General features: G+C 40.8%; 1 protein-coding gene across 3 annotated transcripts; it reads right to left on the reverse strand.

The window, feature by feature from the left end:
* Positions 1-4,508: 4,508 nt before the first annotated feature.
* On the reverse strand, positions 4,509-60,077 carry MBOAT1 (membrane bound glycerophospholipid O-acyltransferase 1). 3 transcript variants are annotated; one of them, XM_082046842.1, is made up of 13 exons: positions 59,879-60,077; positions 35,343-35,488; positions 34,738-34,815; positions 30,987-31,082; positions 22,458-22,513; positions 20,188-20,242; positions 17,231-17,414; positions 15,393-15,585; positions 13,328-13,428; positions 10,468-10,532; positions 8,947-9,079; positions 6,994-7,145; positions 4,509-4,906 (listed from the first exon to the last, which is right to left on the reverse strand). In XM_082046842.1, the coding sequence occupies exons 1-13, from the start codon at positions 59,966-59,968 to the stop codon at positions 4,774-4,776; spliced, it is 1,482 nt and encodes a 493-aa protein (XP_081902968.1). In that variant the 5' UTR covers positions 59,969-60,077; the 3' UTR covers positions 4,509-4,773. The 3 variants fall into 3 exon arrangements, with proteins under 3 accessions (XP_081902968.1, XP_081902967.1, XP_081902969.1); XM_082046841.1 differs by having other exon boundaries at positions 13,328-13,431; positions 59,879-60,076; XM_082046843.1 differs by lacking the exon at positions 59,879-60,077 and adding an exon at positions 59,277-59,476 and having other exon boundaries at positions 13,328-13,431.
* Positions 60,078-72,089: the final 12,012 nt, after the last annotated feature.

The raw sequence follows: 72,089 nt of genomic DNA on the forward strand, positions 1-72,089 counted from the left end.
ATCTCTAAGAAGCAAGGGAGCAGCAGGCTGATGCTGCACAAAAGAATACGTTTGTATAGTGCACACTGTGCTTCTGCACTCACGCTGATGTCATGCAAGGCTTCCCACTTTGTAATCGCAGTGGAAAGTCTCTAGCACTTGAGAGCTGAAGCACATCAGTTCAGTGACATAAGGAAAGAGAATGGTACCTCCAAAGGTATTTGTTATTTCAATATGCTGCTGTGCATGCCACTTTGTCTTGGGTAAGAATGAGGAAAGCCATGCTCTTCTTCTGTCCACAACACACGGATCATAGGCAATGCTTGTCACACACTCTTAAATGTTAAAGCCAAGTTTCCAGTTAGTCCCTTTGCTACTCCAGACAGCAGAATATTTTTCTAAAGTCTGCAGTTCAGGAATAGGGAGATAAGAGCTATAAATATCAGAGACACTGACCTCAGTGATGGGAATTTTATCGCTAGGCTACCTTGGGTGTCAGGATTTCAACCTGTAATTTCTAAGAAAGGATCCAGTTCTAGTCTGCTGAGCCTGATATTATATATACAGAGATGCAAGTGCAGGTTTATGTGAACACCTATCAACAGGCTAAAAATCTACAGCCTTCTTACCCGCCTACCTCATTTTAAGTGATGCAAAACATCTCAGCTATGTACAATGTATGCATGCAGAACAGAGCAGCCAAAAAGGGAGGAAAAATATCTGCCTACCTTGTATCCCACTTATGTGCTGCCTGCATTGCTCGGCATGCTCCAAGGGGACATGCAGGAATGTACTCAAGGAAGGGGACAGCTTACAGGACAGCAAAGAAAGTACTTTGTGCTTCCATCTCACTAAGGAAATTGCTGAGCTGTTGCTTCTTTAAATATCAGTCTCACAGTTAAGCTGAAATTAAGTTTTACTCTTCGTTCAGTCCTTCAGTCCTTTCTCCTAAGTATGCCTCAACTTCTACTTTAGTTTTAATGCAGCAGAATGTGCAGAAAAATAGCACCTAGAATTTGCCTTCAAACCAAGGGGGTGATGGTCATGGTGTCTTTTTGGTATTCCTGTATTTAAAATACAACCTTTGTCAGTCCAGTACAATCTACTTTTTAAATTTCTGTCTGATAGTCCCATATTTCTCTTCTACAAACCATCAAGATTGTTTGTGTTCAGAATCTCCATAAGAGCACCAGCTCCTCAGCTTTTTGCAGCACAAGGACCACAGACAGGGATTAGAAACTACTAACATGTTGGTAATCACAATCATGGATTTTAATCACTGAAGCAGTCCCTAAAGTTACAGTATTCCAAGTAGAGACCAAGTAATGCAAAGCTAGTACTTGAGCTCCCAACATCACACTTTTATGACCTGAATGTCTACTTTGGCTCTTAGAGTTACATACTCCTGTGCAAAGTAGATGCATGCTACTAGCACGAGTCTCCTCTAAATAGTATTGGCTGTTTGCAGTCTCTCTATAAAACCAAAGTTTCTCCCTCTGAGAAGAAGAAAAGGAGAGAAAGACTTAGTACAAAGGATTGAAAAAGGTAGTACCAAAGCTAATATCCTTTTTTCAAAGGAATATTTTACAGCGATTTAAATCCACACTGTGTTAGCTTTGCAGGGCTGCCACATTTGTCTAGGTAAGCTGCCCAGTCCACAGTAACACAGTACAGCAAATACTTTTGACAATTTCTTTCCCCCCCAACTTTAAGACTAATTCAACCAGCAAGTTTCCCTGCAAATGCAACATTTAAAAAGTACTATTTCATTTTTAATTTGTGTAACATATCATATTAAAACCACATGACCAGTTGTCATTGAAGCTCAGGGTTCCTGTTTTCAGGGAGTTCAGGCTGAGAAGACAACGTGACATCAGAGTAAGAGTTTGCTCACTGGCCCTGACTAATCCATCACATTGTAGAAGCTGAAACTACAACAGAAGTTGATGGCATTATAGTTAAGCAACTTCCACTTACATGAAACACTAGAAAAGAAACCCCACAGATAATATCTGTCCTCTCTTGGAGGCACAGCTGGGGAAGGGCTGCAGAGCAGCACACGGGCTGTGCATGCAGATCTCCAGGTGCAAAGTAGCAGATACAAACCTGCAACCCCCATCAAGTCCATTTATTTTCCAGAGCAGGTACTAAAGCCAACCTGATGGAAACATGGGCCTTCTGCAGTGTTGCTGAAGCCTGGAGTTGATATGCATTAGGCTGGCTCTGCCAACACTTGTAGAGATACATTCCAGTTTCTGGGAGGTAAACACAGCCTGGCTTCAGCGCACAGGATCCCACATCCAGCAGCGCCCAAACCGCCATCCTCCCCAAGGATGCACCCTGGCTCCCTGCCATGAGCAACAGGGCTGGTGCAGCCAGACCTCGAGGGAAATGCTGGATGCCCAAGAGGCGAGTGAGGCTGGTGTCAACAAGGAGAAAACATAAATGAGGACAAGTAAGGATCAGCCAAGTTAAGGACAAAACTTCCACAAAAATGAATGGGGCTCATCTTGTCTCTGTTTCAGCAGGAGCAGGCTGTAAAGCCCAGCTTGTCTGTAAAATCCAGCAGATGAGAAGTGGGCTTGTTCAGCTTTGAGAAAAAAAAAGGCTTAGGGGAGACACCTCATCACCTTGTTCCAATATTGAAAGGGTGGCTACAAAGAAGATGGAGACTCCCTTTTTACAGGGAGTTTAATGGAAAAGACAAGGGGTAATGGGTAGAAGTTCCTGCTGAGGAGACTCTGACTGGACACAAGTGGGAAATTTTTCACAATGAGAACAATCAGCCATTGGAATAATCTCCCCTGGTGGATTCCCCAGCATTGGACACTTTTAAGGTTCAGCTGGACAGGGTGCTGGGCCATCTTGTGTAGACTGTGCTTTTGCCAAGAAAGGTTGGACCAGATGATCCTTGTGGCCACTTCCAACCTGGTATTCTATGATCTCACCTCACAAGTGTGAGGAATCTCACACCTGCTCACCCATTTTCACATTAGATGTATGTGATTAATAACGCCAGGAGGTGACACAAAGCAATTTGTTTATTCAGATCAACCTTCCAATCCCACTTCACTTTCAAAATAAATTACCAAATAAACTCTTCCATGAACTATGCTCTAAATCATGAGGTGGTCACAAAACAAAAACTTCCCATCAGAGAAAAGAAATTTTTTTTGAACCTGTTTTGGTTTCACCAATTTGTTTCTTCCCAAAATGTTAGGATTCTGCAAAATTTTAATCTGACACAAAAATCAGAATGCAGCAACCAGCAGATTCTTTGCTCAATCACATGTCAGTTAAATGATCATAAAGCAATACCAGTACTTTAACAAGGGAATTAAGGGTTGGACTTGATGATCTCTGAGGTCTTTTCCAAGCCAGTCGATTCTGTGATTCTGTGATTCTGTGAATTGCTTCTACAAAATCCTGATAAAAACATTCCTGGAAAACAGTCATTTTAAAAAATGTTTTAGTTGGTTTTGATGTGTCATACCAGCCTGTTTTATTGGGGTAAGTGGATTTAAAAAAAGAACAAAGAAATAAAACCTGACACAGCATTTAGCAGCAGGTTATCTCAATGCACAATAAGCTCTTAGAAATTGAGCCTCAAAACATCCCTCTAAGCCAAGGGCTTTATAAGCAGGGAAACTTGCATCAACAGGTTAAGTCACACGTCAAGATCATACAGGACCCAAGTCTTGACTCTTGTGATGATCATATCACAACACAATATTTTGTAGAGAATGACTTATTATGACTATGATAATTACTGTTCAGGTTTCATAGTGTTATCCTGCTGAAATGTAACCCCTTCACAAGATGGGATGTTTTTGAGTAGAACAGTCTGACCCATTACAAACCTTTTTCAGATTTAACCCCTAACTGTGAGCTTAAAATACTAAACCCACATGGCTCCCCAGTTATTTTGATGCTGAAAAAATGGAAGCGCTGCATCACTCTAAAACTGCAAAGTAAGGCTGATGTAGCAATGAGCACCAGCTATGTCATTAGAGAAGCACAACTCTACACATCACAGGGTGTATGTGCCTTCTTTTACTCTAAAGGTTTGAGGTTTGTTTGTTTCACTTTTACTTGGCTTTAGATTTTGGCCGAGCCAGTTGCCAGTGTTCCCAGACACCTATTCCCAAGGGACTTGTCTCGCCCTCATTACCAGCAGGTGTCATGGTGAAGGATGTGAAATACTCTTGCTGCCAAGTTCAGGCTGCAGTCCCTGCTCTGGGGATTGCCAGGGAAAGCCCTGCTCCCTCTACTCCCTGCCAGGGCAGAAGTCAGTGCCAGCACCTTGAGCAACCCCATGTCCCTAAGTTTTCTACTTGCACCATCTTTCTCCATAGCCAAGAGATGAAAAGCTTCTCCTGCCAGCTGCCCACAGCACCAGGCTACCAGGCAGCTGGTCTAATTGTTTACTAGCCACTACCTGGCCCTCTAATCACAAGATTATTGATTAATAATTGTATATTACTGTAAAAGAGCAAAAATGCCCGTGTAAAAAAGTTTAAATATATAAAAACACGTCATAAAAATATTTATTTAAAAAATCAAAATGCCCCATGAGCCTGTAAACGTTGCCTGTAAAAATCTCTCTTAACTGGAATAATTTGGAATACAGTCATTCAGGCTCTTTTCTGCCCTGTCCAGTAAAATTTTAAGGAATCTAATACAAATGCCACTTGTATTCTACTTCAACCTTCATCCCACCCGTTTCTATTCTTCTTTGTTTGTTTCCAATATGACAGTTCGATTTCCAAATGTCAGCAATTTTCTTTGGAGGCATCATTTGTCTTTGCTTTTAACAGAGTTCTTCATGGCCTGATTCTGAGGCTTTCTCACGGAGTGGGTTTGAGGTCTGATCGGTAACAAGAGCAACACCAGGATGCTTAGAATGTGCATGTGAAAATACATTGACCTGGAAACAAAAGCAGAAAGAGAATGTTATATTTTTGTTGCCAATAACATGAATTGTGCAACCTCAGTAAGTCCATGCAGAATTTTATGCTAAGTGATAAATGAGGACAGTATGAACCTGACCTAGAAAGCACAAAAATACACCCCTGAATTTCGCACAGCCTATGCATGTAGCATCCACTGGCATAAATGAAAATGTTGCCACGGATGTTAATGTTAAGGCCAGGAATAAATTGGGAAATTCCAGCATCCGAAGTCTGACAGGTCAGGTTAACCCATGTAATTCAACTTCAGGCTTACTCAGCCCATCTCTCTTTTAATGTTAGAATATACATGGCTACATTCTGAAGAAACATCCTTCATTCTTAGGACATAAAAGTTGCTCAAGTTTAAAAAACAAAACAAAAGACAACAAATACACATACACACAAATGATTCCAAGTGCTGTGTTGAGATCTGAAATAAATCAAAACACTCAGCTTTTAGCTGGGGAAGGTCAGGTAGTGATGTTTACAGCAGGGTTGTGTTTTTGAAGGCAACTACTCAAAGGTATCTTAATTTGATATCTTATTAAATATCAAATATTTTTATTTCAAATAATTTGGTAAACACAAGATTGAACAGAAATAAAAAATATTAAACCTATTACATGAGGCTCTGGCAACTTGGGGAGGACTACATCTGGGAAAAGTATGGTCCAGCTCTTAACAACAGAGATGCACCTTTCTATGGCCTCATTTATGCTTCTTAGCATAGTTCTAATATTTTGTAAGGTGGTTAAGACCACTGCCAGGTGTGCAGTGCTCCAAACTTCCTTGCTTAACAGTTTCTAAACTTAAGTATTAACTATATTCTAGGGCAAAGAATATTAAGCTGATGAGCCAACTTGGGGCAAGGGTTGAAAATAATTTTCTTTGTTCAGAACCTTGGTAAAAGTAACATTTCTGCATTCATGGATGCTGGCATAGCACTAGCAAGTTCTTTATACATATTTATTTCTGTAGTTTTGATGTTAGCAATGTAGTCTCACAGAATTATATTAATATTTACTACATGGAATGACCTATTGTAGCACAAAAGGAACCAACTTCACTTAAGGGGTAAATTTATAAACTGGTTTAATATTTTAGTCTTTTCTCTCCTTTTTTTTTGTTCTGACTGCTGTTTGCTAATTTTGTCTTTAATTATAGAAAAATTAGATGTTAACAAGGTAGTTGGGAATGCACCTTACTGAAACTAAGAAAGATTTGGAGTAATTTTTGTACAGTACATTTTCTGTGTTGAAATAAAGTGTTTTAAGAAACAAGAATAGAAAATGTCAAAATTCAACCCCATTTGAACTGACTTACTGACAGCAGCTATCCTGACTACCAGTTCTATATCTTATGTTATAGAGGAATGAATTGTCTTTTGTCTTAACCAAAATCTGTTACTCTGTGTTGAAAGTTTACTGAAGAATGAAAGAAAAGTAAAGCAATGTAGTCCAGTCTTCCTTTCCAAATTATTTTCTCAATTTCTCTATTTCAAATTATTTTTATTAGAGTATATCCCATATACTCCACTACACGAGTGTTTTCTTATTTTTAAGGAACCTAAGGAAGTATTCACTTCTTATGAAAGTATTCAAAAAGAGAAGCATACACATTTCAAGAGGTAATACTCTACCAGGCAACCTCCTTATCTCCTGCTGACCCATCAGATCTCCTGTTCTACACACTTGGCAGCTGGAATCTTGGTCTTTTCTCATCGAGTCCTTCCTACTGCTAACTCACATTATTCTTAACCTCTCCAGCCTTGGCCACTGTTAATGGCTCAGACTTGACTGTTTCGAAAAAGGGAACCAAATACACAAAGTGGCATAAGGACGCAGAAAGACTGAGAAGCAGAAGTGCTCTGCCTTAGCATTATTATTATTATCATTTCAATAAGTTATAGGAGCGCAAAAATCACCCCTTACAGATTATTAAACATCCTGTTTGGACTCCTTTCAAATGTGATGAAATGTCAACTTCTTTTCAGAGTGGTTTGGGTTGTTTAACAAAAGCCTGTGCCATTCTAAAGAGTAATAGTCAAGAAGAGAGAACTTACTTGTAAAACTTAATCGTGGGCTCAACAGCCAGCATAACAAATGGCGCAACAGTATAGCACACGGCCAGTTGAGTGACAACCCAGGTAGCAACGTCATAGGCTATCTTGAGAGGCACTGACGAGAGGAAGTAATGCCTGCAATTGTTTCTTACCTGCAGGTCACAGAAAAGTACACAGAAGATTATATAAATCAATTTCTTAGGCAAAGTCATGTGGACGCATTGCAGTGGATGACACTCCACTTATCATCACCACTAGTACAGAAAAGCTTATACTCTGGTTAGAAAGCCCCGAGAGTAGGAAGACAGAAGTGTACTGACTGGCATCTCCAAGATCCCACAGTCAATGAGCAGCAAATAGAGAAGTGTCCCCCAATTGCCCTGGCAGCCAAGAGGGCCAACCATGTCCTGGGTGCATCAAGCACAGCATTGCCAGCCGGGCGAGGGAGGTGATTGTCCTGCTCTGCTCTGCCCTGGTGCGGCCCCACCTGGAGCACTGAGTGCAGTTCTGGGCAACACAGGATAAAAAAGATATAAAGCTACTGAAGGGTGTCCAGAAGAGGGCTACAAAGTTGGTGAAGGGTTTGGAGGGCAAGCCATATGAGGAGCAGCCAAAGTCACTGGGTTTGTTCACCCTGGAGAAGAGGAGACTGAGGGGAGACCTCATGGGTCTACAGCTTCCTCACAAGGGGAGGAGGAGGGTCAGGCACTGATCTCTTCTCTTTAGTGACCAATGACAGAATCCAAGGAAATGGCAGGAAGATGTGCCAGGGGAGGTTTAGGTTGGACATGAGGAAAAGGTTCTTCACCCAGAGGGTGGTGGAGCACTGGAACAGGCTCCCCAGGGAGGTGTCACGGCCCCAAGCCTGACAGTGTTCAAGAAGAGACTGGACAACACCCTCAGACACATGGTGTGAACTGTGGGGTTGTCATATACAGGGACAAGAGTTGGACTCGATGATCCTTGCAGGTCCTTTCCAGCTCAGGACATTCTATGATTCTAACCATGGGAGCAGACTCTCATCCTGGGTGTCTGGCACAATATCTTTGAGGAGGAGAGCTGGTATGACTTGATCTTCCTCTCTCCTGGCTTTAATTTATTTATGGTTATCAACAGTGAAACAAAGTTACTTTAAATGAATAAATATGTGTTTCTACCTGCAAGCATTTGCTCCCTAGAGATTTTGGTTTATCTCAACATCTATGAAATCCTCATAAATAAGAAGCAAAGCACATGTTAAGACTGCATGTTCAGCAACCTGCTGTAGCCACAGCAGCTAATACTGATCACTAGCTTAATTCATCCTTCAGATTGACCTGGTTATTTATTCATAGTCAAAGTCTGAAAGACAACGATGGTGCTTCCTAACCCTGCACCACAGGTTGGTTCATCCTGAAAGATCAGCAGTAATAAATTTAACAAAGTGAGAGACATAAAACTTGTTCTCTCTTTGGTGACTCCACCCAAGAATGAGGCTCATAAACATGGAGACCAGTTTACTGCATCAGTTGCATCCACATTAAACAGTTAAAGTTTGAGCTAGCGCTCAACCCACAACAGCCTCTTGTGAAACATTGTGTCCAGAGCTGATTACATGCCAACATATAGAAAACATGACCTAGCGGAAGTCTGGACTCAAGCTTAACCTTGAATCCCAAACTAATCTGACATAGCTGGTGGTACTTCTAACCGTACACACACAAGCAACATTTCCTCTGGCAGCCAAGGACAGCATTGCAGCACGTGCAGAACTGGGCTGGTTATAACTGCTGGGGGTACTTTGTAATCAGCATCAATACAAAACAAAGTTTCAGTGAACCTCAAGTTTACAAAGGCATGAAAGAGGGCTCACAACAGGGACAAGCTGCTTGACCATATCAGGGTGGTTCCCACAGTTGACAGCTGGATAGTATCTAGCATGGGTCTTAGAAGAGAACAACAAAGGGTACATACTGCTCTGGCTGCGAGTGTGATAAGGATTCCAGTAAGAAACGTAAAATAATATCCAGGATAGATACCATGCCACAGGGCCGAGAGGATAAACGTTAGAGCCGTAGGGTACCAGGGAGCTCTGTCATAGCAGACACTGCAAAGACAAAAACAAAATAAGAAGAACCTGAACACAACTGAACAATGGAGACTGCACTTAAATCTTTTTCTGTTTTTAAGGTCTCATTCTGTTGTCTTAATGGTCTTATCTTTCCTCAGTTACAGACAAGGGCATGGGACACTCTTGTTTATATGGAGCATTAGATGGGGAGAGGAAACATGCTTTTAGGCACTAGGTGTCCAAAGAGCATCTGTACAAATATTCCTGGTGCTCATAGCATTAAAAAAAAAAAAAAAAAAAAAAAAAAAGGAGGGGAAAGAAAGGGCAGGAGGGCAGGTGAGACCTGTCTTTCAACTTTATATCTCTATCTGGAGTCACACACTGCACTTCAAAACTCTGATGGCAGATCAAGAGCAAGTCGAAGGACAGAGACGTGGCCCCACCATTCACTGGTGAACAGAAGTACTTTTAGGCACTGTTAGCTGGCAGATGCTGGGAACAACAGGGAGTGTCATAAGCTGTTGCAAAGCAGGGGATTCCTGCTAACTTCAGCAGCCTGAAATCTTACTCCAAAGACATCAGCTAATGACACTGGTTCAAGAACACAACTATTTAGCTATCTCAGGTTTAATTGAAAAGAAAAAAGTCAAGATAATGCACTTCTTAGCAGCAACATCCTTTTAATCATGAAAAATAGTAGACATTGACTTGTATGGTGTATATATTTAACAACAAAAATAGCTATGATAACTACAATAAATCCGTGCCTGTACTTCAGATCTTACATTGACTGTACGCTGAGCTTTAATCATGCCAAAAGGTGTAACAAATAACAGGAGACAGTTCAATCTACAAAACCTGGATTTATGCTAGTATTTTTAAGTGTCTTAACAATCACAGGTTAAAATCAGATCTTCTCAGTGCTGCAAGTCTCTTCTTCATATCCTTAACAGGGACCCTCTAAGCGACCATCTTCTGGTAACTCCAAACCAGACTACATTGGGGCTCTGAAGATTTCAACTTCTCTCCAGTTCTAGCTGAACTGGATCCCAGTGGCACAAGGCTTGCATCCAGTGATAGTACACATGGAAAACATAACATAGCAAAGTGCAACCATACAGCAAGAATAATGGAGGCAAACAGAAGCCCAAAAGATGCCATCAAAATGCTATTACATTTTATTATGGAAGATCTGAACAGTTTGTTTATAGCTTTGCTGCTCATATACAAAATGTGGGCATTTTAAATTTGCAGCAATAAAACATTACAGCACCAAATACTCTTGTATTCCACCAACTGTTGCAGACACAGGAAACAAAGACACACAAGAAGCTATACATTTATGAGATTCAACAGTCACTCTTTTTCCAGGCCATCTAGAGTTTTTGGGTCTTACAAGCACATTACTGTTTCACTATTCTTACCGTTTTAGCCAGGCAGCTGTCTGAATATTCCAGTTTTCAATGTACATTTTAAAACTTGTTGCAGTCTAAGAAAGAAGTTCACATGAAAGGTTAGCAATGAAACTTGTAAAATAATACTTTCATTTTAAATTAGAGAGGAGATACATGGAAAATATTAATGCCAGTAGCTACGTGTTGTGAAGACTGTGCCACAGTCGTCCATCGTTACATGTTTTGGGAGGGACATTAACTAGGCTGACTGGTCACTGCTAACACTTGGCATTTGCTGTAAAATCTCCTTTTGTTTTGTGAAATTAAATACTATGTTTGGTTATTTTTAAAACAATGGAAAATCTGAAGAACTTTCTTGTTTTAGATGCTTGGCCTTCCATTCATAAACAGCTTCATTTTTTGGAAAAGGTGTCGCCACCCATTACACAGCCTGGACTTCCCTAGAGTGCTATGAAAACAAAGTATTACCAAAAAACCTTAAAGAAATGCATAATTATTTGGAGAAGGAAGGGGGAAGACTAAAAAACAGAGACCAAAAAAAATTAGGACTAAATTTAGAAGCCAGTTCTCAGCCCACTTCCCAGCTTGAGAAACCAGAATAGACTCCAGGGTCCTGGGAGAACCACCTGTACTTCCTCACAACATCAGTTCTGCCAGCTTTAAGGGACTGCTAGACCCCATTCAGCATCAGTTTGCCTAATCCAGATCAACTTCACCTCTAGTAGTTTCCCATCCTTGCTCCCCCTTGGTTCCTCGCTTGCTGACAGAAACCTCCAAGGACCTCCTCACCAAGCGGGGACATGATTCAGTGACACCACATTGTTTTCACATATCAGCTGAAAGAAAGGGCACACTGAAAAGATGGACCAAAGGCAAAGGTGTCCAAAGGGAATATGCATTTTTACACTTCCACACAGAATCCTGAAAGTTAGCTCTCCATCCTCTGTGTCTAAAGCATTAAAATGATTAGCAATTCCCAGTGCAGCACTGCCACATTTTAATAGCATTACTGCATCAAGAGAAGCCAAGAAAAAAATAATTTCTCTTCCAAGTAATACTGTCACTCTCTTTGGGCCTCCTCGAAATTCCCCTGTTACATTAACAAGAGAGAAAGTAGTAATTGGCTGTCAAAACATGCACGCTGCCAAGGCTTTCTTCAAGTCCCCCACATGCGTTTAGTTCCTGTCACATTTTAATGCCCTCACAACTCCTGCCATGTGCTTATCTTTACTACAGATCAGGCCATTTCTTAGCCAGATTTAGCACTCAGGTTCCCTACTCTTAAGCAATTTTACCTATGTAGGTGGATATACATGCTTAAAATGCACTGCACAATGACACTTACATTCAATGCCCAGAATTGTTGTTGGGTATAAAGTGCGAGTTCATGGTCTCTGTAGCCTCTCTTTTTGTCTTTGCACACGTGATCTAATCAATGGAGAGCACTCTATTCTATGATCCTGGAAATAATTTCTCCACTCTGATCTCTATTTCCCATGTAACCAGTAAAGCAAAAAAGTTTCAAGGGTCCTTACAGTTCGGTGCGTAGAGAGGAGCAAAGGCTCCTGTTTCCTTAATTTGGCTTAAGAACATTGCCTGCACTTCGCTTTCCTCCTTCAAGTAGAAACTGCCTCAGCCCATCAAGGAAGGAATTGCCTCCTGCCCCCAAACCAAATCAGATATTGATTCATGATCTTAGAGCGGTATCTAGGGTGTTACTGTCATTGAGGAGTATAAAGCACTATGGACGGTGTATTCTGTACCACTCAAGGAGAGATGTATAATGATGATTAATTATGGTAAAAAAGCCCACCATCACCACCACCACAAAAAAAAGAAACACAGAGAAAGGAAGTTGAGAAAGGCAAAACACATAATGACATGTACAGCTTTGGCATCTTTCAATGTTTTTCAATGAAGAATTATAGGGGCTCTTTCCTTTTTGAGCAGAGCTATTAAAGCACATTCGCTTAGTCACAGATCGTTCAGCAATAAAGCAGTCAACTTGTTTTCATCTGCTTTTCCTTTTAAAATCATAACTACAGAATTACAGGGAGAAGCTCCTCCTACTTCTACAGAAAAGAAGCCTTTAGAAAGCAGTCTCAGACACATAAACATTTTCACATCCCACTGGCATTCACAAAACATTATTCAGGGCAAACAAATTACATTGGCCATCTTTCGCGCTAGAGAAACAAACATAAATAGCTTACAAAAGACTAACGGATGTCAAAAGCATCCTGCAGTCACAAGAAACATGTGTGACAGATGTTTTGAGAAACAGCGCGGCTTGCTGGATGGAGCTGTAGATCAGCAGCCGTCTAAGCTCTATGTGGCCCGGCCAGTTCCCATGCAGGTTGCTCAGTTTGTGCCTGTGATCTCTCTGACCTTTGCTTTTCTCCACTTACCAGAGGCACTCCAGCACGTGCAGGGACCCAGCCCTTGCAAGTGTCATGGCAGCCTCTTTCACTGCTGCCACCCATCTCAACTGGGTTACAAAAGTGGAAGACTGCTAGAAGTAAATAAACAGAATACACTACAGATGGTGGAGAATCATAGCTGTGAGCAGTTTATTGACCTGCTGAACTCAGCCACAATCTACTCTAATTGACTGCTCATTTATTAAACATCTGATTAATCATTTATTAACCCTCTATAAACTATTTAGAAATGCAACCTGAATACAGAGCGTGACGAAGGCTGTGGGATAGATGCTTCTTATCTGCCCAATAAATAAAATACAAAACCTCTCCATGTCAAAGAGGTGTGGCCTGATGGCATCGACCTATTTTCCTTCTAGCAAAGCTTCTCCTCATTATCATGCCCATTTGTCTATAGTTACACAAATGCAGCCACTCCTTTAACTCACCTCAATGTTCCAGATATTTAAATTGGACAACAGGTCCCAGTGGAAAATGCCCTTCTCATCAACTCCACTGAATCCATAACCAGCTGCATTGTTGACTGCATCTGCTACAACATCAAATCAAAACGGGTCAAATCAGACTGCTAGAGGAGCCGTGTTTTCTTACAAGTCAGTATGACACTAAACACACAATTAAGTCAGTTTTATAGCAATTAGCATTCTCTCCTCCAAAGAGAAGCTTCTTCTTGGCAAAGGGACACTGCTATAAGGTGACACAAGAGTCATTTCCTCAAGAGGAAAGACTATCTACTCTTTGGGCAGAAGGAATAAGATAATAAAATAAAAATAAAACAGCAATAGATAAAAATCACTTTTCCCTGTATGTTGCCTTTATTATCAATCTGAGATATATTTATATGAGATGCCACAAAATCAATTAGCATACTTGGATGTCACAGCATTTTCCAGAGTTCAGGAAAACTTCAGTGTCTCAAAGGCATGCTTACCACTTCTATTGAGTACCAACACCGTTGTTTTAATTAAGACTTTCATTCAGACTTCCACAGACAAAACCTTCTGCTAATCCTGTTGCTCAGTGCCTCCCTAAGTACCTCATCATCTCTACAAATCAAATATTGAGTAACTCCAGTTACAGACTTAGCTACTTTAAGTGCAAATAAAAGCTTGGGTAACGGTAGGCATTTCACATGCTGCAATTCTTGCTCTTTCTCAGGGCGCCAGTCAGCTGCCTCCTTGCTCAGCCTTGCCTGGGAGCCCTCCCATCACTGGGTCTCAAAATCCTACTTTTAACATGCCCCTGCGGGAAATCCCCTCTCGGAGCACTAAGAAAACAGGAGGGACTCATTATCTCTCGATCATTAGGAGTAGTCAACACCAAGGATTATTGGAAGCAAAAGGAAAGTGAAAATACAGGTAAGGCTTTTCCTTCTAGATCATTTAGAAAATACAAGCCTGGTTAAGTTACACTTTTAAAAGGTAAGCATTTCTTTCCCAAAAATGAAAACTGAATTTGCTCTGTAAGTGCTATGAAGACAGGCACAAACTCATGATGGAATTCTAAAACCTGGGAGAGAACCTACTTTAAAGCAACAAGACTAATAATAAATAAATAAATAAATGAAGAACCTTCTCTAACCTAAAATTTTCCCTGGCTCTTCCCATCTCAATGACACCCTTCTCAGTTTCAGGTGTATGCATTGTTGGCTGGGTTTTCAGGATCTCCCCTACACACAGACTTGTAATACCAGCAAAAAAATTCAGTCTCCCAATTTTCAGCCTGTCTTAAAGTGATTTGACTCCTCACACATGGATGGGAAAGGTGCCTTCTAAAAGGAAGAAGGTAAAATACAAAAAGATTATTTTGACTACCAGTCTAACTGGCTCCCAATAAAAGAAATTTGCTTCTTTCTATAATGAGCCCTCTTCCTTATCTTCTCCTTTTTCTTGCCAAGATTCTTGGGTCCTTCCCAACACCTCCTTCATTCCCCACTTTCCTCATGATTCTTCAATCCTTTCTCTTGACCGCTCAAAGCTAACACACACAGGATCACACAGTGCCCTGGAGACAAAGCCTAACTTTAGCCCCCCAACAAGAACTACAGCTTTCTAATACAGATGCATGTGCTGAAGATGTCCCACATGAAGAGAGAAGTCTGATGTAAGCGGCAAATTACGCATAAAGCTTTAGAGGAGGCAAACCTTTTTTCCTAAGAATTGCCATAAAACTTATTTTTGTACAATTACGAAGTTTTAAGAAAGAGGAAATTGTTACATTGTCTTTACTGGCAAGAAGCTGAAAAGCAGATTTGGTTCCAGAGGCAAGAGATGTCAGACAAGCTAGAGGAGATTTTATGAACATTTTTCAAAACTTTTGACATCTCCCCACTTCGATGTGGTCTACTGCCTACAGGAACACATGTACGTCTCCCACGGAAACTACAGGTCTAGGGTTTCATTTATTTTTGTTTCCCCACAATGTTTCAGACCCCCTCCCCCATTTATTATCTTATTTATTGCCTACAAAAATAAGTGATGCAGCCAGACTTACCTAAAGTCCACGCAAAGTAATACTTTGGTTTTGCTGCCTGTGTTACAACATACAGGTAACCAAGTCTTGACAAGAAGGGTGTTTTATCAAGAAACTCATTATCAATAATATATGCCATAGGGAAGTTCTTGGTAAGTGTCAAGAATAAAATGAGAGATACTAGTGTGATACACAGCTTGTACATCACTGCTCCCTAAAAAAGCACAAACATCAATGAAACATTCATTAGAAACATTTGCTTAAGGGGAAAAAAAAAAAGGTAGTACTCATAACATACAAACCAAATGCACTTCAAGGACCAATTAAGTTAGCAGTGACAAAGTTGATAATTAGTTTAGAAGAGGTAACAAAGGAAAGGCCACAGCTAAAGCTTTGGTTTAATTTGTTTTCCTGAACTTCCTGTAGGTAGGTACAAAGGACAATTAGAAGTCAAAACTGGTGATGAACTTAACATGAGAGTCCTACATTATTTAGCGAAGGTCCTAAAATCAGAAATAAAACAAGCAAAAACCCAAACTCTACAACATAAAGGAGAAATCTTCCCTATATGGACTGTCATCTCCTGGAACTAAAGACTGGATTCCTTCTGGAAGCCAAAAGCATTGGTATTCAGTACAATAGCTGGTCTTATTGCCCAGCTGTCATCCAGAGATCTTGCTAAAAACCACTTGTCCAAAAAGCATACATCTTACACAGCACATATACCTTCCCATGATATAGGGTATCTGCTACACCATACTGTTTTCTGTGACCACTCCCTAGCTTTCTATATACTAATACTATCAACAATCATGTCAGTAGTTAGAAGATCAATTTCAAATACACATCACGAGTAAACTACTTGATACAGTCAGACTTCAAAAGGTAAATCTGGCACTTGGGTACCATGTAAAAATTGACTTATGTTCTCAAAAGACAAATAAAAGTGCAATACAATGTTGAAAAAACAATGCATTTTTTTTTAATCTCAAGTAGTCTTTTTATATCATTTTCATATTCAGGATTAAAGTAACATGCAATTGTCTTTAAATGCCTATGTTGCAAATTTTCATATTCTCTGCTCAATTGCATCTAACACAATACAGGCTTATTCTGACCTCAGTCAGACTAATGTAAGTCAGAAGTAACACTACTGGAGTCAGTAGAAATACAACCATGTGCAACAGGAATCAGGTATGTTTAGGCACGTTCAGAAGAGACATTTTGCACACACTCACATAGCTGCGCATTCAGTGTCACTTTAAGGTAAAGGAGAGGAATCTACTTCTCATTCTCTGTTATCCTGTCTTACAAGCAGGTCATTTTATAGGAAGGTCTTCAGTAATATTAACAAAATATAAAATAATATTAGTGTTAATCGTGTATGAAGAATTGCCTTCAAGTCATCTTAAAGCGTGAGAATCTCTTGCAAAGCACCTTTGCAAGCGACAGCTTCTGATTAGTTGTGATTCATGTACTTCTAACATCTCCTGCCCTATGGGTGGGATTTGACTTCTTTTTTTTTTTCTGACATGTCCTCTTCTGTTTGGAGCTGAACTGCAACTTGTCATTGTCAGAACCTGCAGACCTTTCCCATCGCTGCACAAAGGACACTCATTAACCAATGACCCGTTTTGCAAGCCAAACACATTTGGGGAATTCAAGAGGAAGACACTAGCCCTTCACCCCAACCCTGTGATAAAAACAGCAGCCACTTCAAAGAAAAAAAAGCCTCTGTAATCTTTACTAGGAAGATAACCCAAAAATGTTTTTTCTTCTTCGTTTTTAATTATGAGAAACATATACAAAGCTGTACTCTCCTGCCTTTCACAATAAATCTTTGCCATTTTAAAACTTACAGTTGGAGAAGGATCAGGAAGTCTGTCATAACCCTTCTGCTTCCAGTTCACTTCTAACAGTTTCATGTGCACATGCCTTCCTTCAATGAAGGCTATATAATCCTTGTAATTGCTGCAAGGCCCAGCTATGATGCTCATAAAATTGAGGAGATAGCTTAAATACTCCAGTAAAGAAGGTCTCGTCCTGTGAAAATCATCCACGCACATCAAAACAAAAGAAAAAAAAACAAACTAGGTAAAACACAGCAAAGATTTTCACAAATGCTTTTTGTTGTACTCTCTGCCTCAGTCCTCAACTCTCTCCTGCCACCCTCCCCACCAGCTGAAACTTCATTAGATCTATTTTGGAGAAGACGAAGTGCAGCCTCTCTTATATCCTGGTGATGTCTGGCAGATGGCAGTCAGCACAAGGGTAACAAGGAAGTGCTTAAAATACCGGTGAATGAATGCCACTGATTTGAAAAGTTGCAATCTTATTACTAGAAACATTTTAGTTAAAAACAGTGAGAAATTTAGACACCCACTCTCAAACACATTGACTTGCACATCTTGAACAGGCCAGTGGTGCCAGGAGTGAGAAGTTGGTAACAGGTTTTGGACATCTGCCAACTATGTCAGGGGCCTGTATGGGCTGGCAGACCACAAGCTGAGTAACACTGGTCTCACCAAGCAATGTGATGCAGTAGCTTGTCTTGTTGTGCAAACCACAGGGTGGGGAGCATTTAGATCAGGACTCTCAAGCCTGAGAGGAGCTCTCACCCATCCTTCAGTTCAGCCTTCAGAAAAATGGGCAATGTGATGTGAGGACATAGAGGAAGAGAAAGAAGAGGCATTCTGTCCTACTGTGCAAATAAAGGAAGTAATTGCCTGTATTGCATCACAAACAGGAAGAGGAACTAGGGAGAAAACACAAAAATCAAAAGACAGCTGAAGATGAAAGTCAAAGAGAATCTATTGTGTTCGTTATTTCCATGTTGCAAGTGCAAATCCCACAAGTTGCTTGGAGGGGAGTTTACATTAGATGTAAAATGAAGAAGATCCACTGTCCTTGCTACAGATCAGTAGGATGTAAAACTAAATGATGCATAGGCCTCTCACTACCAGTGTAATTTGTAAAATGTTGGGCTTGCTTTATTTATACAGCAGAAAACACCAACATTTCAATTTTGCACTACGATACACAGTGCTCTCCACAAATGTGCCAACAGTCACCATCCAGGTAAACGAGGAGTCCCCAGATGAGAAAAGAAACTAGGGCACAGACTTTCCAGACTGTCCAAGACACAGATGGACATGCATAAACCAAATACCACTTAAAATTCTTTCAGACCTAAACATACATTTCTAGCTGAAAAACTAAGCAACAGTTAAACATTTGCTGTTGCCTACTTTTATTCTGAAGCTGAATTAGTTTGAATAAACAGATAGCTTAACCGGGATTTTCTGCTTTCACCCTGCTGGCTATTGTAGATGTTAGTGCCTGAATGATATGTTCTCTGGTGAAATTTCACAGAAAGATGCAGCAAACAATTTGGGGTAAGGATCATCTTTCTGTTCTGCAAAATTTGGACCATGATTCGCGCTTTTGTGCTCTACAGTAAGATTAAAAATAAAGTCATTAGTTTCAATGTACATTCTGAACATGGGTGGGTGGAGAGACATGAGCAATGCATGAAGGAATGTACAGAGGATGAGTGAGAAACAAAAGCAGACCAAAACCAGGAGGGAAGACAAAAGGCTGTATTACCAAAGGGGATTTAAAACTCTTCAGTTATGACTTGTCTGCCACTGACAAGCTATTGGCATGTACTTTTCTATTATGAGCTCATCTACTGTACAAGGAAAAAAAAGTCTGTTTGGTGAGAATTTGACTAGAATTAATCATATGGTCATAAGGGCCTAGTGCAGTTAAACATTATGCTGTCAGCTTTAAAGATAGACACAAAGCTATGGGTCACAGAGAAAGTTCTATGAGTTTCCCTACAGTATTTTTGATTTTCGAGAAATTACTCCCTTCTTACTTTTAGAAGATCACAGGTACACTTTCTGATGGCTCAATCTTCTGCCTTGGAAATGAAGGAAATAATTTCCTTGGCCTTAAACAAACACTTCATGCTGAAAAGTAGTTATGGTTATCTAATTCTGTAATACTAATTATTCTTAAAAAAAAAAAAAAAAAGAAAGAAAGAATTCACCTGCCTGCTGCACTTGTATTTAGAAAAAAAAAAGGCACTCTAACAACGACCAACATGCTGTATCCCTCTGAACAATGAGAAGACTAATCACATAACTTGAAGGACTATGAGTATTAACATTACAGAGGGAGACAGGAAAAATAAAATTTCAGTGTCCTAAAATTATGGCAAAGAAAAGCAGTACTTAATGTGTCAGATTCAAACCAAAATGGACTTTACTATGCAGTGGTTTGCTGATAGAGGAGTATTCTACTTGAAAAAGTAACATATCACAGATACGATGAAGACAATAGCCAAAAAAGTCCATATAGTACAGTCTTAGCCTGAATGTAAGAGTTGATTCAGCAAAGACTAGTTTTGTGGAACGTGGAGTATATATTTAAGTCAATGGGACGTTGCCAAGTACTTCAGTGTTTTACTGACCAGCATAAGGTGAAAAAGGCAGAAGTCCTGGATTGAAGAAATAAGGAATATAACAGAGAAACTCTTTACGTGTAAGGAGAGCACTCATAGCAGCATTATAAAAACAAAAGTGCTTGCTCAAGCAGACAGAAGAAGCAGGTAGAACTTGTGCCTTATCTCAGGCTGGGAAGAAGCAGGGAACATTTTTGTGGCTGGGTCAATAAGTTGGTCCTGGCATTGCAAAGGAAAACAAACAAACAAACAAAAAAACACCACCAAAAAACCCACCACACCAAGCCCAAACCCTAAACTTCTTTGGAGGAAATGAAACACAAGTTACTAGAGGAATTAAATTCTTACTTTACAGCAAGCCGATTTTGCTCAGCAGTGAGTTCCTCAGCTTGTCGTCCTATTCCTAGAAAGAAAGAAAAGCCATATTAGACCTTTCTGAAAGCCAGACAATGAAACCTATGCACCAAGCCTTATGTTTGCATCCCACAGATAACTTTCTAAAGCCATAAGCTTCAACACAAGCAACAACTGTCACAGGCAGTTGTAATACAGCTAAATTCCTAACTTTTAGGTCATGTACATTCACATTCCATGCTACCTCTTTACCCAGTTCCCTACCTCATTCCCTGTCTCACCCTCACTACACTTTGAGGAGAAGCAGCCATAGTATTCCCACAGACACAATGCAACTCGCCATGCCACCAACTGGCAGCGACCCCAGCAGCCTCTGCTAACAGCCCTGGGCTGGAAAAACCTCTGTTCCCAGAAGCCGCCAGCTCATTTAGGCACAAGCCTCCCGCTGGCTCCTTGGTGAGAAATGGAGCATTTCACAGCAGGAGGAGTGGGCAGTGGAAGAGAAACGGGCTCTCAGGAAACAGAAGCTTTGCTGGTGTGAAGGAGCAGCCTGGCTGCCTGCTGCTGGAGCAAGCCTAAACACACACACATCAGTAATAATCTGGAATCGTACAAGGTCCAGGCTAGAAGGGTTGACCTCCTGTTGAGCACACAAGACCTTTGGCGCCAAAGGTAGATACATATTCGCTGTCCTAGGAAAACTACAGAAAAATCTGGTGTGATGGCCAGCGCATAAACAGACATTGCTCATAGCAAATACCTCAAAACCTTTACTCTGAAGCTTTGGCTGTACACACTGTGAGGAATCCCACTGGCTTCAGCAGAACAACTTACCACAGGGTGAGTCACAGCACTTGATGCTGAGTGTTCATATATACATCTTCACAAGACCAGGGACCTGGCATCAATCAACACTACTGTTTGAAGCATACTGGCCATAATTACCAATATACACACAGAAAACCCATTTCCTAAAAAGACTGCTGATAAGCTGTTCATTCCCATTGTCTCTCTGTTTTTTCAGTTTGTAAATACTGGGAGGATGTGAGTTCCAGGGAAACAATTAAGCACTTAATTACTTAAAGGACTGGGTATTTTGTTTGTCTGTTTCCATTTAAGGGCAGCTATGTTTAATTTTTAGAAACAGAGATTTGTCACTGATGCTTGAACAGCAAGTTGCCTCTGTTTGATCAACTGCTTCGTATATGGATGTTCACAATGTAATGAGCCTTTTCCATCATCATTAATCTGCTGGATTTGTGGTTTGCTTAAAATGCTCCTGCCTCTGCTGTTATCTTTTCCTTTTTGTCTGTTCATTTACCTTCAATATTCTAGATGTGCATCTAGGCTGCATGCCACTGCAGCACGCAGTGGTACCTGAGCTGGCTACCTTAAATAACAGAAGCAGAAAAGCCTCAGTAACACAAATGTCAGTGACAAGGTCAATTAGCCCACACAGAGCTCCAAGCTGCACCCATTACAGACAGCTAAAAGCATTAGACCCACTTGTGTAAATGTGGTCTGAAAAAAATGCCAGACCCTGCAGTCTGTGGTGTGGCCATCACCTAAATTCTAGATGATTACAACTCCATAGAAGGCTACTAACTCAGCCACCCACAGCTTATAACACCATGGGCCTCAGACTATCAGAAGTTCACACTGCAACATCAGGAGACATGAGCAATAACAGCACTGATGACATTTCTAGTCTTTGTGCTATACTAGACAAAGGCATTTCACTGGGAAATAATAGTGTTCTTTGTCACAGCACAGCACAAGGCTGAAGGCAAAGTTCTTTTGCTTGCAACTGTGCTTCTCCCTACACTGGCAAAAAGCTGCTGAATTCCGTCTCTCACAACTCATGAAGTGTATCATCACTAAATATATCAGTGATAGGATATTTTTGCTACACTGACATTAAAGGCATGAGTTACATTAATGTATCAAATGCACCTCTTGAGAGCTTAAAGAAAATGCACTGTAGCATCTAAACAGCAGATACTGTTGCTAGCCAAAATGCAAACTGGGCCCCAAGGAAGCAGAGCCCGCAAAGGGAAGAACAGTTGCCTTTGTTACTGCAAAGACAGTTTGATCCTAGAGGACTGATCAGAACTTGAAGTCTTTAGTTTTCCTCCAAAAAGCATTTTTCTTCTTCATTTGGAATGACTCACTGAACTACATTCATTCACTCCATAAGTCAATGGCAGAATGTGCTGGAATAAAAAGGTTGTCTTCAGGACATGCAAAGAGATTCCTCTTCTTACCATCATGTAACTGGCATGCAAGTGTTGTGATCTTCTGTGTAATTATCATCAGCGGACTGTAACAAAGACAGAACAACAGTTAAACGTCTCATAATTCATATTATTCCCAACTTCCTTACTGAATGTCTTTATCCCTTTAAAAGGCATAACTGTATTAGCAACGAGTGGAAAACATCCAATTAAAACTGAAGGAGGAAGTCAGGCATAAGACAATTGCCTGGGTTCAAAACAACCCCACAGTAACTTGCACTGGAATTTTTAATTGCTAAGTGCACACAAAGCCTTATTTTATGTCTCCACATCCTGCAGCAATGCAAATTGTAATTCAGCAGAAATCGTGCCACTAGGAAATACCAGCTTCTGCAGTCCACTGGGCTTCCTTTCAGGCAAAGACCAAATTCAAGCCCCAAATGATACAACACCAGAATACAGCGGCACTGCTGTGACATAACTATGGCTCTCCTTACTGTTAGTCTCCTATTGTTTTTTTAGGGCACTGAGGAGATGGACATCAACTCTGCCAATACACATGCTTATTTCCCCAAATGAATAGCCCTATCAATTAGGGCTACGTGCAAATACCAGAGTCAGCACAGCAGAGTTTCCCACTTGCTTCTTGGCCATGCAACTGCCTTGCAACAGCCTGTCCAAGATGTCACATTTAACTAGGAGTGTTTGGGCATGTGAGATCTGGAGCATCCCAAAATCATGAGCTAGCTGTAGCTGAGCCACACTTACAGGCTACAACAACCCAGCAGCTTTGGGACCAACATAACAAGCAGCCTAGGAATAGCCATTACATTCAATGGGGCTGCTTATATTAATATTTATGTAACCAGCTTTACAGAGCTTCTTAGCCCTGTAGGCAAATGTGAGCTGCTGCAGGTAAGGAATAGAAAAAAAGCAAAACTCAACTTGTTGGTATCAGGAGCTGGTCCCCATGAGGGTAAAGGACATACCCAGAAGCACTTGGAGGTACATAAGAAGAAAGATGGGGCAAAACCATGGGGAGAACTAACCAGTCTCTCACAGGCAAAGGTTCCAGGGCTAATTGTGGTCAACAACAGCTTCTAAGGGCTGTGGAGCCCTAATCACAAAACCCTGCACTGAACACCTGTAATCAGGAAGGACCCATGGCAGGCAAAATGAGGGATAAGCATCTGCTAACGCTGCCTCTCCCCACCTCTCTGCCACTGGGGACACCAGCACAGGGCACCCAGATCTCAGGAGACCTTCACAACCACTATATCCAGGAGGCTGTAATGGGTGATGAGGATACATCATGATTTTTAAAGCTTTAATTGTGATGTTTATATGTAAAATCAGTTCCACAGAAGAGATTTGTCTTCTCTACAGATTAATACAATGGATTGTTTCTCGATTCGGTGATAAATTATCAACATAAACCATACAGAGGTTTCTGCTTGAACACAAATGTTGTCTTCAATACGGAAATTAAAACCCAAGTTTGGGCATAGGCTATTTACAGAGTTTGACAGGTAAATGGAACTTTTTAAAGAGACATAGAAGATTACTCAAAATATTATGGCCATTCATTTCAAACATTGTAATATATTTTCTGGAATCCAATGAAGGAAAAAAGCTGAAGGCTTTTTGGTTTTAGTTTGAGCACTGTATTTTCCCCACTGATTTATCAAAAAAGCAAAAGTTACATTCAATGATATCTCTGATTCATGTTCTGCAGAGAATTCCAAGACATTCTGAATCATCCTCAACTAAAATCGATTTACTGGTTCCAATCAAATGCAAATCCAAAGGCTAAGATAAACTGTTTGAAATCTGATTATCTCACTATGATAAATCAAACTAATTTTCAAGATCGTTAATACGCTGAACATGGTAAACACAAGAATACTGGAAAAACACATTCTTTCATCATAAGTGGTCTTTTTCTTTAATACTAAATATGGCTAATCTTTTTCAAGAGTCTGCATGTAATTCTGCATGAGCAGATAACTTGCATTTTCTAGCCAGAAACAGACAACATGTAGTATCAGTCAATTTCTTCATCAGAAACTACTTTTATTGTTTCAGCAGTCTCTACTTGAAATGTCAGTAAAAAAGCTTGCATATAAAACCCAGAACAAGCTTAGATATACAACCATAACATAAGGATTTCTTCAGCAGCTCTCTTTGGGTCATTCTAATTTTTATTCCAATTCATCTTTCAAGAAGAGTTAGTTACAAGCTATTTTCACCATTAACTTCAACATACTATTTCTCAAAATAGATTTTCCCATTCAGACAAAATTTAGCTTTGCTTCAAAGATACACAAACCCCAATCCATAAGCATACAAAAGCAGATTTTTTTAATCCTTAAGAGAGACAGAGGCTGTCAGTGAACCAGCAGTTTTACTGCAATAAACACAGATTTTTATTTTATCAGTGCTTGACCTTTTAGCTTTATGGGTGAGCACTAACACTTGTTACAAATTGGTGCAATTTGCTGCATATGTTTCTTACAGCAAGCACTTTATGCCAATATTGAAGTGGGTAACTTTAAACCTCAGGCTCAGAGCCAAAACCGTGTGCCTTTAAGTGGCCTAAATTTAGACACTTGTCTTAGAAAATGGGGCCCCCACCATAAGCCAGAGAGAACCAAAACACAAACAGTCCTGATGTGCTGATTAACTGAGGGAAGCAGAAGTGCAGCCTGCACTAAAGTCACACAACATACAAACACAGAGAAGAGAAAGGTTCTCTTCATCTATATTAGGACTCCATCACCTCATTGATGGCACATAGTAACCCAGCAGAAAAAGTCAGTCTTATGCATTTTCATCAGAAAAGACAGACAGTCTGCCTCCCTCAAACCACAACTCCAGAGGAGACAAACGAGCACAAAAGTGATGTTGCCAACACCATGGGTGGGAGGGAGACCCACAAAGTGCATCTGAGACACCCGCAGTTCTCTCTCCTGCCATTCATCATATTACACATCTGCATATCTCTTCTATACCCTACTTGGGAAGGTGGAAACCTGCTGCATGGTGGCAACAGGATGACACCCTCTAAATCTTTCACAAGATCAGTATCACTAAATGCTTCACACAAAGGGTGAGCAAGGTTTCAGGTGAACAGGGAGCACCTTCCTCCTCCTTCACCCGTCTACCATTACCACACTGACTTCATCTCACTGGGGGACCAAGCCTTCACTGCAGGACAGGGCAGAGCTCTGAATTATGTATTAGCTAAGAGTTTTATCTCAAGTTGTAGATGTGTTGTACCTCCTACACACAAACCATAGTGGCCAAATTTTAATTTAAATAAATAAATAAATTATCCCAGGGAGTCTGTATGAAATAGGAAATTTCAACAAATTTTTAAAAAACCCACAAAACTCTCTTTAGCTTACATTAGATGCCTTGAAAAATAGCACTAGAAAAAAATACAACAGAATATTCAGGAGAGGGTTTTACCTCCCTAATTAAACCTTCTGAATGAAAACATACCAGTTAATGTAATTTTCAAACATGACTTGCCTCAACGTAATAAATTTGCCCAGAAGTACAGGAACTAAAGATGTCAGCAGATGTCAGCCTGCTGTGGGGATCCTCCCTGTATCACAGGCCAGCTTCTGCACTGAGTGAGCTTTGATTCTTAGTAGAGAAAAGACATTTACCAAGCAGAGTCTGCCTGACCTTAGGTAATCCTGTGGAGGAGTCTGGCACACACTCACTAGAAATAGTTTCCACTGACCCGATTTCACTAAGAGAGGAGGTGGAGTCAAAAGGCTCACTGCAGGCAAGCTTCCAAAACAGCGAATATTTATCTCAGGTTTATCTCCTTAGCCCTGAAGCCACAAGGAGAAGTTCATGCAGTCGCACTCTGCTACGACATTAAACACACTGCTGAGGGGATTGCCAAGGCACAGACACCATGATGGTATCACTGGCAGTGGGCTCCTACTTCTGCTTTTGACAGCAAAATTAAGAAATGCTGAAGCACACAGAGGAAACATACTTCACTAAACACATCACACCTCCAAAGTAACTTCTTTTTTTTTTTGGTGAAAGCTCCCAAAGAACATTTCTTATGCCTTCATGATAGGAGCATTTCATTTTAAAGAGTATTTGCTTCTGAAGACATGTCCTGGGATGCACTAGATGCATGGAGTAAGTAGCAATGACTGCCTGCTTGAACTTCGGCTCTTTCCCACATTGCAGCTCTTGCAGGGCTTTTGTGTCACCAGTGGCAAGTGATCTTGGTGCAGTTTCAAGTGGACAAATGCCCAGTGAAGCAGGCAAGGCATGAGCAGGCACAGCAAAGAGACTGACCTCCCCTTGCCCACCCTGCACATGCCCTGCTGTGCCACCCCTGGGGACGTGCTGCGGAGCACAGGTACCCACAGCTGCTGGAACAGGAAGTGCAATGTATTGCACTTCATACATTTAAAAACAAAAACAAAACAAAACAACAAAACCAAGCACAAGCAAACAAACAAAACACAACAACAAAAAAACCTCAACTGAACTCACAGGACCAGTTAGTATTTCTGTATGGCGTTTTATAATAACACGGTAACAGAGTACGTGTACGTTTCCAACAGCAGATGTATTTCCTTTGTAAAAACTGGCTATTGTACCTTGGTTCCTTTCTTTTGTGGTTGACAGTAAGCCACTGAGAAGGGAAAAACCAGCAACAAAGCACTAACCACTCAACAAAAATTCACTGCCTGATGTGACACTTGTTACTGAATTATCTGCTTATATGGCTTTTCGAGAGGGCTCTTTCACTGACCATCCCTTTTTAAGCGGTTTGCTGAGAATAATGCTGAAGTTCTGCATTTGGGATAGAGTGAACACATAACGATGTCCATTCTTTCTGGATAGCGATGTCCACCAGAACACTCACATAAGAGGTACAGATTTGACATCTGTAGGGAGGAAAACCGCTTGAGTCTCCATGATAATTCAGCTCTGATCTCTCAAAGACCAACAGAAGGCTGAAAGCAATGCCGATGTGTGTGGTGATTTTCACAAACTGAGTTTCTTTTCTGTAAGGTATAGTACAAAAACACTCACGTATGCACAATCATTCCCTGACATTCACTAAATGAGCTGCAATATTAGGAAATGTTGCTTGGACGCTGCAAGAATTAAAAGAGGAAACAAAAAAGCTCTATGGTCTTAGTTGAGCAAAGGATTAAAGCAGATACAACGTCATACGGATGAGGAGCTCCTCTGAGTTCCATCCAGATGATGATTTGCATATGGCACTTGTTCATATAGTTTGCTAGACTCCAACCATACCTGTTACTAGTTTCCAAAAATCCCAGTCAAGTTCCCTTGATTTAAACCAATTTCTCCCTAAGGCCATAATATTACAATACTCAGGCTGAGTCTGTGATACAAAGAAAAAAATCCCAAACTGTACATTAGTATTACCATTTTTATAAAGTCGTATAGAAACCAGGCAACTTACCAGCATAATCCTCTTAGCATAAAGAAGAAATAATAGAGAGAAAAAGAGAAAGAGTTATGATTTAGTTTTTCTAGGTACAATGTATAAATGCTATGGCAAACCAAGAAAAATAAAATATGCATGTTTCTAAGACTGATTTGTACTAAGGGGGAAGCACAGCATTCAGTTATTTTATAGTTAGTGTTCAACATTTTCTTTGAGAAAGTAGTCAAGATAAAATTCCTAAACTATGTCACTGCATTTTTGTGAAATAACATGAAAGAACTTCAATAAAATACATATACTTCTAAAAAAAGTAATTGAAAATTAAGTGCAAACTGGAACTGCTTTTCATAAAAACCTGGCATGTAGTTTAAAAAAAAAAAAAGAGAGAGTTTTCACCTAGGACTATGCAATGCATAAAAAACTCTTAAATCCAGAAATTGCTGCAAGCAGCTTGAGTACAGTTTTGATTGTGGGAGTCAGTGACCAAACCTACCCTTTGCACAAGTTAGAAGAATTAACTAGTCACCAGTAGGGAACAAGTTTCCTTATTTCTTAACCTTGAAGTGATGAGTCACAGTTTGATCTTCCCTCTTCCAGTTTACCTAAGACATGACTCAGAATTTACCTTGTTCTCTCCATCTCTACTTTAGTTTTACACGCTGTGCTCTCAAAACGGGGTAACTCCAAACAAATAGGTCAATCAACTATTACTAAAGAACAATAAAATACATTTGCAAGCACACATCAAAAGGGTTATGCATGCAAGGTGTTGAGTGCACAAAGCAGGGCAAGAGAGCAAATGAGATATGCCACCTTTCAGCACCGACACAGGGAAACACTCATTTAACATCTGTCTTGTCACTTTAGGGAACAGACATTGGGAATCTGATGGCACTACAATCGGTTATGTGCCTTTTTGATGTGGATTAAAGATTCATCCTTGCAATTAGATATCACCAGAGACTTATGGGATACCAAGACCTCAAATAAAGTTGGCAGATGACAGGATTTCTCTTCTCCCTTAAAGATTCCCTTAAATCCAGTGTTTTGCCTTCTCAATGTATCAGCCCAGCCACATTGGCCCAAAAAGGATGGGAGGCTGGAAGGAGATGGACATCGCTCCATAAATTCTGTCTCTGTTGTTTCTGAGGGAGAACCTTAAGGGCATCCTTCCAGCCAGGAGCCTGTTTGAATGCTTCCCTATTACCACATGCAATAGATGTAGAACTACCAAACACAGCAGAATGAGCAAGAGAAGGTCCAGCTGCTGCTCATACATGGTAAAACTACCATCAGGGAGTATGTTTTGTGTCTGTGAGTCACCACATTTGTTTAGGTATGTGCATAAAGCTTCAGTGGGCACATATTATTTACAGCTCAGGAAAACAGGTTTTAAGCAAGATTTATGATGCTGACGTGGGCTTCAGCACTTTGGATTGAAAGTTTTTATTAGTACCACTAAAATATTTTTATTTATTCTTAGTTTTTAAAATACACCATGAATATATAATTCACATCCATACTTCATTTTCCAGTTGTTTACTGCTTGGCAGTTTTACATTTGACTGAAGTTTAGGAATTGGTTTATATCTTGAAGCATCAGGACAAAATCAAATAACAGAGTAAATTCAGGTACTATTCTTTCAGTACTGTTATTATATTCAAGCTCATCATTAGATAGGAGTAGCTCCTTTTTCATCAAGAGTGCAGAAAATGCTACCTAGTCTATAACATAAACAACCACCGTCTGTCTTCTTCTACCTCAGTCTCAGCTGGATCTTTATTAACTTTCTTCAGAGAGACACAGCTAATATGCTTCACAGTGCATTTCTGAAGGCACTATTCAGAAAAACATGCTCTCTCACAACTCTGTCTCTGTCTTGTACACACACAGAGCTATAGCATTCCAATTCCATTTATAGGCTTCTTGGTATGTCACGCTCTTTCAAGAAAGGATTTTGTGTATTAAAATAAGTGCAGAAAAAAAATATAGAACTAAGTTTCCCTAAATATATGAGTTGCCATTTCTTCCCCTTCCTCTAATAAAAACTCAAACGTCTCAGAAGAACCTTCCCTCCTTAAATTAAATGCTTAAACCTACCACCTCATACAAAGACGCATGCACACAGACAGCAAAGCCCTTCAGTGTCCTACTCTATGCCTATAAGACAGAGCCTTGGAAGAGGCATTTACAACTTACTGTGCAGTTTACAGAAATTTTTCATACTACTTTACTACTTACTCTGCCTTCAGACATTCAGTTAAACAACTACAGATTATCCCATTGTTTTTAAATCATGCAAAAGCATACCTCCATCTCATAAATGAAATATATAGGGTTAGCTGTCTATAATTTTGTAAAGCATCCTCTACTGCTTCAGCAAAATCAGAGACTACAGTATATATGAAAAACACTGTTCCACAGAAATGCATGGCACATAAAAAGTTGTGCTATTTAAACGGCAGCCACAACCTGCCCCTGCAAGAGAACCCGTAAGACCAGTGCCGACAGCAAAAGCTGATCTCAAGTCTCTCTGCCCAGGTCACCCACTCGCCCACCTCCCAGCTCCCCAGCCACTCACCCCTGCCCAAGCCCTCCCCTCCTGCCTGCTGCAGTGCCCTGGGTGGGAAACACCTTCCAGCTGGGGCATGGAGGCAAATCAGAACAGGGGAAAGGGTGACCCAGAGCTGATGGTTGTGCCCAGTAAGGTGTGAGGAGAGCAACCCACCCCACCTTTCCGAGGAGACCACCAGGGACCAGAGCCACAGCTGCATGGCTCACCAAGCCTGCAAGTGCTCCTCCAGCACGGGTGAGCCACTGCACAGGCTCATCCTCCCAGGCTGCTCTCAGTGCAAGTCTAGCTAACCAAATTCTACCTTCCTAACTAGATAGTGCCTACCAAGAAAACAGCAGAAACAACGAGTCAGTGCAAAAATCACACAGTGTTTATTCCTTCCTTGTAAAAAAGTAGCCGTAGAAAAAGCTTAAGGGAAATAAAATTGCAGGCACTCCCTAGATAACATAAAAATTATTCTCAAAACATACCAAATTTAACTAATACAAATTGACACAGGACCCACCTTGCAGACTCACTCACCCGGAAAAATCTGTAGTGAGAATACCATAATGGAATATGTATATTCGGCTTATGTGGCACAATGTGAGGTATCCCATAGCTACAACAAAGGAGTACCTAAAAACATAACATACGGAACACATAGTTACCAGCACAAGTACCAACAAGAACTAGAATCACTCACACTGGGCTTGGGCTTGTTCAGGGGTAGAGCTTGATTTGTATAAATTAGGTTGTTAACAAGTCTGAAGCTATGTTATAAGATCTGGCAGATGTTTTCAAAGAGGACTGATGTTTTGTGTACTCAGCTGAAACATTACAGAGTTGTCTCCTCACACTGAGGGTGGGGATAAAGAAGAAATAGGATGACTTCAAGTTGGGCATTTCTATTTCAGAGTTTCTAGACTCATATATTATGTTGAAATTTCTGTCTGACTCGAGTGTTTGAAAGTAGGTGATACTGTATGAGTGTTGCTGAAGTTATCCATTGCCTTTTTTATCTGTAAACACTCTTCACTTACCTGTATAACTCTTCTTCAGATCTGCCAGAAACTAAAATACTCTCTTCTGATTTTGTATAAAGGCAAATAATGACATGCAGCCTTATGTTTTCAGCTATAAATACTGAAAGGTGCCCTTCTCCAGAAGAAGCACTCCTTAAGTGGAGCTTGACAAGCTCTGTTTTTCAAGATGATCGCAAAATTATTTTAGGCAGGAAAGGAGCATGACTCTGTCTTAACAGCTGAGAGGTCTGAGCTCTAGAGGTGTTGCAGCATCTCGGTGGGGCAGATGCAGCCTTTACTACAACTAACTTCTCCCTTATTCACCTGAGCAAGAAAGAGGACACTGGGAAGGTAAGGAGCAGATGGATATTCAGAAATAAGACTGACAAATGAAGCAAACTAGACATTGCAACAGGGAGCTGGGACAACAGAATGAAAGGCTAGCATCATATGGACAGGCCAGGACCAGGTCTGCTGGTATCCCCTGCATCAGGAAAAGATAGCCACATGGAGGAGAAGACACAAAGACCTACAAAGGAATGAAACTGCACATCCTGCACACCCAGCAGAGCTGAGACACAGGAGGTCAAGCAGGCTGGTAGCACACACTGACAAGTGGGGTCCCCCCAGACTCGTGGAAAGATTGATCATGGTGGGGATCTAAAGGTGAAATCACACAAGAGGAAAAGTCAGCAGACCTCTGAAAACAATCCAGGCCTTTATAAAATCATGACTGGCTTTAAAAGAAATGAGTTTTTCTTCCCTGAGGACTAATAAACTGCAGTGTGAATGACAGTGATGGATTGCAAGGCAACCTGCAGGTCACACGGCCCACAGCAAACAGCTGGATGAAAGGCAGGCTGAGGGGACATGACAGGTTCTTCAGGAGATTCAGAGCAGAATTTATCTTGTTTTATTTCAGTCAGGCATCCAGTCCAGCCTCAGCAAGATCCTTGGGCTCCCTTTCATCAACAGAGAACAGCGAGCTTCCCTCCAAAAGCAAGTCACCCAGCTCAGACGTGTAACGGTGATAGATGGGATAAAGCATCTAAAGTAAGCCTCAATGCTTAAGTGTAAAGCACCTAGATCAAAAGGGGGGTGGGTAGGAGAGATATACAGAACTGCTGCAGCAGCTGGGAGCATTTCTGATGCTGGATTAATTTGTCCATTTATAGGCCTTGAAGGTTGTTGGCAACCTCACCAGAGAACAAACTAGCAGAAAACAACCAGGGAAAGGACCATTCAGGTTAAATTATGTAGTTTCTGTATTTCATTTATTCACTTCCAGTTGCATTTTGGAGGGAAAAAAGCCATGTTTTGGAGCCCCACTATGAAGGATCCAATGCTCTTACAGGCCCTCTGTATGAAGAGGTCCAGCCCTTAAACTGGTATTTTTCAAGCTTATTCTCAAACAGCTTGAATACATTGTTATTCTGCCAAAACTAATAATGTGGATGTTCTTTTAGTCTCACTGCTATGGCTAGTGGAATACAGTAGAAAAGACCTAACTCAATCTTCCCAGGCCTCCTAAAGCTTTTCAGCACGTTGGATTGATATTTCATATTGATTCAAATCAAGATGTGTCTATCTTGCAGCAGTGACATTATATGAACCTGCGTAATTTGTGTTCAGTGTACAGCTATTTTTTCCATTATAACTAACTGGCTAAACAGTAAGAGTGAGAGGTTCTCCTATTGAAACTGTGCCCATTTCCCTACCACCTTCTCACGTTCTCCAGGAAGACGTAAGTATTGGATGATCCACTCCACAGACTTGGTTCCTCTGATCCACCCTGCATTTTCCACCAAGTCAATGGAAGGGACAATGACCAGGTGACAAGTAATACACATTCTTAGTGCTTTTTCTTTCTGGTGTCTGGATGGCATTTCTTTCATAAATATTGTCCAAATACTTAAAAAAATATTATTAACTACCTCTGGACTTCTGGCCTTTGCACTCTGTGAGGGGGTGGAAAAACCCTCCTTGATTCACACCTGCCTTGCTGGTGCAAAATGCTAGTGACTGCTGTAGACAAGCCTGTCACTTAAGGTTCTTGTTTCTAAACAATCCTAGACAAATCATAAGTGATGGTTCCCATTTGGATATCAGAGAGGGGTCACACCTCAGGAAGAGACAAAGAAGGGTAGACAATTATCTGAGTTTTAGACCCTCAGACAGCCCTGGCCCGGAAGAGGAGAGAAGAAAAGGTTTCCATTTCCCAGCCCACACTGATGTGGATGTGGACATTCAGCAGCAGCTACAGAGACACAATGGAGACAGAAATCACCTGTAACACACCCAAACCAAACGACAGGATTAACCACATGCTCTTACAGAAGCCAACACAAAAGGAAAAAAAGTAGGAAGAACAGCCAGCTCATCCTTCTAGCCTCCTATAAAGAAGCAGTTTCACAAATTAAAACTCCTAGTTACGCAGACTGATGGGAAGCAAAGAAGTCCACCTACACAATTTTAAAAACTCCCACCTACTGACCTCTAACAGAGAGTATGGTACCCACATGAGAAGGCTCAGTGACTGAGCACAGAAGTTTTTCCACATGAACTTTCTCTTACTCAGTAAAAGAAGCAGATGTAACTACCACGTAGTTTTCATTTTCGTATGAAAATGCTTTTGTCTTTTAGCCAGGAAGGCACTCATTTGATAAAGCACTTTTAGGAGTCCTAGGTGTCTTCCTTCCTCTGAGACGTGTATAGGCAAAAGAAAGATCCCATGGTTGAGAACTTGTCATGGTGCTGTAAACTTCTGCTTCAAAGCAGTGACATTTCTGGTACTTTCTACTTTTTCAAGCTCAAAGCCCAGTACCAAATGCAAGACTTAATTTCATAGAACACAAAGTTAAGCTGCCACAGCGACCTTATTTGAATTACCTAACTCAAGAGTAAGTGGAAAATACCTAAAGGCCAAACAGCAAGGGGGAAAACACATTACAAACGATTAACAAAAGCAATCCTCAAGGACACAAGACCAAGGAGAATATGACTTCATTATGTTTAGGAAACTAGAGGTTAGGGCATAAATTGTTAAGCCTGTGAAAGCTGACTTCTGAGGCCAGTAATTTCATAGTGAAATGCAATATATCAACATAAAACCCACAAATTGAGATTACAGCTGTTTCTGTAACTAAATGGACAAAGCTCCTGCAAATAACTGGGAAAGGCAGGAAAAAAAGAGAATGTGGCCCTAAAAAATCCTCATGCATCTCCATGAAAGGAGAGAAGTTGTCAGTGGGGCAGCCACATCAGCTCACCTGTGGATGTTGGGAATACTCGCCATATTCATAATGCCATAGTTCATCATCACCAGGACAAAAAGATGAATGGAATACCTTGAAAACAACAAAGTGAGTATTTAGATAATTTCTGCATGACCTGGAGTGGTAGCTGTTCAGAGCAATGGAATATTTTTCCATGCAAATGCCATGAATGCCATGTCATATCAGGGTATCAGTAAACAGGGATTATCACAATGACATCTTTATACCCTGAATATCCTACATAGATTAATACTATCAAGTAGAGATTGTCAATGTGTTTCATTCGGAGAAAGAGCAGCCTGGTTCAAAATGCTCGTTCAAACTGGAGGTGTTTTTTCCAAAAGAGGTATCTTCACAGCAGACTGGTGTGGCTTTAACTTCCAGAACAAACATTACAGATTAAATATTTCACTTACAAATATTTTCATGGCTCATTTTACTTTGAGGGTTTGGGACGGTTATGCTGGCTAGGATTTCTTTTTTTTTTAGCATAACATAGAAACTGCCTTAAGACTAAAAAGATGTAATCAAGAAAAGACAATAAGAATTTAAAAAATATTTTTACCCAGGCCTTGTCTACATGGTGACTAAATACTCACCACCCAAAGCAGAAGACAGCAAAGTATATTCCAAAGAGGGTGGCAAATGCATGGCGAACAGCAGAGCTGGCATGACTGGGACCCAAGTAAACACGAAACCAAAACGCAGCCAAAAGTGCAAACAGTTGGCAGGCTACAAAATTGATCTGTAAAAGACAAACAAAACACAAAAGGATTGTGATTCATGGATGATGGGGGGGAAGGAGTCTCTCCATTCTCAAAACAAGAAAGAGCAGAGCCAGGAAAAGAGGTGGACAGGGGAGTGAGCGCAATGAATCTTTTGTTTCTTAGCATTCTCACTGGTGAGCAGAAGCGGTAACTTTCCTTGGCCAGCGATGGATGGGATTAAACAAGCATGTAGCCAGCCGAAGCCTCAGACAGAAGAGCAGGCTGCTGCTGCTGCCACAGGTACAGGCAGGCTCTCCCCAGGGCAGGGCTCTGCTCTGCTGCCAGCCCAGCCCAGGGCAGGGATATCACCCCCCTCTCTGTCCTCCTGGTAGGAGACAGAGGCCAGGAAGCAGACCGGTACTCCAAAGCATTGCCCCGGTGCCCGACGTTCTGCACAAAACCCAAAACAGAGGCAAAATCAACAATCCTGATGTGATGCTGTTTCACAAGCAAGAACTGGACAGCCTTCTTAGCTGAAATGCTCTACTCGACAGCATCCTCCACGCGGGCCTTTCAATTTACCAATTTTTGCAGTTGAAGAGTGCAAATAAAACAACTTTTCTCTACCATAATGCAGACAGCTAAAGGAAAACGCTCCTCAATTTTTCTTCGGCTATTGCATGTCTCTATAGAGCCTGGGAAGCAGTTTGGCCCCACTGTAAGGAGGCAGAAATGGCAGTAGGAGCACAAGACAAGCATATGCTGAGGGCAAGCAGTCCATGACTAGAGTCTACTATCAGACACAAGACAAGCAAAAGCTTCGGTATCCTCAGAGCAAAACTGGCACCAAGCTGCCTCCTTCAAGGCACCTTCTCTTTGACAAACTGAGCAAAAGTTCCAGAAGTCGTAAGAGCAACAGAGCTCAGGAGCTGTCTCCAACAGAGGAATGCAGCAATAGGTTATGCAAGCCTGGATCCTAGACAGCTGAAGTTAAATTCATTTACTCTGCTGCAGCCCTTTCCTTTCATTCTTTTTCTTTTCTTTTTTTAACAAAACAAAAAACAAACAAACAAAACAACAACAACAACAAAAGACTAATTCACCCTGACTTTCCAGCAGCAAGTCATCCTAGAATGAGTAAAACTAAATAGGCTGATAGGCTGCACCACATAAGCAATAACTTGAATAAGAGGATTATCCAAAGTCTGGGCCAGGGTGATATATCTCACTGAGAAATGCTCTGACATGTTGGATGTCCAGAGGAGATGGTTGGATTTGGCCAGGCTTCTTGTTAAAAACATTTACAATGTGTTTAACATGACACTACAGCCCAAAACTACTTTTATTCTGGTGGACTATATCCAAGGTGGTGCTGTTCAAGCAAATGCTTTTAGTAAAGGTTTGTTGGCTACATTGTTGCAGTTCCTTTATTTCAGTGATGCAGGCACCCATGCAAAAGAATCTAAATGCTTAGATATGCTGAATTTCAGTTCTTTGGGGCAGAGACAATATCAATTAATTTCTTGTTCATGTAAGCAACCAGCATTTATAACAGACGGTATCAGAGAACTATATACAAAAGCAAGTAATTAGCAATGTCTTATTATGACAATATTTTATACTTTATTTAAATAAGACAATTCTTATTTTCTGTGCAAAATTTAGAAAGTAAGAGGAAAAAATTGCACTGGTCTCACAAAACCCAGATGCTGTAGTACAAATTCCAAACTCTCATATGGTCTATTACCACACAGTTACACTCAAAACACTAACTCCCACTTTCTCTCTTCCCACAGCCAAAGGTACAACAGAAGTGGCTAAGAGAGGCCATCCCCTATAGAGCTGCTCCAACTGCATCCTTTCTGAGCAAGTTTCCAAGACTGATGGATGCTAATTCACCAATGCCAATTCAGTAAACCTTAATCCCATCTCAGCCTGCTCTCAGTTAGGGCCATATCAGTACATCCAGTGAAGCTCAACTGTGTGGTATGCAGAGCCTCTCTGACGCAGTATAGCAGAGGAAAGTGCAAAGACTCCAAGAAACCTGATGTGGCTGATTGTTTAAAAGACAATACTCCCTTTCTGTGCAGCATCAGTCATGGAAGCTTTATACCAGTAAAAACCATCAAGATAAGCAAGCCTTTGCTTTTTACTTTCATCCAATTCTTGTACGTTCAGTTCAAGATTGTTAAAAACGCTGGGACTTCAGAGGCTCACACAAACAGCAAAATGCCAGATCCCACCATAGGCACACTTGTGGTAGTATTTACATAGGTAAGGCAGGTAGCCCCAGCAGCAGCAGAAAGGAAGCAGCAGAGACTGCATCACAAGCCAATATGCAGTACAGAACAGCACAGCAGCCTTGCACACATACGCTGTTGCTTGCCTGTCCTATCAGTTCTTCTGAGCACGTGTTACCTGTGCTACTTGGATTAAACTTAGCACAGGTACACCAGCCAGGCCACTATCACATCTTCATTTTGTTTTGCAAATTAACCAAGATGATTTCTTCTCTGTGCTGGTTTTGCAGGAGTTGGGGTAAATCCTTGTATAAAAGCAAAAGTACACACTAGCGTTACATTTCAATCAGCCTTCAATCTATAATATAAGGGTTGTTTCTGCACAGCAGCCAAACACCACAGATCCGATGTACTCAGCAAGCAATACTAGTTTTCATTTACCTTTTTTGTACTGAATTAAGTTAAAAAGTACTTTACAGAGGAACAGCTACAGAACGCCACTAGAAGTTACAGCTTTGACTCAAAAACCTAAAGATTAACTATCCTTTTAAGGATCTGTAAATGACAGTGACGGTGTCGAAGAGACACAAGCACACATTAGGATTGGCGAGTGTCATTTGAACATTATGTGACCTCCCACAATAGCATAAAGGAAGTGAGAAGGCTGCACCCAATGCATTGCTTAGGAGATCAACTCCCAGATACCAAAAAAATGCAGTCTGAAATGCAGAAAGATAAGACTTTTGCTCACCGGCTGAGAACATTCATGCCTTTGCCCTCCTCAACTGCAGCCACCATAACTCTTCAGCAGCTTTCCAGGTTCTGCTCCTCCATGGCCACGTTTTTCTGACATACAGCACTGCTGTATTTGTTTTTCTTTGTCTGCCATTAAGGCTTTCAGGATTTTTTTTTGTACTTACAGTAACACGTACACATTACAAACCACATGATCATTTTTAAAGGATTCAACAGCAGAGGGGTTTGGAGAGGTATACCACTGAACAATAAAGCCAAGTAAATACAATATCTACTGATCAAATCTTTCTGCCATCCATTAGGTATTTAGTACATGTTGGAAAAAAAATAAAGGGAAATAGTATTGGAGATTACTTCTTGTATCTGTCCACCTATAAACCTGCACTTAGAATCTGAATGCACCAAAATTATCTCTGATTTCTGTGGGGTTCAATTTGAAGACCAAAACTTAGTGGTGCAGAGCTTACTGCAAGGTCTAGTGCATAGTTTACTGCAAAATTGACTTTTAGACGTGACGAGTAATTGCGGAATACTTCTGCAGATCAATCACTTTTGAGTTTACCTGAGCCAAGCTGAAAGCGTGGATAAAGCAGGGCAAATCTTTTCTTAACTATAACCTTCCAAAGAGATGCAGGGAAGTTGTTTGTGTCTTGACTGTGAGGAATGTAACACAAATGTCAAGACACCAGTAAAACCGTGGTGCTGCTTTCCAAGTGCTGAGAAAAGTGGTTTTGCCTGGCAGGATGAACTCCATATTCAAAACTGAGCACTAATTTTGGTACCAGAACAGGTCTGGTCTGTTCTCCACAGAGTAATAGAGGGATACAATAGCTTTTTACAGGGCTACCACCTCTATTCAGTTATTTATAGGTATTTTAAACACATGCAGAGCATTCACCTCTGTACACATGCAGACTGCCGGTTCATTTGACAGTCACTTTACTGTACTCCATTTAACATTATTTTTTTTTCTTCACTCTACATATTTATGATACCTAAGTAAAACAGAGCCTTAAGATTTTAAGAAATATTGTACTGCATCACAAATGAAGTAACAGTCCCACTTTCCTCCCTTTCCAAGGAGGAAAGGATTCATATTATTCCCTTTTGGTTATTTCCACTGTTGCTAGAAACACTTTGTAAACAGCAAATTGAGGGCTTCTGAGCACTAATGAATGGTGTCCACACAAAAATAACATGGAAACAGAAATTATATGAGAATTAACTTCCTCATTCCAACCCACCATTATAAGTCATTTAACCCACATTTTGAGCTAGTCACATCAATTCAGTGCTGCAATCGATTTTTTTTTCATATCTGGTTTCAACTTTCCTAGTAGAAAAGAAACACCTTTGCTTTTCACAGTCATTTTCTTCCATGCTTTAGCAAATAAGACCTAAGAAAATTAGGAATCAGAGCACATAATACATTGCCAAAACAAGATACTATCTTACTTTCATTTTCCCTGATGAAACATGGGAAGACAGAAAGGCAGCCTCATCACAGTATCCTGCACCGACATCTGGAAGACGTGTCTCTGAGTCACAGCCAGCTGAAGACAGCCTTGCAATGCAGAAACAAGGTATTTGCACTTTGGGAGAGAAAATCTGGAACAGCTCCAGCCCAACTGGGTTGATGGTTATTGTTGTCTGGTTAAGGAATTCTTTAATATCTGATAGTCTCAAATTTAAAAGGCCAGATGGATCCAGAGCATGTAAACATAAGGTATGAACAACAAGAAAAAAAAAATAAACTGCAGTTCCTCCCTTTATCCATTCAAAATCTGTAGTAGCAATAACTCAAAGTGATGCTTAGACGGCAAATCTGTGTTTTATACAAAGCTGGCAACCAGGTCAAACCAACCAACAAAGCACCTATGATGTTGCCATGAGAATAATCAAACATAATGGCTTTGGGATCTCCCTATTCTATTATGCTGAAATCAAAGTCCTTAAAGTACATAAAAGGTTCATTCCATCTGCCTCAAGCTTTTGCACCTTCTTCCATTTTTAACAGTGTGAAAACAATTCAGCAAATGTTTGACTGGTACTGTAGGAAGGAGAAATACTAACTCCTAGGGATCCAGAGTCACCTTTTCAGTCACCTCCATGAACAGGCAGGGCATATTACACAGGGAAGTCACCTCTTCAACTTGCTAACTATTCTCGGAGGAAGACCACAAAATGTTTTGCTTTATCTTTTATTGGGTCCCATTAACCATCTGGGAGTGGGCACTTTTAAGGGCAACAGCCAGATGGCAAGTCACAAAATAAAAGCTCCAAATACCTGGCATTAAATACATGTCTCTCAAAATCGCGGCATTTGGAGGACATGAGCCCATTGCTGATTACACTGAGTGGCAACTATGATCCCCTTTTGTTCCTGGTGGCAAATTGGCTCCATGGCGGAGGTTTAAAAAAAAAGGAGCAATTTGTCAAATTCCTCTTAACATGAAAGTCATGGAGCCATCGTGCATTTCTAAAAGGAGACAGGTAAATGTCTCATCCGGTGCACTGGAAAATTACTGAAAAAAAAAAAAACACACTAAAGAAATCTTACAGGGAGAAAATGGGAAGTTCTCTTCCTAGCTAGAAGTTCTTGAGATGGGAACAGAGAATACAAGAGGAGGGAAAACCTGGCTTTATAGTCTCCCACCAAATCATCACAGTCTTTGTCACCACACAGTATATATAGTTCAGGGTAGGCCACTAATCACCCACTTCAGGAAGTTTCAATTCCCCTCATCCCACAAGTGAATCTGCACATTTCCCTATTTAAAGAAGTGGTAACAGACATTTGAGGGTTACTAGATCACCTTCTAGGAAAAGATAATAAGCAAGATTAAGCACATAGTCTGTTATTCTAGTGCTTTTAACATGTTCCTTATAGTTAAGTATCAGGAAGAAAAATCCTGCATTCTGTTTTGACCACAAAAATATTTTGCTTTTCCTTTACTACTTTTTTCCTCCCTTATACTTGCAGAAAAACTGATCTCACTTTCCAAAAATCTAGGAGGATATAACAAATTGACCACACAGTTTTCTCCACTCTCCAAGTGGCAATTAAGTCTATTACCCAGTCCTCTGTAAGCAAAGTTCCTATTAATGCTATAATTCATTCACTATGAAAATCACCACACGAAAAATCACACTGCTGACTTGTCACTCGCTTGATGACAAGGTGCTGATGTATCCCAAACAGCACATAGCCTTTGGACAAAAAGCAGGCATGTAGCACATTCATACATGATCACAAACAGAGGTAGAAGTGTGTTATGACACAGCCAAACTGCCAGAATATTCCCAGCTAGCATCCAGGTCCGTTCCCACTTCGGTGTGCAGCAGATGATGCAGACTGTCCTCAGATTACAGATTTCGCAGAAGACACCTTTACTTTTATCCCAGGCCTTGCGCTTATCACCCAAATGAGAGAATAAGGCTTTAAATCTGCATTTCATCTGCTGAACAACAGACAGTGTACAGAGGCCTCCCACGGTGGCTCAGCATAAAGACGAAGTTGGAACCCATGGTCAAGATACTCTGTGTTTGCTGCTATCTACTAATGAGCCGCTGAGCATAAGTTTAGGAGGCTGCTACAAGTGTTTTATCTAGTATAATAAATTAGACTTTTTCCTCTATTCACTAACCACGGATCACCAAACAGCTGTTCTCAGTATTCGGAAAAGCATAAGAAACCATGTTAACAGGAACTACTGACAGCAACTCCTTCTCAAGTCAAACCACTGTCTAAGGAGTCCAACAGTGCTTGGGCAGCATTTTGGAAAACGGATGGCATAATTGTGGGAAACTGCAGCAGGTCTGTGGAATCCTTGACAGAAAATATGGGAGTAGAGATCAGCCTTGAAGATATTAAGATTTACTCTTGAGAAGGATGGGAGTAAAGGAGTATCCGGAGAGAGGAGAGATGTACCCGTGAGAGAGAAGGGGATAGAAGAATAACATGGATGATAGAAAAATTAACCAATGAGATGTTAGTGCTGTAACTTGTAACCAATAGTGAAGAGACACATGAATTGGTAAAACTGTATAAAAATGCACTTGTGGCAATAAATGGCATCTACTACTTTTATCCTGGAAGAACTTGGTCTATGTCGTTTGTCCGTCGCAACCATGACACATAATGAAGCATTCCACTTTGCCAGAGATCAGTCACATTTTCCAGGACGGTGTGTTTCTTGCAAGGAATAAAGTAAGAGCTGCAAAAGTGCAATAACTTCGTTTATCTGTTTAAAAGATTATTTTGCACGTATAACCAAAGACACCTGGCAAAAAACATGTTAAAGTTCACTTTGCTGGAGTCATTTCTACTTTGATGTGAAAAAAGAGACCTGCTGTTAGGATAGCATTTCCTAACATCCAAATTGTGATATTTAAAATGGGTGTGTTAAGAATGAGAGATGGAATATTCTTTAATAAGATCATCTCAAAGATATCTGATACTTACTGAAATTTTTCAAAATATTTTGATCTTCCAGGCTATTTTTATGAACCATAAGAACAAATATTCTCTGCAGAGAGCGCTTAACTCCACACAGGGAGGGGACAAACACCCCCAAAAAGCAGGACAGTATCACAGAAACCATGTCAAGCTTCCCACTGCTAGAATTTTTACTTCCACAAAGAAAAAGGATTTGTGTATCCTCATCTGTGCAGCTCCACTTATTGCCCACAGTGGTACCACTTTGCAGAGAACTCAGTTCACTGAAAGCCAGCACAAACAGGCGTTTGTGACAAAACCCTAACTGACTGTCACTTGCAAGCTGCTGTATTTTCTGTCTACAGCCAGGCACTGTGAATAGCAAACAGCATGGATGACAGAGGAAATTAATTCATTTACACTGGGGAACTACCAGTACAAGTACTGAAAAGTCACATCTCCAATGTTATACTGATACAACTCACTTATCTGACTTCGTATTGTAGGGGTCCTGCAGCAGAGTTTGAGGGGGCAGAAGCAAAGGTTTGAAAATAGAATTTCTCTCACAGGAAAGAGAGCGAGAAAAGCATATATGAATGACTAATTTTCAGAAGCAACACTAAGTTCTCGTAGCCCTGGCTTTTTTGTTGCTGTTGCATGCAGAATATGGAGTTGGTAAAGTAATACTCTACTGACAGTATTTGGCCTGTTGTGCTGTTTTCCTGGGTAAATTCTGCTGTTTCCCTACTTACAGGGTCAAATATCCTTCCATGATTTAGACTATAAACTTGAAACAGATGTTCTTTCTGGATTACTCCTATGAAGCCACTAGCAGAATAATCACTAGCAGGACACACAAATATAGCTATAGAACAGATTAAATTAAAAAAAAAAAAACAAACAAAAAAACAAAAACAAAAAAAAACAACATTTAACTCAAAAGGAAGCTTGAGAAGTCAAATCTACATCGTAATGCTAAGTCACACACCCATATATTTACCTTTGATGGCTGATAAATTTAACGTGTGGACCTGATCCAAATACAACCTGCTGTCAACAGCTCTTACATTGACCTGTAATGACTCTGCATGTTGAACAGATTTTTAAGTAGTGATCATTTATGCGCAGCAATGTTCTGCCACTACCTGTAACTCAGTAATTAGTGTTCTCTCAGTAAGCAATGCCAAAACATAGCATCAGCAAATTCCGTTGTACCTGGGATAGACAGCACTAATTTTATCTGCAATAGAAGAAGCAGTAAAATCAAACCAGCCGGAGCCTTTAGTCATTCAGGTGCGGTTCTTTTTAAACCAGAATGCCTTCGGGTTTTTAGGAAAGCTGCTTCATTTCTTCAGCCTACTTAGCAATGAAGTAGAGTGCTAATCACCGTACCTTTAAACCAAGAAGAGTACTTTAAAAAGAATAATTTGATATACTTCTGTGCAGGTATACTATCACATGGTATAACATGTCAGACATGTCTAGAGGCAAAACTACAGCCAGAAGGTCAGAGTATAGAAAATATTTCAACAAGAAAAAAGAGGAGTGAAATGCTGTTATCCAAATGGGAATTTTTACAGGAAAAAAATATAAATAAATAAAATAAAACACAAACACCAGGACTACCAGTCTTGCCTTTCCAAAGGCTTCCACAGGAAGTAGAAAGTCATTGGGATCTTGTACTTCTCAAAGGAAAGATGGCATCTCGTACTGTCCAACCTCTTTGCTTATGCGTAGATTCGTACTGATGCAGGAGGAACAGACTGACCTTATCATGGCATTACTTCATCACTCCAGCTCTTCTCACAGGGTCCGCTCAGAAGACCCGATTTAAGCTTATGTAAAGTTAGGAGACAGACGCTGAAGTGAAAATGAACAGAAACAAGGAAAACAACCACAGGAGAATAAAACAACAAAGCAGAGACCTGAGTGCCTGCAAAGCCTCCTCTGAAAGTCCCTAGAGCTCCAGGAACCTCCCCTGTGTTAAGGACATCATAGCACTGGTTCTCACCTTTCTTTGCCACCTGTAGGGCTCAGGCAAATAGCTGGAGCTTGGATCCTTAGTTTTCATAATCATCCACTAAATACAACAGTTACCTATCTTTTTCCCAGAAATGATTTATTGAATAATAGATATTGTTCCCCACTGGTCTTTCAGACCTGGTGAGCACTTCCAAACCCCAAACTATTTTCACATAACCTCTCAAGAGCATTCCTCAACTCCTGCTCTCCAACACTGTCACCTCACCCACCACAGACAGAGGGTCAGCAACACAAAAGAAGCAGGAATGAGACAGGTTTCATCAGCTGTGATTCAGCTCAAGTTCACCAGCCTCAAGCACTAACTGCACCATAAATTTCTGTTTGTTTTCTACTTTTGTATTCTTCAATAAATAACTTCAAAGTAGCAGTAGCAAGAGTAGCATCAACACAGATACACATTTTTCCCCCAGATTTAAAGGTTAAATTTAAAAAAAAATTAGAACACAGCACAACACAGCAAGTCACCTTTTCACTTTGGCTATGTAATTGATCTAAGTACATAGTTGATTTATTCAAAGTGCAAAGAAGGAAGACAATACAGACAAATGTATGTATACCCAGACACCCTGTTGGCACATCTTTCTGTGTCTTCAGTGTAAATTATATTCCTCAAATACCAATGGAAGTTGCATGAATGTAGGAATGGCAAGATCCTTATAGCAATGTTTCTGAAGTCTCAATTCAGAAACACACTTAACTTTCAGGCCAGATGAAAGCCTTGCGCCTGCACACATTCACCAATTTAAAAATAAAACAGTAGGCTTAAAGTGCAATCCTTCACTTGAATGGGAACTGGCACATCTAAAATAACTTGCCACATTATTGCTGTTGCAATGTCTGTGCAATTCTATTTTCAGTTCCTTTTCTATACAAAAAAGTGTCAGTGGTCTTTAAAAATACTCACCAATACAAACAGAACAGTTTTGTTCCCATTATCTCAGTGATATCCCAGTAAATGCACACAACAGAAAGAAACAAGCATCACTAAGGCGAAAAAAGTGTCAGCTTCACAAGTTATTTTAAACCAAAAGAAAGCTGGGCTTTTTTCCCCCCCTGTAGAAACTGTCAGCACTGTGTTAAATTTAGGCACATTATCCTTGGAATTAAGTGAGTTTATCAAAGACTAAACCTTTCAGACATCTCAATGGTGTTATATAAGAATTTATTAGGCCCTTAAACACATCAAAAGTCTGGAACATCCTGTATTTAAACGCTCAGTCATCCCCATAGTAACTTAAAGCAAGGGCACTGTAAAAATTAGTATATTAGGACATGCTTTAAAAATTTATGCAAGAACTTTGCTAGAGGAAGAGGTCCTGACATCAATGCCTGAGCTAGTCCACCTAAATTTATTTTATTGTCAATGTGGAAAAAAGGCAATTCTAGGTTGCAATTTATCTAATCCTAAAATACGAGTCTAAAACAGGTACTTCCGCTATAAGAGTAATCTAGACGAGTAAGTTTAGATACAGAAACGTACACTGCAGACTTACAAAGATGAACAGTAGCCATACTACATGCATTAACTTTAACAGAAGTAAAAAGACATCTCTGGACTGTGAAACTGAGTTTCCATTTAAGTTGCAAGAGATTAATTTTTTTTAAATGACCCACAGTTCCTGGCGCTCCACTTTTTTGGTTTACCACTTAAAGACAGCTTAAAATGCTATGATATTCCAGCAGCTGGTATTCTGCAATAAACTAGGCCCACTTCAAGTGCCTGAAATAGAGCTGGAGGGGATGGTGGGGAAAACTGCCAATCAGGAGGCACTCTGAAAAAAAAACTACTAGTATATCTACTGGCAGATATGTGTAGAAGAGTTTTAGGGTAACAATGCTCCTACACGATTGGTGTAGTCAAACGCACCCAGTTTCCTGTTTCCGCAAGCAGGTGCTGCAAACCTCAGTTCCTCCTGCCCTCTTCCTTGTCTAAGCAGTTTTGCATCTCCAAAACACCCAGTAACAGCACTTCCAGAAGAAGGGAAGGAAAACTCTTGTGAACAACAAAGAAAATGCTTTCAGTTGAGCTTAACAACATCACATCAGGGTACATCGACACGGAGAGGTGAAGACTGATGTTCTTTTGCCCATGCTCCAACCTTGCAAAATATGGGGCACAGATCTCAGGGAGCCACCATACCTTTTCCAACACTACAGAGCCACAGAATTTGCTCAAAGAGGTACAGAAAACATTCCCAGCTACCTTTCAACATGGAACTTCCTCACAGGCAGAAGAGACTACAGAAAATTTTTTGGGAAGCCATCAGTAAGGGCCATGGCAAATCTGCAGTAAATCTGCTCAGCTCTGGATCCCCAAGAAGGAAGGAGTTTTCCACCTTCCTTTAGCACCACTGCCTAGGGGTTCCCATCTCTCCTAGGCCAGGTCATACAGAATTAAATCAACTGCAAAACACTTTATTCTAGAACTGATTTTCAGTCAGCTCAACCTGTGCAGATGCACAACTGACAGTTTTTTCACCAAGAGAAGAAAAAGGAACATGGCACAAGGGGGGGAATATACATAGAACCACCTTTTTTAGTAGTAAGCTCTAGTCAGAGCCATTTATTTGGCTGGGAAATCAGATTTTCAGTTTGTATTAGGGCAATTGTCTTTGCAAACGTAACAGTAACTCTCTTTATTTCTGTAAATAATGAAAACTTTCTATTCTGCACTTGCTTGCAGAGTCCTTCATTTTCACCATGGCCCTTGATTCTGCTGGTAAGCACATTTTCTAGATAGCTTTTTCTTCATTTTTTAGCCTGTTTATAAAGAGCTGTGTATGGTGGTTTTGTTTTGGTTATAGTTTGCTTGTTTGTTTGTTTGTTTTTCAATTCAAACACAATTATCTTAGTTACTACAACAGTAACTGCAAAGAATTAGCAAGCCTCCATAACTGCCAACTTCAGATACTCACTTTCACAATCCTGAGATTTCACAGCCATGAAATATTGTTCTTCCCTATTGTTCTACAGTTTAAAAGTAAAATTATTGCTCTGTGCTGTTTAATATAAGATCTGTTTATCTAACCTTCATTCATGTGGGCTGCAGACCTATTTTTAATCCCTTCAGAACTCTGGCAGGAAGAGAAGCCACCATTAAAACGTATAGCGACAATATCCTGTTGTGGCTGGTTTTTCCTTCCTTATTTCTGCTTAGAGTTTGCAGCAGACTCACTTTATGTTCATTTATTTTGGACCCTGAACTATGCAAGAAGACAAGAACACAGCCCCAGCTGTTTAGTCATGCCTGTGTTACAAGCACCTTACATCTACAGCAAATATCTCTGGAAGCAAAACTTCGGAGCATGTCTAATTTTAGATGCTCAACTTCAGACACTATTGAAAACAAGTAACTTGGGGATGGCAAGTGCTCAGGATTTTATGCAAGTCAAACATTTCAACGGCCACTAAACTGAAATATCTGGAAATCATTAGTACCTTCACAAAAAGTCATGCCCTGAATGAATTCCAGGGGTTATCCCCTCAAAAAAAAAACTAAAAAATCCTTGTTTTCAAACTTAGCAACCAAATCAAAACAAAAACTAACAGGAAAACACACAGCATGAGCAAGTGTCAGTTGGTGCATAAGCATAATGAAATGTAAAGTAAACAATAAAAAAAGAAGAGGTACTTGGATTCTGCTATAAATTAATTTCATTTGCACTATAGTATATTTGAGGAAAAAATATTTAATTTCCTTCCTTCATTAAAAGCATGCTGCCTTCTCTATATATATCCCCTGCTAGAGTTCCATGCTTCTATTTGTATACAGTACATCAGAACTTTGGGTTACAACACGATATTTTCCAAAGATAACTGCCATATCAGGAGGAAAAAAAAACCCACCCACATTTGTATTACTTAGCCACAGTATTACATTTTTCCCCAGGCGTATTCTTGCCATGCTTATGAGTCAGCAATAGCAGAAACTTGACTTGCTTTCCTTTAAAAAGGACAGCAATCATAATGCAAGAGGAAAAAGTCTCATTTTTTCCCCTTTAACAGTGCAGAAAAAAAAAAATAAAAGAACACAGTTACATTTTAGAAATATTAAAGTGATGCTCCTACTATGCAGTGTCAGGCAATTTATTGTCCAAGAAACAAAGTACAGCAACAAAATTCCAGAAACTCCAAGTAAGCCTTTCTCAAAATACCCTATGAACTTGAACATAACCAGGGAAAAGAAATTCAACAGTCCTTTAAGTTGCATAAATAATTATAACTTCCCTTTCAAACATGCCCTTTACACCTAAATCCTAAAAAAAAAAAAAAAAAACAAAAAAAACATGCTTTAAAAGAACTAGGACATTGCATGATGTACACAGCTGGCTTTCAAAATTTATTTCTATCTCTCCTCCTGTCGCAAGGTTTTATACCACTAACATCTGGCTATCTCAGAAGCACTTTGAGAAAGCATTTCAGGTTTGATTTTTAGCATACTTAATATATCTCAAAATGCAGATGGACTTTTTTCCACCATTACTGTAGCACTGAAAACAGCATGTGGAGGCATATGACTTTTTCTGACGCTGGAAGGCACCTGAACAAAGCGCAGCACGTATTTTATACAGGACGAGAGAGAGGAGACTTGGAAAGGGACGACCAGGGTCCCCACTGACTGCTCAAAGCCTCTCCAGGGCACAAGCCAGTAGTTCCACCTGCTAGCAAATAAAGGAGACCACCGTCTCACAGGCAGAAATAGCAAAGGCAATTGCAAAGACCTGATTCTAGACACAGGGAACAGAGGAGCATTTGCTGTTTAGGGTCTTCCCAGTTGGTCTGGTACATTGCCCTCATTAGTGACTATGCTCAAACACTGAAGTGTCAGAGAAAAAAGAAAAAGAGGAGGCAGATAGGGAATCAATTTTCTCTCAGTAATTCTTTAATCCCTGATTCAAGTCTGTCCAGGCCAAAACAACAGGAAGCCTGACTGAGATAGTTAGGCAATTGAGGTAATGGTGCACGTAAAATTGTATGACTGATAAACAGTTAGATAACAGACTACTGATCAGCATGTCAGAACCCTATCAAAGGATGAAGGCAGACTACACCAGACACCTGCTGATGTGGTCTCTTCTAAGAGAATATGCAGATCACCAAACCCTCAAATACAGCATTAAAGATATGCAACATGAACTGAACAGAGATGTGGACAGAAAGAAAAACAAACAACAAAAAAGCCAACAGTTAAAAATCAGAAGAGACAGTAAGTAGATAATCAAGAGGAAAATAAATAGCAAAGCATATAAAGGGCCAGTTCCTTTCTCTATAAACTAACAGAATGACAGCTGCAGCTTGGGTTCTCTTTAAGTAGGATGCTGAAAGAGTGATCACTCTTGAGCAGTGGCTGATCTTCCCTACAGAGATCTGCTGCTTCCTGCTCTATCACCATGTGAAGATACTCAAGCGATAAACCCAGTGTTGAGCCAAGCCCTGGGAGGGGATGACGACTCTGGCAGACCCATTCACCCATAATGGGAGCAGCCATGCCCGGGAGTGCCAGCAGCAACTCGGGATCCCAAAAACATCAGCCACACCAGAGGCAGGGCTGCCAGAAACCAGTGCCTGCAGAGGGGATAAGGCCTGAAAGGAGCTGGCAAAAGAATGTGTATCTCCAAAAGCTTTTGCTTTTAAGCTATTAGGTATCTTACTCTGGATACACATGTTTTTCATGTAAACATCCAAGTCCTCGCTGGCTCTGTCCAAGTTCTTGGCCTTAGCAGCCTTCTGTTGAAATGGGTGTCACAGTCCACTTCTGGACTGCATGAAAAAGACTTTCACTTTAATCACTGTTAAATCTACAGCCTTCCAATGTTATCACATTCTCCTCTTCACATGGAGAAACACTGTGAGACAGAAGGGAAGAAGTCCTAGCCCTATCTCATTTATGCTGCTCGCATATATTTTCGCCATGATCTCTCTTTAACAGTCACATTTTGAAAGCAAATAACCCAATTCCTTCACTTTGCTTTTGCATGTTTAAGAAGTCTACCTTGTAATTTTTTCTCTTTTATCTTGTTCATATTTTCATTTCGGTTTCATGGCAAAGAACAGCTACAGTCATCTTTCAATTGACTACAACAACTACAATGAGACAGAAACATAATTATGTCGCCCATTTCCCTCTGTCCTGGACCATCCTTTGTTCTAATTGTCACTTTATTTGCTGGTTAGCATCAGCAAAACATCTCTAAAAGTTTCTTTTTCCAAACTGTTGAGCCCATTTCTCTCTCTGCAATGTCACATTTGCAATTGCACAGTAGCACCCTAGCAGAGAAGTAGCAAAAAAGGTAACACAAAATTAAAGTTCTCAAAAATACGAACGTTTCCTCTCTCTCAAGTCTATCACATTTCACAATGTACCACAGCAATATGCCTACCCTTTCAACATACTTGTATAAAATAGGAACTGAATGCAGTGTTATTGTTGCTGTGGCAACTAGACCACAATTTTTTGCCTCAAGAGAGTTAGCATGAGCACAAACATACACACAATGCCATAAACAGCTGTGGGTGCTATCAGTGCCTACCAACTCACTGTGGATGTGTAACGCTGCCACCAAAAACTGGATTTAACTCAAGGATTAAGCCCTTTAATTTCCAGTCACTGTCTCCAAACCATTTGTATAAACTTGTTTTTCCTCACCTTCAATACAGCATAGTTGACAAAACATCTTGAGAAACCCTGCCATATAAGAAGTATAAATATAAGACAAGTTAAACTTTTCTTGTAAGTGAACAAAGTGATTTTAAAAATCTCTCAAATAGATACATAGTTGATCTATCAGCTGGAATTTGCTGGTGTAAATACTTGCTGCAAACCTTAGGAGTCAGTGATTTGAACCTGCCCTCTGTGTGCACACATGAGATAAATAAAGTCAATACAGTCCTACTCTTTAACACTCCCTTACACTGATAAGAGAAAAAAACCTACTTTCACCACTTTATAATGTCATTTAAGCTATGTGTGAGAGTTAATAATTAAATCTTTCCTACTCAGTAATCCTTTTAAAAAAAAAAAAAGTTTAAAATATAGCACAAGCATGAAAACAACCATAGAAGTTATTCGAGAAATGTTGGGAGCATGGGATCTTCAAATGTCTTGATTTTTGCCTTGTCATGTTGCCTTCCCCATTCCTGCCCTATCTGCACACCAGTGCCAAACTGCACTTGAACAAGACACCACAAATAAAGAAATTGCTTAAGTCCAATTAGAGCTTTTCTCAGAAGACCAGGGCCCATACAAGAAGCAAATGCTCAGCCTGTGCATGACAGCCAGCAGCTGACATTTCTCTCTTGGCCTGAAATTGTTATTTCATTTTTTAATATTTGCATGCAATTCAGAAGACTGATCTAAAGGAGTATTTTCTCTCCCAGAAGTCCCCAGCCTGACTCACCCCCTGAACTGGAAGAATGCACAATATAATCTCATACTGATCAATAATTTTTAAAATTGCTGTTCCATATGATTGACAGATTTTTGTCTGGGATTTACCAGGCAGATACACACACTCAGGTGTATCTGCCCTCTTCATAAGTCATCTAGGTAAGTAGCTCATGTGCTTTCAGACAGCATCCCACCTACCATGCTGCTGAGTTTATTCACATGAGGTCACCACAAAATTCCCATTATCCAGGCACAAAATCACCCAGGAATACCAGAAAAATGTTGAGATGTTGAGAGTGCTCACATCCCACCTGGATAAAACATTCAGAGAAAGGGAAACCAAGGCTGAAGAATTGTTCTTCAGTGTTTTGTCTAGGACCAAATAGCATGGTAACAGTACTCCTATAGGCAAACAAACTTTCCTTCTAGTTTTCAGAGTAATGACTACAATTTCCTGTTTAAAAAAGAAAAGAAAAAAAAATCCAAGAATCCAAGTTGGTAAAGCTGTCTAGTCAATCTTTTGAATTTTGACTTAAATTATTTTTCATTGGGTATTTTTCAAAAACTTACAGAGGAAATTACTGAGAGCAAACTCTTTGAGAATATTTTAGTCTTTTGATTCAAAAATAAGTTTAGAAATTTTGTTTTCTCATATTGAGATTTCTGGGGGGTTTTTGGTTTGTTTTTTTTTTTTAGGGGGTGTTTGGTTTGTTTTTTTGTTTTGGTTGGGGTTTGTTTTGTTGTGTTTTGGGTTTGGGGGGCGTTGTTTGGGGTTTGGGGAGGGGGAGGGTTGGGGTTTTTTTCTAGCCTGAAATGTTCATATCATGAGGGGAGCCCAAAATTATTTCCCACCTAGCTCCACTAAGGATGCAATATAGTATAAGTAGCCAAAAAAAAAAAAAAAATTATGTCAGTAACTACTGCTTGTGCTTTTGGTTTTGACTTGGTGGTCACCTAGGATTCTGTAAAAGCTGTTTAAAATGCCTTACGCCAGGGAAAAAACTCTGGTGAAAATGAACTTTTCCAATAAAGACTGTAAGAAGGGACACCGGTCAAATCACACTGTGCGCTGGTGAGGGATCACCCAAAAGGTTTCCCCTTGGTCATTTTTCTACAGGTGCCGTTCTCCTTGTTGGCAGTGGGTAGACAGATTGACCCAGCTGAGCCCCGTGCAGAACAGACTGGATTCCACACTGTTGGAAGTGACCAAACAAGCCTGACCAGTGCTGTGCTCTGGAGAAATCACCAACTGAAGGTCAGAGATGTCTGCCATGCCTATCTTAGCTAGCGGTGTGCTGCAGCAGAAGCAGGTCTGAATTGCAAAACAGCTGAGAATGAGGACCCTACTACGTTCATGTGACTTGTTGTCTGGAGGGTCTCGCTTCAGAGGAGCTGAGCTCTGGTGCTGTGTGTCCTTCTGCAGCTGAAGCGCTGCAGGCCCCTGAGGTGCATCCTTCAGCTTCGCATCCTCAGAGAGCAACTCTGCACAGATGCTCTGGGGCCAGTTCAACATAGCAAGTGTGCTAAGTGGGGACAGTCAGGAGATTTGATCCCAAAGTGCACTCCTGATCCAAACTACGTGTCAACATAAATGCTCCCACTATTAGCAAAGGACAATAGAAATTTGCACATCAGACTGTACTCTTAAGAGCAAGCCTGGGTTTCTGGAAGCTGTCCTTAAGTACCTTCACTAGACTACCCGAGCATCCAGGAGATGGGGTTGGTACCCTCAAGGTTGCCTGTAGCTCCTACATCACGTACAGAGGGATTTTTTTCACTCCAAAGAGTGAGTCCCTTGACATCAGATTTTTTTACTTCATTTTGGACAAGTACAGATGGCCAGATCTACCTCTAGTGCTGATGCCAAGCCCAGCGCTGTGGCCTCCCCTGCCCAGGGATTACCAGCACCACTCGCAGTTTGGCAAGTCTACCTCGAGCGCTGCCCATTCTCAGGAACTGTAACAGGAGACAAGGAGCAGCCAGGGCACTAAATACCATGTCAGGCTGGCCAACGCGCAGTAAATCCTGAGCATCGGGGGCTCCCCTGAAAATACAGAGCCATCTCTGTGCTTCGCGTCTAGGCCCCCTAGGCTGGAGCCCAAGAGTTTTTGTCACTACTTAATATTGTCTCAAAATAGCTTCAGAGCACCACCAAATCAGTGCTGGTATGATTAATGTGCAGGGAAGGTTTCAGGAAACTTTATGCAGCACTTGAACGTTTATTTTTCCAGATCTCGTTTAACACCAATGAGAAGGAAAGTGCTTAAACGGGGGAAAAATGCAAGTCGCTGATTCCAGTTGCACTTTCGTCTTTTGCCAAATGAAAAACTTAATAGGACAGACTTTGTTTTCAAGGTATGAAGGGATGTGGAAATATTTACACCCGTAGTATCAAGATATCAGTCATGAGGTTCAAGAATGCAGTGCTAAACTGGGTGAGAACATGTTGAAAAAGGCAGCACATTTCCAAAGCAGAGGAAAACATGTATTATTGCAAATGTTTGTAACAGCTGACCTGAACAGCAAGAAATGCTTTGGAGATGACCTTAGTCTTTGGAAAATACTACATGACTGTCTCAGGAACATGCAGAATCCCGGGTCCTGCACAAACAGGCGCAACAAATTAGAGAGTGGATTTGCCCTAAAGGCACAAAAAAGCCATGCAGCTCATAAGCACTAGGAATTGCCCTGCTTGTAGGTACCTGTTTAACTGGGAACCCAAAACAGCGTTAGCAAGACTATGCCTCTGTTCTTTAGATCAAGTGCTATGTCCCTCATGGCATTAGTAATAGTAAAATAGTAATAGTAAAAAGCCAATGATTTCTTTTCAGGACAATAGTTTTACAAAATCTGGGTACTCAAAAGTCAGAAAATATCAAAATTAAAGTTGATTTTGGCAATCTAAGTAATACCTCTAAGTGTGTTTTAAGATGATTTCAAATTACATTTTTGCTTGGTGTTTCTCGAATAACTAAAAGTTACACAGCTTTACTTTTTGCAGTTGAGAGTGTCAGGCAGGGAGGCATTAAATCTGACAAGTACTGCTGGAATTCAAAATGAAAACATACAATTTTCAATTGCAAAATGACTGCATTAGGAAATTAAAACGTGCATAGTTCATACCAAACATGGACAGTTGTTGCTGTTGCCTCAGAGTAATTCTTTCCAGGTAAAAATCAGATTATTAACCCCACTTATGTCTTTACTGAATTTCCATCTTCATTTCTCTCTCTCCAATACTCAACAAATTACATTTCTTCCTCTGCATTACATCTTCTAATGCCTCTACTGACAACTGTTACAGGAACCTCAAAGTTCTCAGACTAAGTCTGTTGAGTTCCTAGAACGCTCATTTTTTATTTTGCTCTTCACTGTCCAAAAAGTGGATTAAAGAGTCATTCAGAGAGGCTTGGAACTAACAAATCTGCTGACTACCTAAACCAGAAAGCGTAGAAGCAAAACTGAAGCTGGACTGCAAAAAAGCTGAAGAATGTTAAATTTAACAAAACCATCCTGATTTTGGGATGAGAATTCATGTTGATTTTTGTAAAAGTGAAATATATGTATATACATATACTTTTCTCTGCTTTCTCCTTTTTAAACCAATTCACCAGTATGCTTTGGGCAGAGAGCTATTCAAGCTCAAGGAACAGTGGGAAGACATTTCTAATACTTCAACTATCCCAAGACTCGGAGGCATGTTCCACAGTCCCCCTACAGAGTTAGCTTTTTATTTAAACTGCTGCCAAAACATGAATATGCAGACTAGCTCCAATGAAAGGATTAAAATGAAAAATAAGGCATACAACTGGTGGCCAAAGCATCCAAAATTAAGTTCAAATGCACATTTTTTTTCCCCTTTGGAGAAGCACAGCTGGCCTTATCAATGAAAATGCTGAGGTTAAAATCCCACTGATATAAACACAAAAGGATGATTTTACATTTTTTTGAGAGAGTCTCCTTGAACACAGAGTTTATTTCCCCGAAAGCCAACACACTGTCTGACATAGGTCAGGGTGAGGACCATTAAATGTAAGGTTTGTTGTACAGAAGTTGAAGTTTTGCATTTGGGTTGCTACTTCTGCCTAGAGTTTAGGAAGGCATGATAAAACTATATAGAGATAAAAAATGCCATTAAAATTACTTTTAATATACCTTTATTTAGCGTATTTATTTCTTCACTGTACTTATACACACAAAAACTGTTTTTAGAGAAATTACACTATTAAAAGTTTAGCATTTAACTTCCCATACCTCATTGAGTTATGGTAGAGGACGATGTCCCAAAATGGTGACTTAGGGCATATATGACAAAAAAAGTATATCCTTTGCCAAAAGTTACTGTATAAGCATACTAGAGAGATGATGTTTCAGAATCAGTGATTTGAGGCATACATAATAAGGAAAAAAAAAAACAAAACAACACACCAAAACTCTTTTCCAAATGTTGCTGGAGGTGTGTCATTGACCTAGCCAGATATTTTTAGAACTTAAGTCAGCTAAACTTCAAAGTCTGCTTTCCTGGGATATGAGGATGAATTGAACACAGGCAGTCTTTTCATCCTCTTTCAAGCTCATTAATCTTGTTACTGAATATAGCACTGCTTAAAAAATAATATTTCAATGTGAAATTCAAAGATAAATCATCCATTAAAGAGACATGCAAATACTCAGAGACATCAGCATTATTTTAGCATCTAAAGTAGAAAACATTGCCACGTTCTCACTCAGTACACTATCTACTAAATAAAATGTGAACAGTGTGCCAGGTAAACAGTGCAGCTAGCAATTGCACCCTCTAATTCTGCACTGGTTTTAAACCTAGGTTGTAGCTTTTCAAAATGAAGAAAACAATCTATGTGAAAAATGAAATTTTCATATTCATCCATACTTCCCATAGTGAGTGATACAATAGCTGCTTATTGGATAACAAAACATTTGCCACCTATCATTGCTACAGCTTTTTTGCCACTGCTATGAAAGATTATTATAACGATTATTCCTTCAATTTTTCAGACCTCCAGCCCAACTTGTTTTCTGGTCTCTCTCACAGACTGAAGTCATAGCGCAGACCTCATGGAAAACCATCTCTATTAAAGAAGGGACAAGTCCTCTGCACTTAGTGTAGAGGCAGACACTCACAGCACTCCACCTGTGCACCTTTGTCTCTTGCACTCTGGGCATTTCTAGGCATTTTTGAAGGCTTGGGGCCAGCCATGGGGAACTGCCAGCCACACAGACCGGAGGGACATTTATTAATACGTTGTCATCATTCAACAGGCCAAGCATGATGATGCTGACATACAGTGACAACCCAGAGATTACCTCCCCTGTTGCAGCCTAGCCACCGAGTGGAATGCACAGAGAGCCTGTTGATATTGCAATAAGGGATTTGTTCAGGAACCAGTCCCTGTTAGATGTCAGATTAGTATCTAGCAAAATACTCTTTTCATAAGCAGAGCTCTGTTCTGCACAGAGGACCAAGTGAACTTTTATTTTCCCCCTCAGCAAAAGTCTTCTCATTCTAATGAAGGTGGTAACCAACCCACCTGGCAAAAGAGCTCCTGCTTAGCAAAAGTGTTTAAAGTGTATTAGCACAGGGGGTCAGAGTTGAAACTCATGTGATTTGAGACAATGGTGGTGGCATAACGTTTGCATGTAGTGATCTGGTTATTTCCTACTTCAGGGCAGCAGAAATCTCTGGTGCTCGTCATGGTCTGGCACATTGCCGTGCAGCAAGAGGAGTGAGGGAGAATTTTTTAAATGGTTGATAGAATAATCTCACAGGGATAATTAAGCAGTGTCCTGGGGGAGGAGGGCAATTTTCAGCTGAGGAAAGCTGCATTTCAGCACAACTATGCTGCAATTCTGTGAGGAACCCCAACAAGGGGGCTCTGTGCTGCTGGAGCCAGCAGGGTCATTTGCAGGGACAGCACCTATGCCTGTACACCTGCTCACACAGCCACATCACCTCCCCTGCTTACTGGTGTGAGCTCAAGACGCAAACCATCAGGCACACAGGTCCCCACCATCAGCACCCATGAGACCAGGACCCTGGGACAAACACAGCACATACCCAGACTCAGCGAAGCATCCTCAGGCCTGGAAGAGCATGGGGAAAATTTGTATTTGTATCACCTTGGCTGAACAGAAGGACAAGTTTTAGAAAGAAAAAGTACAGTCTGTCACGTATTCATTGTTTGGTGACCCAATCAGCCTAACACTGTACGTGTATCATGCTGTCACAAACAAGCTGGAACATTAAACATTTGCTATTCTGGTTCCTTTGGTGTTCCCATATTCATCAATTGTGGCACAGAATACCTCAAAAAAGAAGCTATTGCTATTCATGCACCTTCTCCTAAATTATAGTATTAGCTTATATTAGGCCTTTATTGTTTGACTCTTTTAGTGTTGAGCAATAGGTCTCTTTTTTTTTTGCATCAAAAACTGTTTTCTGTTAAAAAAGGGAAAACTGGCATGGTTAGATGTAGGAGTTTAAGATTTAAAATAGTATATTTCTTACTAAACTTCAAAAACAAACAGTAGTAAAAAATGACACATAGCACCAGCCACTCTGCAAACAGGAGAGAGCAAATAAATCTCAATGTTCTGTTGATTTTTACAAGCACATCTCTGCCACCCTGTTTTCTTAAAGCACAGCTCAGCCTCCTAGTTGAGTTTGGTGGAGGCTTTTTTTGGTCATAAAAAAGTTCCAGATCTAACTTCCTCGTTGCTGAAAGAATGCAGGAAGGCAGCAGGTGCACGCAGGCTTGAGAGACAATAAAAGGTGGAGGTGGGGAAGCGACATTTTCTGCCTGCTGGGAATCAGTTTAACTAGGAGCCTATAAACAACCAGACAATACTGCTGCTAAAGGTATGGTATGCTGTTAAGCATTTTACACAAATTTGTTCGCCGGTAAGACCACTTTCTTACATGCATGCCTGTGCATTTTACGTACCTCCATACATGCGCTTTGCCAGTTCCATCAAGCACCTGTACCAGGCTGAAAGAAACTTCTGTGCCAGAAAAGACTTCTGTGCCAGATCTGTAGCCACAAAAGCAGTGCCTCCTGATGCAATGATTTTTCTAGACAACACATTGCATCCACCTTCCTGCACTGTGCATCTTCCCAAGCCGATAAGCAGAGGTGGGCGAGCACTTGAACTACTGAAGCATTTCAAACTTTGCCGCAGTTGGCTCAACACCGTGACTTACAGCACCCAGCAGCAGCAGCGATTTTTCGCAAGAGCACGGAAAACGCCGGGTATTGCCGGGAAAAATAAAGGGCTTTTGCTGTACATCAACCCGCCGGCTCGCCACAGCTGCACGGCTCAACCCGACCCCGCCGAGCGCTTTCCCCGCGCCGAAACCCGTTTCTACCCCAAAGTTTCCCGCGGGGGACGATGCCTCCGCGATGCACCTCCCGGGCCCGTTGGCAGATGCGAGGCGTGACAGCGACGGGCTGTTCGGGTCACTGACAGAGAAGCCCACTCGCTCCCAGGAGACCCGCCGCCTCAGCACACATGCAACACCCCCCCCCGCCCCGGGGGGCAGCCTCACCTGGTCCAGCGGGATGCCCAGCAGCCCGCTCAGCGGGTGTAGCAAGGTGGAGCCGGTGGTGCGGTGCGGGGCGCCGGGCGGCTCGGCCATGCTGCATCCCCCCCCCCGGCCTCCGACCACCCGCAGCCCGCGCACACCTGCGCGCACCCCTCGCGCACCGCACCGCACCGCACCGCCCCGCTCCGCTCCGCTCCGCTCCGCGCACGCCGGCCGCCGCCCCGCTGTGCCGGCCGCCGGGCCGCAGGGGGCGCTCGGCGGGGCGGGGCCGCCGCCAACGGCCGGGGGCGGAGCGGGCGCTGGCCCCGCGGGCAGGGAGGGGGGAGTCGCCGCTTCTCGCCATCGCCGGCAACTGACCTGCCGCGTCTCGTCGTCTCCGGGGGAAAGCGGGGCGCAGGCGGCTCAGCCTGCTCGTGGCGGTAGTCCGTTATAACGGCCGGCTGCGAATTTGAAGGGCCGTTGCTTCGTCCTCATGGAGCTTTGACACTCTGTCCCCCCGCGTTTGTTTCGGAAAAGAAAAACATCCTGCGCATCCCCTCCCGGGTGTCCCGCAGTCCGTTCCCGGGCCGGGTGATGGTCCGGCCGGTGAAAGCCTTGGTGGCGGTGCCCGGAGTGGAGCACGGACGGGGCTTTGACGCGGTTGGCTAGCGAAGGCGCGTTGAGCGTGTCGTGGCAGCCAGCGGGCCTGGTGGGGCTGCGCAGCACCCGCTTGCAGCGGTACCGGCCTCACCGGGCACCAGGCGAACCCGGTTCGGCTGAGTCACAAAGATGATTAAGGGAGTGGAGCATCTCCCGTATGAGGAAAGGCTGAGGGAGCTGGGTCTCTTTAGCTTGGAAAAGAGGACAGTAAGGGGTGACCTTAGTAATGTTTATGAATATGTAAAGGGTGAGTGTCACGAGGATGGAGCCAGGCTCTTCTCGCTGACAACCAATGATAGGACAAGGGGCAATGGGTATAAACTGGAGCACAGGAGGTTCCACTTAAATATGACAAGAAATTTCTTCACAGTGAGAGTGTCAGAACACTGGAACAGGCTGCCCAGGGGGGTTGTGGAGTCTCCTGCTTTGAAGACATTCAAAACTTGCCTGGACACCTTCCTGTGTAACCTCATCCAGATGTTCCGACTCTGGTGGGGGGATTGGACTAGATGATCTTTTGAGGTCCGTTCCAGTCCCTGACATTCTGTGATTCTGTGAGTCCGCATCAACAGTCACAGCTCAAACTATAATAGTTTCCCTGGCCCAGCTTCTTGTTGAGAGCATTGTCTTCAGAGGCACCTGCAGGGACAAGGTGCCCCTTCACAACTGGCCTGAGCTGGAGTTTCATAACCAAAACATTCGTGAGAAGATTTTGTGGGGTTTTTTGTTTGTTTTGGTTGGTTGGTTGGTTGGGTTTTGTTTGTTTTTTGTTTATTTTGGGGTTTTTTTTGGTGTGTGTGGGTTTTGTTTTTGTTTTTGTTTTTGTTTTTTTAATTCAGTCATTGCTTTTAGAAGTACTAATGTTTTTAGCGGAGAATTACCAAGCCTTCAGCTTATGGTTCACATTGCTGGAAACTAAGATGCATGCTATCTGGGAGAATAGTGACTTTTCCTTGATAGGGGAAGAAATTGGAGTATTAAGTGATATTATTATCTTCTGAGTGAAATACAGCCATTAAAAAGGTACTTCTGCCAATACGATCTATCTGCAGGAGTGTTCTTATACTTACCCCAGACAATGTAGTATTGTGCTGCAAGGAGAGCTGGAATACCATTGCAAAACTTTTTGTTCAGCCTGTGCTGCTGACGTGCTTGGAACCTGAAATACTCCGAAGTTTCTTTGTGAGCTCTGTTTCAGGCTCTTTATTAGGCCCATCATTTTCTCTTCTTCAAATAATTGCCAACTGTCATAGCTGAAACTGTAGTAGTGGCTTAAAACGGTAGCGTGACGTGTTCAAGGTGTCCTGCTTGTACTGTGCTAGTGAGTGTTGTGCTGGAAAAAACATGCAAAATATGTGCAGTAGGGAAGGAATTTTACAGCAAAAGTATTCTCTTAATGTTATTGTTTTAGTGGTGCCATAAATATATATACATACATACATGCACATACATACTTTAAGTAGGGAAAGTAAGCAGTTTGGAGGGACTGGATAGCCATGTATAGGAGTTCCTAACATTTTCCATTAGAAGTCCCTCTTTCCAGTTGTTTCAAATTCACCAGCCTGAAACTATCTGGATGGAACTTTCCATGGGCTGCGTCTGCCACAAGCGGGCTGCTTGTTGAGCTTCAGCTAAAACCATTGACCTGCTTTTGGGAACAGAATAAAAGTGATTTATTACACACATGCTACAGATATTCTCAAAGCTTTTTCACTGTGTCAATCTTAGACATCTGGGATGGTAACTTCAAGTTTAGACATGGTCGTTGTCCTGGAATCAAGGAAATGCCTTTCACTATCTTTGTGAAACTATTCAAGAGTGACCAACTGCCAGAGTTCTGGAGAAAAAGCCACACATAATCCATGTGGTGACTCAAGGCATTTGTATATAGCATCTCTGAAGATCATAAGCATTCTTCAGCCCTTCACATTTCCTCCATGTGACTGGACTCCATCTATTTCAGCCTCTACAAGAGCAGATTGGGATATCACACAGCTCCGGGTACAGGAACTGAGAAAAGGGTGCCTGTCTCCCTGTAGTCAGTAGTCAGCCATCTGGGCTTTGTGTGGTGGTGGAAACAGCTGCTCCGGAAAACAGCTGGAAGGAGGAAAGGACAGATGGAGAAAGCCAGGAGCAAGAGCATGAGAAGGAAAATGACGATGATTCTGAAGTGGGTTAGTACAAGAAGCAAAGTTGACTTCAGATATTAAGGAACAGAAGCAAAGCGAGCTGTGGTTAGGAGGACGAAATTGGTGGGGGAAGTGGCTCAGCAAAAAGGGAGTCGGACAGGTGTTTGAGAAGAAAGGCAAGATATTATTAAGATAAAAGTACTGGGGAGAAAATCAGGAGAAGCTGAGGGTGGGAACAGGGAAGGAAAGCAAACTGCAATTATTATTAGAAAAAGTATCACTATTGAAAACTACCATTCCTGAATTTCAGTGCTCCTTTTCTTATCTAGCTAGTAGCTTTGAAACACATAAGTAAAATACTGTCAGCTCTACAGCTTATACTCACAGAAGGCTGGTAGCAGCCCAAAAGGAGAAGGTAGACTCCACCTCCAAACCTGAGCTGTCATCAGGAGAGCTTGGTTTGATGTCTCCTCAACACAGTCTTTGGTGCACCATCTAGGGGAGGTTTACTGGCTTGGTTACAGGGAGTGCAAATGTATGGAGTGAGCAGTGAAGTGTGTTACACAGAGTCTGTGTCCCAGGAAGGGGCAGCCATGCTGTACGATATGCCTGGACCTGCATGGAGTCAAGGGGCATTCAACCGGGCTAAATCCAACCGAGAGCATGGGCCTTGACCCAGACTGGCTGAGCAAAGGTACCTTCATCATACACTGCATTTAGACTAGAAAACTCTGCTACACTCTACAGTGCTTGAATGGACCCATCCTGTGTATCTTTGTGCCACTGCAGTATTTGATCTATAAGCTAAGCTGCACAAGGAAATTGTATGTTGCTGTATGTCACCCCCTTCTCCACTGGCAGAACCACCTACAGGGTATAAAAGTAGCCATAACCTGTCAGACCATAAGGTTATTTAGATCTCTCTGATGGTGACAATTGTGAATGATGAGACAAGGTATGCAAGAAACATGGCAAACACAGAGCTGTCCTTTTACTTTGTACTCTCCCAGCTTCTAGCCATCAGGACTTCCCAAGATGGAAATTTCATCTGGAATATCATGTTTAGTAGCCACTGATGGGCCTGTGTTACATGTCTAATATGTTTCGAATTCACTTATATTTTTGACCTCCATAATATCGCATGAGTTCCGCAATTTAATTATGTGCTGAATGAAAAAGTACTTCCTTTGGTTTACTTTAAAGCAGCTGCCTTGTAATTTCATTGGGTGCTGTCTTGTACTGTGAGAAATAAGCAAGCAATCATCGTTTAATCACCTACCCCATGCTATTTGTAATTTTTTATACCCTGACTTGTCTCTTGTCCTCACTGTGGAGTCTAATCAATCTCTTATTATATGGAAGTTATTGATATATTTGTTCTTATTTTTCACCTGTTTCTGTTTTTGAAAGGGAGGTACTATAGATTTTTGCGGTAACATAATGATTTGTTCTGTATTCCTTTACTAAGAGTTCTTATCATCATCCCTAGTGACTTCAAAGCCTATTTTCTCAAAGTTAATAGGTAATTTACAGCTTAATGTGTATGTATGATCAAGACTACCTTTTTCCTGTTTACATTTATCAATATTAAATGTTAACAGTCTTTAAATTGCCCCACAATACAACATTGTGAAATCTGCTGCAACTCTATAATGAAGCTTTGATTATCCTGAATTATTTTATTTCCTCGCTAACTTTGTCTTCTCATCTCTTTTGCCAAAAACTTTATGTGTTCAACCAGACAGATTCATATGTATTAATTTCCAAATCAATGTTCATTCTCATCCTTTATTTATTTCCTTCTAAACAACTATAAATCCAAGAGGGAGTATTCTGTACTATTCTGCTATTATTTAATTTCTGTGGGTCTGAAACCTTACCCCCAATAATCTGGAAATACAAATGCACTTTCTTGAGAGGGTCACCCTTAGTGTTCAGAGAACTCTAATGGATTTGTTATTAATAACTTCTGTACAACAGCTATAGTTACTCCATTGTATCGTAGTTACCTGGGTGTCTACTAATTTCATCATTTGCCATACAGTTTCTACCAGTTTGCATATGCAAGTGAGTGCCTCTCTGTGATTCTCTGCCCCTGCCTGATTGAAATGGTTCCATATGGTGAATGTTACTCCTCAGTGGAAGGATTTGGTTTACAATTTAAACAGTAGAAGACAGTTCACCAGACAATGTGGAGAAGTCACAAAGACGGTCATTTAATAGTCAGGAAATGAAGGAATGAAGGCTGCCGGTGCAGCAAGAACAAGTGCAGTAACATTGTAAGACATCTAGAATGATCCCATCAATAGAAAAGTTAGTCTGCCAGTAAAAAGTCCCTTTTATCTTTGCACACATGTTTAAAGCTCTGGCCTTCTCAATGCTAATTTTGGAAGAATCCAGAAAAGGCTCAAAAAGGCTGGGGGTAAAGGGGGAGAAACAAAGGATTTGATTCTGCAGTTAAGGAAATAATTATGTGAAAGTGACCATAAGGTGTCTTACATATGTGAATGAAACTCACTGGAGATGAGGTTGAAATTACCCTGGTGCTCCTTTTGCTTCAAAATGAAGGGGGACGGCTTTATTTTCAAATCCTGGTTCCTTTGACATTGGAAATTCAGGCACAGGGACCATGGTGGCCTGTGGATGAACTGCAGGTCTAGGAGATATATGATATTGCAAGAAACAAAGCCGAGCAACTGAGAAAGTGATTCAGTATTTTTTTTTAGGTAACATCTGTATATCCACATGGCTGTAAAGTTGCAGCATTATTGAAAGAGAATGTTATCTGCTGAAGGAAGCTTTGCAGATCATGGGATAGTTATTTTTAATATTTTCAAATAATGTTAAATTAGAATCAGGATCTATTGATGCAAAAGTAAATACAATGAACAGAGATATACAGAGACTTTATAGCTTATGATTCATTCTACCAGCACAGGCCTTCTGTGTCTAGACTTGAGGTATAATAATTTTGTAGCCTAGTTTATTTTCTGGCTGCTGAGAGGGATCTCTTGACTTTAAGAAAGCCAGTGATCATAAGGCAGGCACATTGAAACATAGAAGGATTCTTTTTTTCCATCTACTAGTGAATTGATAAGACGATGGTTTATATTGAATCTTTTTGTGAGCTCTACTATTTTTCATTCAGGAACATTTTGAGATGTAGAAGACTGTGTAATACAGCTTGAAACTAGAAACCTGGAAGGGCATTTTGTGATTTACAAAATGAGAAATTGCAAAAATTGAAGTTTAATAAGAATTACTCATAACTAATATGAAAAAGATAATGGTTCATGGAAATAGTTCAGGATCCAGGTAGTAACTATTGGACATGTGGAGATTTCAGTTCAACTGCATGTAAGGAAATCAAGAGAAGAATTTTATAAAAAAAAAAAAAAACAACAACAAAAAAACACAACAGAAGATGTCCAGGATTGTTGAAATAATGTTTTATATTAAAAAAAAAAAAAGTTTAAATAATGATGTTTGTATTCTTAAGAAAGGATTTGCAGAATAGTCATGTTCAAGGCAAATCGTAGTGCATTGAAAGTTTTTGATAGTAACATTCCTTTAAAATTCCAGGTTTAAGTTTACTAGGAACCATCAGTGTATCCAGCATATCTCTTCTGACCTGTGTCAAATGAAAAGAGAACACAAAGATGGTTTTAATATAGCATGACTTTTCAGCTTCTGTGCATTGAACTTCACTGGCAACATTGTTTTCCTTTAGTATCATCTCAGTTCCCACAGTGCAAGTACCTTAGAGTTTGTTCTCTTCTACCATCTAGAGGGGAAACTGTACAACACAGAGAAAAGTAATTTTAACTGCCAGAAAGTTAGAGGAATAGTTCAAATTCCTTATATCATAAGGGTTTCCCAGAAATCCTTTTTCCAGTAAACATAATAGGGAGGTGGGGGGAATGTTGAAACCAGTCAAGACTTAAAGTTAGCAGAAAGCTATTCTAGTGTTTTTAAAGCTGTGTATCTAATACGATGATTTTATATAAAGAAAAAATAAACTTTTATAAGCACGCAAGGTTATACAAGCAAACAAATACTTCAATCGTAGATAAAAGACTCATGAAAAAGATTAAATTGCATTGGAGGAATCATTCAGTACTGGTGCATGGATATAGAGAGCCAAGACCTACAAAGTTTTTTGTCCACTAATGCTATCAAATAACAGTTAGCTAAACCCACTACTCTGCAATATCTATAGCCTGAATAAGATATCTAGTAACACCAGTGCTAACTGAACACTTTGTCCTACAGTGCACTGTTAAAGAGGTCTGATTGTGTGTACTACTACTCCAGTTGTGGATAGTCAGGACTTTTTTAAATAATGTCCAAAGGAAAACAGAAATTACGGATAAGTATGATTTGAAGCTGATGAGTGTTATTTAATATGACCAAGTTGTTAATTATATAACTACTAGAAGTTCTGGATTGTAAATATTTTCTAATATATTTGTTTCATAGAATTGCCTTTTTCTACTTTGAATTGGTAATTTGTTACTCTATTTGAGTGAATACCTGTAGACATCTAGTCAGCACGTGCTCAGCTAAAATCTCATCCAGGCTCTCATTGTCTTTTGTTTTGATTACTGAAATATTTTTTTTTCCTGCAGCATTGGTAAATTTACCCTTGTCCAATCAGAATGTTACTTTGAAATGTATTTCCCAGATTCACCTTTTTTAACATGTCACTCCTATGTTTACATACTCTGTTTTGCTCCATCTTATGTCATTCTTCCTTTTCTAGGTTCCCATTATCTATCCATCCACCCTAAGTCAAGCATTAGCCCTTCTGTTAGATTTTCAAACAAGCACTCCTGGGTTTTCTTCTGAGCTTGCCCTTTTACAATTAGGAGTTGACCCCAATAAGATTAGTATACTATCCTCTTTTTAATTACTTCTTTAAACTTTTATTATTGTTTCAAGGGGGTAAAAATGTTTTTTTGCTGAAAGCTTGTCAACAGAGAATTGTTATGCTGAGATCATGGCATATTCACTGATTAGTGCTGTCTTATTGTTTCCTTGGCCTCCTACGCCAGCTGGTCTATATCCAGCTTTGAATTCTGCCTCCTACTTGGATCATTAGACCCTTCAGCTGGGGCCGCCTGCTTTATTCTGGACTTGTATAACATCCAGCAGGACATGGTCTTCCTCCATGAATACAGCTGCTTGGTGCAGTGATAATAAACATGATAAACATATTACTGCTGTGATTATTATTATGAGTATAATATTTATATGTGTGGGGGAAAGGACTGAATTCAACACCCAGTAAGTTCCCCCAGAAAGAACATGACCCAATTAACAATGAGACCTTGAAGTGTACTTTCATCACTGGCAAAGGCAGAACCCCTGCTGATTGATCTGTAAAACATTGATGAGGTTTGTTTTAAAGGCAGCCACTTCACAGACCCTCCTGGGTGGATCAGTTTGCGCCTCTGCCTCAAGCCAAGATCATCAAAGAAAGGTTGTGGATACTACATGGAGGAGAAACTGAGACCTTCACCTTCAAAGTCTCCTATCAATCACATCTGTCAGCAGATATTTTATAAACTCACCGTGGATCTTGGCACACCTTCTGGCAGTCCCGTAGGTGTGAGGCTGCTTCTGTAGGAAAAAGGAGACCTGGGTAAGGAAAACAATTTTGATGAAGTTGAGCATTGTCTGCTTTAGCAGCTGCTCAGAAAGAGTATCATGCCTGCAGTATTAAGTGACTGTGCGTGAACAAATTCCAGGCTTCTTAGCAGTGCAGGAACATAAAAAATAATCATCTGCCCTACTATGAATCTGGGCATCCAAATAAGTGTTTATTTTTATTAGTGGTCCAAGCAAACCCATCTCATAATACAGCATGCTTTTCCCACAAGGCTAAGATGGTGCAGATACATAGAAAACTGGTTCTCCAAGTGCCATCCAAACAGTGGAACAGAAGAGTACACAAAGATTATTTGCACTGAGGGGCTTGATGTTCCATGGATAACATGATCCTATGTATTGAAAAGATGTTTGAATATTACCCTGCCTGCCTCAGCCCTACCATTTAGTTGCTCTTTCAGAAGTCAGCTCCCTTACCACCAGCAACGAGCCCTCTGCCCAAGCTGGCAGAAATGTGATGAGCTTGTCTTGGCTGGATGTTTTTCACTGTGTATTTTACAGGCTCATTAAGAAATTAGTTGATGGGCAGTGATGCAGTTTGCTAGAGTAAATCAGATGTTAGTGAGTTTCAGTAACTATTGTCTTGTTCAAGTGATGACTCTGTTAAATACTTCAGGGAATTTTAAAGTCCAGTGTGAAAGAAGTGATGGAAATGGCTGATGTAGCTGAAAGTTCCACTCACACATTGCTGGCAGTAGCGATTCAGTGGCTACAACAGCAGAAGTGACCCTGGTGGTCACAAAGTCTGAACTAGTGGGAGAATACAATGTATGAAGCTTCATTTTAGAATTCAGCTTTCCTTTTGTCTTCCTACTTTAGCTTTCTTTCCACTAAATCAGTTTTGGATATTCATGCAGAGAGTATGTATATATTTTTGGTGCTTAATCTCTAAGCTGTAAAATGCTTCCCTTCCATTTGAGAAGTTTTGCTTAGTTTCTAGATTTGTTTTACATGTTTTCTATATATCTTACCAGACTTTGTACTGTAAAGCTGCCTAAGGCATCGTGGCCACCTGAACTCTCAGAAACTCATTCTGTACACATAGTAATGGAGCTTGTCTCAGGAGGGAAAATTAAAAGGTTCAAGGGTTAAAGACTGAAAAAAAAATCCACTCTGATGAGGTAACATAAGCTTTTTGGAACAATTATCTCCTGTTCAGTCTAGGGCCTAACTTTAAAAAAGGCAGGTACTCTAGCTTTTAAAATTGCTAGGGATAGAGAAGATACACAAATCCTAGCAAAATTATTCTAATGAATAATTGCTCTGAGAGACAGAGAAGAGAAAAATGAATACTTAATGTAGAGGAAGACCTGATTCTCCTGTCATGAACAGGTAAAATAGGAGATAAAACTTTGTAAATTTTGTAATAAAAAACCTGATTACCTTTAAATCATAAACCAACTCTGTTATTAACTCTTACTGAAAAGGAAACTCCAAATTAAAATTGCCAGCCTAAAAATTTAAAATACACCAGTACCTTCCAAGTATCATATTTTCACATTAATAGTACCTGGTGCTAACAGAAGGGTGCTGAAGCTGGTGATCTGTGGTGTGAGACAGGAAGACAGCTACTCCTGACAACCCTGTCTTTAGGTAGATTACAGTCCCCTCTGTAAGGATAACTTTCAGAACCTTTTTCCTTATTTCCCTTCAGCATAATTTCTGAGGTGCAGTTAGACCCGCTCCGGAGCCTCAGCTGATCACATGCCTAATGAGGTTCTGCTGTTTCCAGTTGGTTCCATAGGAATATTTTCTTTACCCCACTGTTAGAATTCCTGGTCAGATGCAGGGTTTCTTCATATGAGGTCATTGCTTCTGACACTATACGGGCAAAACAGCTTCTTCTGAAGTTGGTGACCCAATTATTGTGGTAACAGATGGGCCAGTGTACAATGCACTTGCCAACTGACTGCTTGCAAATGTGTTTTTAAATGGATATAATCATAATTTGCTACACAGGAACTGGCAAGTTGCATTCTACTTGACAGACTATGATACGGATCTGCTGTAGTGACAGCCTCCTATGCGGTTAATGAAAGAGTTCCTTTTCATCCCATGCATAGCCAAGGTTGACAGTGAGGGTGATTGCCATGTCATAGCTATTGAACTCCTGTAGTTTCCATTGTAGCCTGCTGCTTGCCTGAGTTATCCCTATGAGGAACCATTTAGGCTTCTGGTCCAACCTGGATTTATCTTTCCTAGCTAGGCTGCAGACATATCTCATAGTTTGCTGCTCTAACTCACTGCTGAGTGCCACTGTGGGTGACAAAGAGTCTAGCTACGTTGGTTTTTTCAAATGCCACTACTGATCTACTGATTTTAGGGGCCTGGTCTGAGGTTTTTAGGGAGAGATGTCTTGAAATCAAGCAGTGTTATGATTTTGGTTTAAATTCAAACCATAGAGGATCACAGTTTACGTCTACCATGCAAATGAAGGGATGCATCCAAGTGGTTTTTTTCTTGAAAAAGACAAAGAGTGGTTCCAGCTCCTCTACTCCACTGTGTCTACCAGCAGGAAGCACCCTCTCCACACCCAGGCTGTGGGACCTGTTAAATGAAGACATAGTGGGACAGTAGCTGAAAAAGAGCAATCCTCAGGACTCCAGTCCCAAAGGCCCACATACACAGGCAAAGCTCTCTCCTCAGCCGCTGCAGAAGAGCTTCTTCAGTGACTCTGCTGTCGTGGCTTGACTCTCCCCACAAGGCACTCTGACTGCTGTGACACTCACAAGAAAACAATAGGGTCTGACAGAAAATACTGCTGAAAATATATTAATTCTGAGTGTCCCTGCTCAGCAGCTCCTGCTTCCCCTTTCCATTGGATTTGGCAACTTTTCCATGTCGCCCTACACTGTGGATTTGAAACTGGGAGCGGGACGAAAAATCAAGGCTAATTTTCCTGTCTGCATTGGCAAACTACAGCTTTGCACAGTGATTTTTCCTCCTGCAAGGTTTTTCTGCACATGGGATTGGAAGGCCAGGTTGGCAACAGTGTCCTAGAATTATACATTAGACTTTTGGAAGGTTAAAACTAGCCTGTGCTGTACAGGATGGTAAAACATGACCTAATGTTGCAATTCCCATTCTAATTTGCCTCTGCTTAATTCAACTCAGGTTGAGTATGCAGATAATTAAGAGCTGACTACTTGCTCAAACTGTTCTTTTGGTTTCTGACACATGCTGGTATAATGAAATAAAAAAATTCTATCACAAAGTCCAAATTAGTTGCTTTAAGATCACTGCAGATATAGCTTTCATCTTCATTTATGAATATGGCAAAGGCTGCAAAACACAAAGATCATTCTAATATTCCCAAGGGATGTAGTGGGAAGAAAACAAGAAAATGAAAACCACCAAATTATTAGAAGATGTGTTGTGCTGTAAAGTTATTCCAGCTCACTAAGGATTCTGAACAAGTTGTGGATCCAAAAATCACACTGTTCCTAAAAGTGGGGTCCTTTCAGTAGGTATAATACTAAGTGTCTCTTGCATAACATACTCATTGCCATTTGCAAAGCGCAATAAATTTACTGGCAGGAATATTCCTGGTGGATACATGAACCATCCTTTACCTCTGCAGGATGTGTCTGGGGCTGCCCCGTGCATCAGTGAACAGCTTGCAAGTTTCTGGCACCATCTTTGGGGTTCCTCAGCCTGAGAGCGCTGAGCACAAAAAGAACCCAGCTACTGCTTCGTACTTACAAGGAAATGCTAGCAATTATTTCCAAAGTATATGACTGTACTTGAAGATTGTGTTTGGCTTACATTTTATACAA

This window comes from Streptopelia decaocto, assembly GCF_964273445.1.
Source record: "Streptopelia decaocto genome assembly, chromosome: 2".
NCBI lineage: Eukaryota > Metazoa > Chordata > Aves > Columbiformes > Columbidae > Streptopelia > Streptopelia decaocto.

Excerpts from the sequence above, each read along its gene's own strand:
- MBOAT1 (XM_082046841.1), bottom strand. The coding sequence starts at position 59,968 with ATGGCCGAGCCGCCCGGCGCCCCGCACCGCACCACCGGCTCCACCTTG. Across the intron at positions 17,415-20,187 it reads CAAAATCGGCTTGCTGTAAA|GACGAGACCTTCTTTACTGG; the intron begins GTAAGAATTTAA and ends TGATTTTCACAG. Across the intron at positions 4,907-6,993 it reads CCCACGATTAAGTTTTACAA|GTCAATGTATTTTCACATGC; the intron begins GTAAGTTCTCTC and ends TTTTGTTTCCAG.